At 39.9% G+C, this 60,948-nt stretch overlaps 1 protein-coding gene and 1 pseudogene across 3 annotated transcripts; one reads left to right on the top strand and one right to left on the bottom strand.

Moving 5' to 3' along the window:
• Positions 1 to 597: 597 nt before the first annotated feature.
• Positions 598 to 4,051, top strand: LOC122612477 (annotated as a pseudogene).
• An 8,170-nt stretch (positions 4,052 to 12,221) lies between these two features.
• LOC122613075 (caltractin-like) lies at positions 12,222 to 13,141 on the bottom strand. 3 transcript variants are annotated; one of them, XM_043787061.1, is made up of 2 exons: positions 13,099 to 13,141; positions 12,222 to 12,815 (listed from the first exon to the last, which is right to left on the bottom strand). In XM_043787061.1, the coding sequence occupies exon 2, from the start codon at positions 12,796 to 12,798 to the stop codon at positions 12,250 to 12,252; it is 549 nt and encodes a 182-aa protein (XP_043642996.1). In that variant the 5' UTR covers positions 12,799 to 12,815; positions 13,099 to 13,141; the 3' UTR covers positions 12,222 to 12,249. The 3 variants fall into 3 exon arrangements, with proteins under 3 accessions (XP_043642996.1, XP_043642994.1, XP_043642995.1); XM_043787059.1 differs by lacking the exon at positions 13,099 to 13,141 and adding an exon at positions 12,889 to 13,092; XM_043787060.1 differs by lacking the exon at positions 13,099 to 13,141 and adding an exon at positions 12,921 to 13,092.
• Between the last annotated feature and the right edge of the window lie 47,807 nt (positions 13,142 to 60,948).

Here is a 60,948-nt window from a genome sequence, read left to right as displayed (position 1 = left end):
TGTACTGCAAAAATGAACAATTGTTCTCCCTTTACACTCTATTTTTAGAATGCCTCATTAGAGTTAAGACAAAACGGTCTTGGCATACACATATTTGGACATTTTAGAGACAATCTGGTTACTTTTTGTAAATATTTGGAAATTTTTTTTTTTTGATTTTTGGCCTATGGGCGCAACCACTGTGCATTCTTTTCTTACCGTTTTCTACAGACGCTTCTTGTAACTGCACTTTTTCCTGTGTCTTTTTGAGCATTAAATGTTAAGAGAACTCATTTTTCAAAAGTGATGTGCTCCTGATAGCACGATGAAATTAATTTTAAAATATTGGTCTATGTTTATAGATATCTTTTAAAAAATTTCAGTTGCAGAACTTTGCAGATGGCTGAGTTATCTTACACAAAAGAATGCTGCAGCCCTGTTTTTGTCTTAATATTCTTCATAATATTCTTTCATATTAACAAAATTGAAGCATACTTTTAGGTGTATTTTTTGGTTTTTGCTTTTTGGTGGGCGTAAATACTAACGACCACGCCCATTTTTTAGATTTTTTCCAATTCTTTTTTTTCAAAGAACTTATAGTACAAATTTCACAACGATATGTCTGCTAGAAGTATTTTTGGCCGCTCTCCTCATATAAGCCAGACCACTGTGCAATTTGAACAAGGCGAGCGCCGGCTCTCTTTACAACGCAGCAATGCATACTTTTTTTTCGTCTCGCAAATCGATGATCGATTCACCTCACCTTCACCCTCATCTTCAAATAACTGAAAAAATAAACTTTTGACCTCAGCGAACGACAGACCACGTTCTTGCTCGCCCTCTCTGCCTGCTTCGGCCCACAAGTCGTTAAGCGAAGAGACCGTCTCTCCTATCCCGCTCCCCTCGCAGCGCCAAACGACCATTCCAGGTAATTATAACATTGCAATACCAGGTGCAGTGACCTCCCTAGCAACTGTCACTGCTACCACAACAACAACTTCGTCAGCGGCGCAACTGATTATCGCTGTGCCAGCTGTAAATAATTCAGTAACACCGACCATTGCACTATGGGGCGAACGACCACTTTTAGTGGAATAAACCCATTTTTTAAAAGTCGTTAAAAAAATTTGTTGTAAATTGAAATGTATTCAAAAAACATCAATCTATCATGTTGCGTACTTGAAATTTTAAAAGAGGGCGCCACTGTTCAGTGAACAGCTGTTTAGTCAGCTGTTTCGTTTGCGCTGCCACACCGATAACCGCATTTTTGTTAATCGCTGAAAAATCTTTCAACTTTGAAGTGACAAAAAGTGCATAAACAAATATCAAAATTGTTACTTATAACATGAAATCCAATCCTTGTGGTTTGTAATATGTGTTTGTGATCGTCAAATGTTGAAATTAATTGTGGTGTCCCAATAATCTTCTGTAAGTTCTAACCCTAATAAAACACAACTTTTGTAGTGTATTCTAATTTTTAAATAGAGCTACAAAGTGAGTCCGGCTCTCTCCGGCTCTAAAACCTTTTATATGTTGTAGAGTTATCAATTCTTAGTATATGCTATAAGTATAAATGCACACTTTTGCACACTTTCTCCAAAATTTAACTTTTAAGGGACTAACTTCAAAGTGAAAAACAGCAAATTGTTCGAGATAAGACGACGAGTAATGCAAAAAATAACGCCCTTTTTAGTTGTTTTAAAGCTTTAATTCGTGTATGGCGATGAACGATAGGTGTGAAACATAAATATATTTATTACAATAAAATTCTAGTTCCGTAAATTTTAGGTTTTTTGGAAAACATTAGTTTTACAAACATATTTATGCTATTTTAAAGAAAAAAAACTGTGAAGCAAGAAGAAAAACTTCAATATTTTTTAAAAACAAGATAAGCAACCGCCAATTGTTACTTTATTGGTTTATTTAAAGATTATATTTTAAATTTTTTAGATCAAAAAATTTTTTCTGTACACTGAAAAAAAATTTGTGTTGTTTTTTTTTGTTTGAAGGCAAAACTACGCCCCTCAATTATATTACTATTTTTATCATGAACATAAATAAAAAAACAGAACTTAAATATGTTGCTTCGTTCTCGAGTTATTAATTAATTCCTCAAAAAGTGGTCGTTCGCCCCATAGTGCATTGGCAACAACAATAATGCACGCTAAGAAGAACCAAAACAAAAGCAGAAGACGATTTCGACTGCGCAGACTGTCATGGATCGCTACATCCAAATCAAGAGAAAACACAGCCCGCAAAACAATAGGGCGGTTAATTAACCCAAAATCAATCGAGCCAACAACGGCAATGAAAACTCTGCAGTAAACAATTCAAATGCTATCTTGGCTGATTCTGCAACCGATCAACCCAACGAAATAACGGTAGGGAAACCAAAAAAGACGAGTCCTCCACCTATATTCATACGAGAAAAGACAAACGCACTTGTAAATAAACTGGTTGCATTGGTTGTCGATAGGAAATTCCACATTATCCCGCTTAAAAAAGGAAATATTCATGTAACAAAACTACGGATTCAAACTGAGAAACTGACAACTAAAAATTTGCAAAGGGCTTCAGGTAGTACTTAAGGGCATTGAAGCAACCGTGACACCTGCCGAAATAATTTAGGCTCTGAAGGTCAAAAACTTTTCTGCAAAAACAGCTAATAATATTTTAAACAAAGACAAAGTTCCGCAGCCACTATTTAAAATAGAACTCGAACCAGAGGTCCAGGGACTAAAGAAAAACGAAGTGCATCCACTATACAATCTACAATACTTGCTACATTGGACGACCACCGTTGAGAAGCCGCACAAACATATCAATTTAGTTCAATGTACTAATTGCCAAGAATACGCCATACTGCACCCTTAAGTCCATATGTTTTGTCTGCAGAGAACCTCATAGTACCACTAACTGCCCCAGTAACTGCGGGGAAAAACATACTGCAAACAACAGAGGATGTATGGTGTACTGTAGTTAGCGCATATATTGTCTACGTAATATACTAAATGGCGATCATACACATTGTAGCACTTTGTTGTAATGCACAGCAGAACGCAAGTGCATATGTAACATGAGGCCTCACTCATAATCAAAACGGCTTAAGTGCGGAGTCAGCGATCCCACGGTGACCAATCGCTGATATATACATGCGCGTACTCTCTCAAAGGTGCTTCTCAGCTATATACTCCATATACATAAATACACGCTATATACGAAATGTCGCGGGCAGCTACGCCGACAGCGTAGATATTAAGAACATAGATATTAAGAAGTTAATATAAAATTAAGACTCTTCGAATTAGGACGTGGTTTCCTCTTCGATGTTAATAGAATAAAAGAGACATTTTTTTAACCAACCACATGGCGACCGTGAGGCAGGAGCCCCAATTAATAATAAAAATATTCAATAATACGTGTTGTGAAGTGTTGTAAAAAAAAAATAATAATAAAAACAATGAACGAAGGACCGAAGAAGAGACGCAGCGGTTTGAAAAGCAGATTGAGAACTCGAAAGTCTCAAATTTTGAAAACACTGAAGGCTGTAATTCCCCCTTAAAACTTCATGCTGAACTCGAACATATCGATTCAGTTTTAGATAACAAAATCAGAAATCACAGCGCGGGCACGAACGCCAACAACATAAAAACAGTTGGTGCGACTAAGCAAACAGCGGATGTGAAAAAACTAATACCAAAACTAATAAAGAAATGCCCCGCAGACTGCGAGGGGCTTGCATATTCACCATACTGCGAGAATAGCTGCATAGCGAAAAGAGCGCAAACTTCTAATTAACTGGACTGTCAGAAGAGGTAAACGCGGTGAACTATCCGTCCACTGCGTCAACGACTGGATTGTGAAAAGAAGTAAACGCGGTGAACTATCCGTCCACTGCGTCAACGACTGGATTGTGAAAAGAAGAAAACGCGGTGAACTATCCGTCCACTGTGTCAACGACTGGATTCCCAAAGAAGACAGCAAAGCACCCCAGATGACCTGGATGAGCCGAGTAGCGGAGTACAACATCGGGACACCGCTGGAAAACAATCCCCTCTATGAAAATTTCTAGATGTTTGAAAAACAAACCATGTATACCCACTATGAACTAATGTTTGTAATACCCAGCGACATTCGAGTTGCCTGGTAAGAAGTATAGCCCGTAAAGCTATGCGAAGCAATAGGAAGAAAACTGTAAAACACAAAAAAAAAAATAGAAGAATAAAAATAGAAGACAAAATAGATATGAAAGCACATCAAAACAAATAAGTAAATGCCATTTAACAATTCTATAAGTAAATTATATCCACCCCAATATATTCAGAAAAAACTGTATTAGAAGAAAACTTCTTTTTAAACGGGTCTAGTTGATGTTAAGTCAGTGGACTCCACTGCTTATGTAATCAACAAGGTTGAAGTTGTACCTTTAAACCTAGATATTATAATAATCTGTTTGATCATTATGACAATAATTATGTTGTTCAATATATGCTATAAATTTCATAAAATGCATAATAAATGCCTTAAGAAAAGATATATAAGCAGAGCTAATGATTTAGACAGAGTTTGAGTGCTGAAAGGCAATAAAAAAAGCAAAAACAAATACAAAAATGTCTAACCCTAGTAAACAACCCTAAACCTGTCATGTCAAAAGCTTCAAAAAGTTATTAAATCACAAAAATGTCAGAACTAATAAAAATTGATTGTTGAAATGTAATGAGTACAACAACTAAATTTAATTTGAAAAAAAAACAATGAAATAAATGCCCTTTAAGCTATTTAAGAACACTATATATAACAAGGTCCGTGTCATAATACTTGACCACAATACGAAATTTTCTTCGTTACAACAGACACAAGTAAGAGATATAATATCTATTTAAGAGAGAACATATTATATGTGTCACAAAGGAACAAGTTTCAGGTATTAGTTCCAAATACATTAAATAATTGCTGAGGAAAGAGATAGTAAGCCAACAGACAGTAAAATATAAAACAAGATGGCACAATCAGTAGTAGATTTCCTAAAGACAGCCTCGTCTCTATTATTTGAGTACGACGGCCAGGCCGAAAACCTACAGGGTTTCAAAGACGCTGTGGACCTGTTAGATTCGATAAAAGGAGAACATGAGACTTTAGCAGTAAATGTCATTAAGACCAAACAAAAAGGTCATGCTAGGAATCTCATTACCACAGAAAGAACAATACAGGGAATAAAAGATAAACTATCGAGAACAGTTAAGGAAGAATCTGTTAAGGTACTCTCTGCAAAATTGCTAAACCTGCAGCAAAAAAACAAAACAGCCAACCTCTACACGCAAGAGGTTGAGCAATTAACAAAAGCTCTAGAAGGTGCTTATATTAGTGATGGATTGAATCCAGAACTAGAAAATAAATACAGTACCACCCAAGCCGTCAAGGCAATGACAAAGAATTTCTCGATTGGGAAGGTAAAAATTATCATGCAAGCAGGGACGTTTAACGATGCCATATCTAAATTTATAGACAGTTGCACAGAGGCAACTGGACATTCCAACACTGTTTTTTTCTACCAAAATCAGACTCAGCGCGGTACATACCGCGGTCGTTATAATACAGGTAGCCGCCCTTATTACAGAGACGGCCATCGTTATAACAATTTAAATAATAATAATAGCAGAGGAAACTCCCGAGGTGGCCAATATAATGGCAGAGGAAACTCCCTATATAGAGGCAACTTAAATAGAGGGAATAATCAGCGTACTCAAGTAAGAGTTACCCAGAGTAGCTCGGAAAACCAAGTAGCCCCCTTGAGCAACCAACAGAAGTGAAGGTATTCAATATAAATCTAAGCCTCAGTAGTCTAATTAAAATAAGAATTAATAATAACAATAAATCCTTGACACTATTAGTAGATACAGGAGCAAATATATCGTTGCTAAAATACAATTATAAATACAAAGTAAATAAAAGTAACAAAACAAACATAACAGGCATAGAACAGGAAACTATTCAATCAATTGGACAAGCTTCAATTGATTTACTTTTTGACAATTTTATAATAGAGCACGACTTCCAAAGAGTCCATAATGAATTCCCCATACCTTGTGATGGAATCATTGGACTCGACTTTATTAGAAAATTTTATTGTCAGATAGATTATCAAAACGATACATTTTTAATAAACCCATCTTCGAATAAGTACAAAATTCACGTACCATTAGTACACAGTGATATTGATAACTCAATATTATTACCGGCTAGGTCAGCAGTTATGAGGAAAATCATAATACAAACTGACCAAGATACTGTATTAATACCTAACCGAGAAATACACCCGGGGGTATTAATAGCGAATAGTGTCGTAGCAAGTAAAACTGCAATAGTCCGAATATTAAACACAACTAATAAAATAGTTAAAATAGAAAAACCCCAGGTAAGGTTTGAATCGATAAGAAATAACGAACTATTTAAAGACAATATCAAATACCCCACCAGAAGTAGCGAAGTACTAAGTAAACTTAAATTCCCAGAGCTGTTCAAGACACAGCTTACTGAACTATGCACCCAATATTAATAATTTTTACAGACAAAAATTAAGACTAGCAGATAAAACTACAGTTTACATTAAAAACAAGAGAAAACGCTATAGTCGAGTTCCCCGACTATCTGATACCCGTTACTCAGCTAGTGAAAGTGCGAAGGAGTCTTCAGCACTGACAGTTTTTGGCGGTTTGTGGGCGCTAGAGTGGGCGTGGCAAAAAGTTTTTTGCAAATCGATAGAAATTTATAAAACTAATACAAAAATGAAAAAATATCAAAACATTTTTCAATAGTGTGGGCGTAGCAGCTTTGGGCGGTTTGTGGGCGTTAGAGTGGGCGTGGCAAAAAAGTTTTTTGGCAAATCGATAGAAATTTATAAGATTAATACAAAAATGAAAAAATATCAAAACATTTTTCAATATTGTGGGCGTGACAGTTTTGGGCGGTTTGTGGGCGTGGCAACATGAATCGACAAACTTGCGCTGCGTCTATGTCTCAGGAGTCAGTATGCTTAATCTCAACTTTCTACCTTTTGTAGTTCCTGAGATCTCGACGTTCATACGGACGGACAGACGGACAGACAGACGGACGGACAGACGGACATGGCCAGATCGACTCGGCTATTGATCCTGATCATGAATATATATACTTTATATGGTCGGAAACGCTTCCTTCTGCCTGTTACATACTTTTCAACGAATCTAGTATACCCTTTTACTCTACGAGTAACGGGTATAAATATCTTAATACAACTACATGTATCTTCAAAACCCGATAATGGCTGTGGAACGCAAATGTCGTTACAAAAGAACTTCATTAATGAAAAAAACATCCACGCAATGCTATAATCAGAAACGCACCTCACAAATAAATACAATTTTCATATACCAGGATACTTGTTCTATGGTATAAATCATCCAGATGGTAAACTCATGGAGGCACTGGAAAACTCATCAGAAATCGCATAGAACACCATTACTTAAACAATTTTGACAAAAACCACTTACAATCTACGTCCATATCCTTACAACTCAACAATGGTTCAATGACTGTAGCGGCAGTCTACTGCCCACCACGCTTTCTAATCTCTGAGCATCAATTCATGGAATTCTTTAACACAATAGGTGACAGATTCATCGCAGCGGATAACTATAACGCCAAGCACACCCATTGGCGATCTCGACTTGTGACGCCGAAAAACAACCTAGACTATGTATCCCCGGGAAGGCCTACATACTGGCCAGCAGACCCAAGAAAAATCACAGACCTGATCGATTTTGCAATTCCTAAAAAAAGCCCCCGCAACATGGTCTAAATATGCTAAGTCGCCCCCACATAGTCGACCCACCCTATAGACTCACAAGTTTTAGAACAAACTGGCCGAGATATAAAAAGTATGTCTGATCACACATAGAACTAACGTCGGCATTATCTTCTAAGGAGGATATAGACAAGTCAACGGACACTCTTGAAAATATTCTACTTTCGGCTGCAAAGACTTCAACCCCGCCAGTGACGTATGCAAAACCAAACTACATGAGAACTAACCGAGAAATCGAGCGGCTGGTAGTAAATAAACGACGCCTACGAAGGGCGTGGCAGTCTAATAGTACACAAACTACTTACCAATGCTGCTAAACAAGAGGAAGAAAACAGCCAACGTTTATATATCGAGCAACTCTCTCCCACTAAGCACCCTTTGTAAAGAGCTTACAGAAACCTAAAGAATCCAATAGCGTCAATTATGCCACAACGAAGTCCCTTTGGCGCCTGGTTTCGCCAGTGCCTTCGCTGACCATTTTCAAACTGTATTCCGACCACATCCTGCTACCAACTCATTTTTTCTTCAGGCCCAGCCAACCGGTTTACGCGAAAATCGCAAAACAAGTCGGAGAATGGTCTTTCAGTTTTGACGGAGGAGAAAAACCCTCAAACGCGCACGGCTTGGACCTAAACATTATTTCCTGAGCAATGTCGGAACTGATGCAGGGAAAAAGTTCCGAGTTCGTAGAGGGTTTTCAGGCATATTTCCTGCCCAGGGGATACTTTGCGAAACTTGCAGATAAGGTGAGGCAAAGGAAGCAAGGGCTTAAGGAACCATTCAAGGACTACATGGTCGAGATGCAGACCCTAATAAGGCCTCTGGGATACGAAAAGAAGGAAACGCTAGAGATTGTCAGGCGGAACTGCACGCCAGACCTACCAATAGCGTTGAAATACTACCACATGGTTAACCAGGAAACACTCATGACCGCGGCAGACAGGTACGAAGAGCTGCACAAGGAAGAACACAAATGTAGCCAAATCAAAGCCCCAGCCGCAACACAGGTCATCTGTGGAAGGTGTGAGGACGCAGACGAACTAGGCTTACAGGCCCAGGAAAATTGGGCACACTGATCCAGTCCAGGCGATGGAAAACAGCCCTATGGAGGCTGCCAGACATTGCCCAGACACACAATTGAACGTCACCCGGGGGCAACTCGGGGCAATCTGCGTAAGTGAAGAACTGGCGGACAAGCTGGCTGCCCGAGGAACGATTACGGCAAGGATAAGACGGATAAGGATAAGACGGCAAGTAAGGTTAGCAGATGGAAGGTGCGGCGAGATCAATGCTAGATGAGCCACCCTTTACTACCAGAAGTAGTGAATGCCTGGAAACAGAGCTCGCGGAATTTCGCTCTATAGCCGGAACACCAAGCATAGCCGAAGACGATATCCATGGATGACAAACCGATTAAGCAGAGATAATAACCATTGCATAATGGTCAACGAACTTCTGAAAAGAGACTTAAATAGCATCAGTAAAGCTCGCCCATAGTCATGGTGAAGAAGAAAACGAGAAAATGGAGACTGTGCGTTGACTTCAGGCAGATAAACGGAAAATCCATAAAGGACTCCTATCTAATGCCACGAATAAATTACATCCTCGACCAACTGAGGGAGGCGCGCTACCCGTTACTCAGATAGTGGAGGTGCGAAGAAAAATTTCAACACTGACCGTTTTTTCCGGTTTGTAGGCGTTAGAGTGGGCGTGACAAATCGAGAGATATTTACAAGACTAACAAAAATGTGAAAAAATATCAAAACATTTTTCAAAAGTGTGGGCGTGGCAGTTTTGGGCGTTATAGTGGGCGTGGCAACATCAATCGACAAACTTGCGCTGCTTCTATGTCTCTGCATTGGGATTGCTTAATCTCAACTTTTATAGTTCCTGAGATCTCGACGTTCATACGGACAGACGGACATGGCCAGGTCGACTCGGCTATTGATCCTGATCAAGAATATATATACTTTGTATGGTCGGAAACGCTTCCTTCTGCCTGTTACATACTTTTCAACGAATCTAGTATACCCTTTTACTCTACTAGTAACGGGTATAATGACAAAATATGCCGTTCATTTCAGAAGTTCTTAGACTTCAAATCAATATTATTTTTCATAAATTGCCACCATGTAAAAACTCTAGTTTTGCATTGCCATAACATAAAAATTATTCGAATACAACATAGAAATAATAATTGCCGAAAATATGTACATAATAATACATAATACATTTTTTAAAAAAGACTTTATATTAGAATAATTGTCATTGTCACTATTTAGTTTGCGACGTGTGAAAAATATAAGAAGACTATGTTTCGTGACCGTGGCAACATGAATCGACAAACTTGCGCTGCGTCTATGTCTCTGGACTCTGCATGCTGAATGCCAACTTTCTAGCTTTTATAGTTCATACGGACGGACAGACGGATATGGCTAGATCGACTCGACTATTGATCGAGATCAAGAATATACATACGTAAAAGTATTGGGTGGTTTGTGGGTGTTAGGGTGTGCATGGCAAAATGTTGTTTGGAAAATCGATTAAAACTTACAAGACTAATAAAAAATATATCAAAACATTTTCCCAAAGTGTGGGCGTGGCAGTTTTGCGCGGTTTGTAGGCGCTAGCAACTTACATTGATATAGCCTTTTTTTATTAGTAAGGTAATTTTTTACTTTGTCTAGGATTTTTTTTTTGTTTAACAATATTCTATTTTGGTTTTTATTAAATCAAAATCGGATAACATTATCATGTAGCTTCTATAGGACTAGTCGGAAAACAAATTGAAATTGCAAGTTTCCTTCATTATTTTTAATAATTAAATGTTCTTAATTTGAACACACCAGTTGTTTTTATATATATAATATATGTATATGTTTTCATTTATTAATAAAATTATTTTTACATACTTATGCAAAAAACAATTCCTAATACATCCCATATTTAAAATAAAATATTTAGAACTAGCATACGATTTAATTTATCGAATTTAAAAACATATCGGTTTAAGTAATAATCTTCCCAAAATCGGATTAAAAATGTATAAGATTCTATTACTTGTTGTTTTGTCTTTATTGTTTATAAAAAACTTCGTGTTCTAGTTTTTTAGTGGTGATATTGAGCTATACTAATACCAACATAATTTGTAACACTTTTGATATCGACAATATATTACTTGACGATGTGACAAAAGAGTCAAGATTGAGTGTGCCACTTTAGTTTTGATACCACCTTATTTAAACTTAAAATCGAAAAAACTTATTAATTAACGGTATACAAAAAATTATTGGCGCGTTGTTGAACATTTTTATGTTACCAATTTAAAAAAAAAAATAATTCCATTTGGTATTTAACACGCAATTTTTGCACCACCTCATAGTTCATTCATAAAAAATGTATTAAGTTAATTATAGCAAAAAATTAATATTTTGTGGTATATCCTTTATCTTGATGACTTCATTAAGTCGTCTTGGCATTGAAGAAACTTAAGTTTCCAAATAGAATTGGTCCATTTCCACCCACTCCTTACAAAGGGACGCTTTTGAATCTGATTAGCTTCCTTTTTCCTTCTCCCTTAAGTTATGCTTAAATTTATTCCACAAATGCTCACTGGGAATTAGATTGGAACTCTGCGGGGGTGTTTTCAAAACATGAGGAATGTTGTAATAGGCGCGTTTTAAAAGACGTGTGCTTTTCATGATAAAAGTAAAATGACGAATCAATTCCAAGCAATCTGCGATTTGTTTCAGATTTCTCTTCAGGATCTCAATGCACATTTTGTGGTTCATAAATAAATGGCCAAACTTTGCAACTATACGGTCATTTATTTTTTAATTTTCAACACTACACTCATTTTGTCAAAGTCTGTGATTAAAAAATACTCAGCAATACAAAAAAATGTAACATAAAGCAAACTCGCCATTAATTTTTTTCTTACGTTAATAAATAAAAAAGTTGTTTCGAATAGAAGTTTAAATCGGCTGTTTTATCAAGACTTAAGTGGCACACTTAGTTTCGATTTTAGCAAAAAGCTGTAAAAAACTATCATTGTTTCCAAAGAACTAATGGAAATTAATAATTATTTCTTATACATTTTATTTTAAATGTTACTATTTATCGTCAGGGAATTTGATATCAGAAATGTTTGCACAAGTGATTTGATTTTGCTGCGTTTCTTTATCATACCTAGGGAAGAAGTATTTTTTTTTAATATTCAAAACAAGATGACAAATTTGTTTGCTGTTAGTATTCATATGTATAATTACAAATTATCTATCAAACTAGCTCATTAATAATTAATGACTAGAACTGCAAATTATTTTGTGAATTATTCTTTGTTGTTTAAAGTGTAAATCCACATGTCTTGCATGTTTCATGGGCAGAAAAACACGAAATATATTCAAATACAGCTATGATATAGCTTTTTAATACAAACTGGTCTTCTTCATGATTCGCAGAAATTCGTCTTGATTTACCTCTCCGTCATTGTCCAAATCGGCTTCGTCTATCATCTCTCGTAGTTCCTCGTCGGTCAGTGTTTCACCAAGTTCGCGAGCTACCCTCTTTAGATTTCTAAAGGAGATTTTTCCAGTCTCGTCGTCATCGAAAAGCCGAAAAGCTTTAAGTATCTCTTCCTTAGTATCCTTTTCAGCCATCTTTATAGTCATTAGTTGCAGAAAGACGTTAAATGCAATACGTCCGCTGCAATCCTTGTCTATGTCGGAAATCATCCTTTTAATCTCCTCTTTTTTTGGCTCGAATCCCAGAGCCCTAATCGCCACCTTAAGTTCCTTTACCTCAATGTAGCCCGTGCCTTCGTTGTCAAATAGATCAAAGGCCTCCTTAATGTCGGATTTTTGGGCATCAGATAGTTCGAACTTGGGCCCAGACTTTTTGCGACCTTGTTGCGTCCCCCTTTTGGCAGAAACTGTAGCAGGGTTGGCGTTGCCAGACACAGTAGAAATTTGCTCCATGAATTGATTGGTTTAACCTAAGGAAATATTTAGTATAAATGGATACACGTTTATAGTTTTGTGCAGGTGTCAGTTTTATCCGAAACTGACGTAATTTCAAATAATGGTTAAAGTTGATTTACGTCGAATTTACTATCCTAGCGGGGGTTGATTTGTTGGAGGCTCCTTAGTTCTTGTTATAATAAATAAACATTAAGAGCTCTATGCAGCCCCACCCTGTTACTAACGCAACATTCAAATAGTTAGCAGTTCACGATTGCAAGAAAGTTATACGTCGTTCGCTTGTAAAACAGCTCTTACAATGCTCACTAGAAAGGCAAAAAAAAAACACAATCACTCTGTTAAAGACCTGTTCACACAAGGAAATATATTTCCATAACAGGAAAGCCACAATATTAAGGTTGCTTAGTACTGTTAAATACATTACATTGCGAAACGATATTTTTTTTTTGTGATAGATGTGAAACTTCTTTTGCTACAATGCAGCTCTGTAAATGACCTCAAATGAATATGTATTATTATTTAATGCGGTTCTTTTTTTTTAAATCAGAAAGTCACCAGAAAGTATTCATCTCTAGAACTTGCTGACCACTCAATTTGTATGAATACTACAGATGATTTTAACATTGGCATGTCTTAAGGATTAATCAGTATGACAAACTATTACAATAACAGCACTAAAACAATGCAAAATCATCAATATAAGTCACTTATTTTATGTAGATTTTAATTAGTAAAAAATTAAACTATTCATCAATTTTTTCACTTATATTAAGAAAAACCCCAACAATTTTGAAAAGAGAGAAATTTCTATTGATTTTCAGTATTTTTTACCATTAGATTTTCATTAAATCTTCATTAAATAAACTTATCTAAATTCATGTCTTATTTATTAATAAAAGTTTATTAATTTTATTTTGCCTACTTAATTTATGAAAAACACTTTAATATTATCGCATATTCAAAATTCCGGAGTCTTGGTGACCTGCGGATTAAACTCCTAGCACTCTTGACTAATCTCTGTATAATGGACGGCGCAGTTTGTTGTATTATGCACCATCTGGGGGTTGTCTAATGTCTCTATTTTTTTCTACCACCGGTGGTACATGCCGCTAGATAAAGCATTCATGTTTTAGCCACCAGTGATAAACTAGAGCATAGAAACTTTTGATAGTGACGTCATTCGATACTATCGATAGTGTCGTTTTTTAAACTGCACTTAAAAAATAAAAAATAATGGCCATTCCGAATGTTTTCCTCATTATACCCGTTACTCGTAGAGTAAAAGGGTATACTAGATTCGTTGAAAAGTATGTAACAGGCACAAGGAAGCGTTTCCGACCATATAAAGTATATATATTCTTGATCAGGATCAGTAGCCGAGTCGATATGGACATGTCCGTCTGTCCGTCCGTCTGTCCCTCTGTCCGTCCGTATGAACGTCGAGATCTCAGGAACTACAAAAGCTAGAAAGTTGAGATAATTCATACAGACTCCAGGAACATAGACGCAGCGCAAGTTTTTCGATTCATGTTGCCACGACCACTCTAAGGCCCACAAACCGCCCAAAACTGCCACGCCCACACTTTTGAAAAATGTTTCGATATTTTTTCATTTTTGTATTAGTCTTGTAAATTTCTAACGATTTGCCAACAAAACTCTTTGCCACGCCCTCTCTAACGCCCACAAACCCCCCAAAGCTGCCACGCCCACACTTTTGAAAAATGTTTTGATATTTTTTCATTTTTGTATTAGTCTTGTAAATTTCTATCGATTTGCCATAAAACTTTTTGCCACGCCCTCTGCGCTGCGTCTATGTCCCTGGAGTCTGTATGATTAATCTCAACTTTCTAGCTTTTGTAGTTCCTGAGATCTCGACGTTCATACGGACGGACAGAGGGACAGACGGACGGACAGACGGACATGTCCATATCGACTCGGCTACTGATCCTGATCAAGAATATATATACTTTATATGGTCGGAAACGCTTCCTTCTGCCTGTTACATACTTTTCAACGAATCTAGTATACCCTTTTACTCTACGAGGCACATTGGTAAATTCCGTATTGCCGGCAGATAGTTACTGTAAAAGCAATAGATATGTATGCGAACGTTATATATTACATAACACTATCCAATATTTTATCCGAAATAAAATACAAAAATAATACAAAAATATATTCTTTACTTAGTGATATTAGGAAGTTCATTATACCCGTTACTCGTAGAGTAAAAGGGTATACTAGATTCGTTGAAAAGTATGTAACAGGCACAAGGAAGCGTTTCCGACCATATAAAGTATATATATTCTTGATCAGGATCAGTAGCCGAGTCGATATGGACATGTCCGTCTGTCCGTCCGTCTGTCCCTCTGTCCGTCCGTATGAACGTCGAGATCTCAGGAACTACAAAAGCTAGAAAGTTGAGATAATTCATACAGACTCCAGGAACATAGACGCAGCGCAAGTTTTTCGATTCATGTTGCCACGACCACTCTAAGGCCCACAAACCGCCCAAAACTGCCACGCCCACACTTTTGAAAAATGTTTCGATATTTTTTCATTTTTGTATTAGTCTTGTAAATTTCTAACGATTTGCCAACAAAACTCTTTGCCACGCCCTCTCTAACGCCCACAAACCCCCCAAAGCTGCCACGCCCACACTTTTGAAAAATGTTTTGATATTTTTTCATTTTTGTATTAGTCTTGTAAATTTCTATCGATTTGCCATAAAACTTTTTGCCACGCCCTCTGCGCTGCGTCTATGTCCCTGGAGTCTGTATGATTAATCTCAACTTTCTAGCTTTTGTAGTTCCTGAGATCTCGACGTTCATACGGACGGACAGAGGGACAGACGGACGGACAAACGGACGGACAGACGGACATGGCCAAATCGACTCGGCTACTGATCCTGATCAAGAATATATATACTTATTTGTATTATATATATAGGAAACGCTTCCTTCTGCCTGTTACATACATTTAAACGAATCTAGTATACCCTTTTACTCTACGAGTAACGGTTATAACAAGCTCGAATATGTTTGCACTACTTGATGACTGCGAAGTGCATCCAATCAATGAGCAGGAGCCGAAGAATTTTAAGCCACCACCAATATACATAGGGGAGAAAACCTCAAGTGCGCTGGTTAACAAACTAGCTGCAATTATCGGAAAAAACAAGTTCCATGTTATACCTCGTACTAAGGGCAACATACAAGAAACGAAAATGCAGACTCAGGATAAGGCAAGTCATCGATCAGTGACCAAGTACCTGGACGAAGCTGGGAAGAATTACTACACCTACCAGCTGAAAAGTGCCAAAGGACTGCAGGTTGTCATTAAAGGGATAGAGTCATCAGTGACCACTTCCGAAATTATCGCGGCACTAAAGGAGAAAAGCTTCAACGCCAAAACGGTGATCAACATCCTTAACAGAAACAAAGAACCGCAGGCACTCTTTAAAGTCGAACTGGAGCCATCGAGTCAGAAGAACAACAAAAATGAAGAACATCCTATATATAAACTACAGTATTTACTACACCGAAGAATAACCGTCGAAGAGCCACATAAGCGCAGGCAACCTGTGCAAGAATATGGCCACACAAAAGCATAATGCACCCTAAAATCCATCTGCGTCGTCTGCAGTGATGCTAACAGTACCGCAAACTGTCCTAAGAACAAAGACGACAGTTCAATAAAACTATGCAGCAACTGTGGCGAAGAACACACCGCCAACTGGCGAGGATGCATTGTTTACAAGAAACAAGAGTCGTATAAACAAACGAGTGGCTTCAGCTCGAGATCGAGCCACACCAATAATTCACAAAGTAGTGGAACCGACTAACATCTCTTAGTCTGCCAGCCACCGTACAGTACCAAATTTTTCCTTTGCAAGTGCGCTGAAATCAGGGATCCATGCACCAACAGCAGACACTGCCAGCGTTCAAATAACTAACAACACTCACGAGAACATGCAACAGCAGCCAATTGGCGTTGAAGCCTACATAAAGATTGATGTTATGCTATTCTCAGAGACTCACCTTACTGACCAGTATAATTTCCAAATACCAGAATATAAATTCTACTTTAAAAATCACCCGGATGGCAAAACCCATGGAGGTACTGGCATACTTATACGATCGAAAATTAAGCACCACTTTTTCAGTAACTGGCAAGAAGATTACCTACAATCTACCGCTATAAGCCTCGAATGCGATATCGGTGCTCTCACTCTGGCAACTTTCTATTGCCCACCACGCTTCACAATCTCTGAGGACAAATTTTCGACTCGCTTGATGAAAAGTTTGTTGCAACTGGCGACTGGAATGCCAAGCATATGTACTGGGGATCTCGGATAGCGACCCCTAAAGGAAAACAGCTGTACAACGCAATCATTAAACCGCAAAGCAAACTTAATTATGTTTCCCCGGGATCGCCTACATACTGGCCAGCAGATCCTAAGAAGCTTCCAGATCTGATTGACTTCGCCATCACCAAAAGGATATCCCAATCAATGATTACAGCTGAGGCACTTCCAGAACGTTCCTCTGATCACTGTCTGGTACTCTTTCATCTTTTGCACCAACTGCAACACATCGAGCGGCCGTATAGGCTTACAAGCAACAAGACCAACTGGGAGAGGTACAAAAAATATGTTTCTTCCCATACCGACCTTTGGAAAACGAGCAAGACATTGATCAGTTTACTGGTGACCTGGAATCAACACTAGTCGCTGCAGCAAAAGAGTACTCTCCACAAGTCACGCACGCACGCAATATAAAGTTTAACATGAAAAGTCGAAATACTGAACTGCTAGTGCTTAAAAAACGACGACTTCGAAGGGAGTGGCAGGAGCAGTGACACGGACAGAGCAAGGGCCTTCGCTGATCATCTCAAAAAAGTTTTCCAACCAAATCCAGCCACTAACTCATTCACTCTCCCACCCTCAACTGCATCTGACTTGACACCACAAGATCCCATAGAATTTCAGCCCAGCGAAATAACGAAAGTCATTAAAGAGCAACTGAAGACTGGAAAATTACCTGGCTTCGACTTAATAACCCCGAAAATGATCATCAAGCTCCCAATGTGTGCAGTTCTACAAATTCGATTGCTCTTCAACGCAATCACTAAAATTGGATACTTCCCTCAGAAGTGGAAGAAATCAATCATAATTATGATCCCTAATCCTGGGAAAGACAAATCACAGCCATCATCATACAGGCCAATAAGTTTACTTAGCTGTCTGTCCCAGTTATTTGAAAAAACGCTGCTTGTACGTATCAGTCCCCACCTCAAAACACTCAATACACTCCCATCGCATCAATTTGGTTTTCGGGCAAAACATGGAGCTATTGAGCAGGTTAACCGCATCACAACAGAAATTCGCTCTGCCTTTGAACATCGAGAATATTGCACAGCTTTATTCTTAGACGATGCACAAGCATTCGAAAGGGTATGGTTGGATGGCCTTATGTTTAAAATAATTAAACTGCTACCTCAAAACTTACATAAGCTTCTAAATTCTTACCTATACCAACGAGTGTTCGCGGTCAGATGCAGTTCAAGAACTTCAAGCGATTGTACCATAGAAGCTGGAGTGCCCAATTCTGGGCCCAATTCTATATACCCTGCACACGGCAGACATCCCAACAGACCACCAGTTGACAACATCCACATTCGCTGACGATACCGCCACAGGCGGCCACCTCATTGTCTAATTGTTTGGCATGTCCAGCGTTGAAAGGAGATCGGAAGCCTTGCTTTTTAAGCTGTGGACCTATCAATGTTGCAATTCATATTTGGACAGCCTTGTTAAGATATAACCCATTAATTGTATTCAGGCCACTAGACCCTCACTATATTTAAGGCTCGGCTTCATTGACTCCAAATTGAGTAAAAGACCACAAGTTATGGAGATACATAGTCACTGATGTCCAAGTTCCAATAGGATGTCCCCGCCTTTTGAGACCTTTAGTATTTTATAAGATATAAAACTGATTTTGAAATATGTCACATTGCTTTTACATTTGATAAATACAGTTTAGTTTAAAAGCGCCTGCACTGTTAAATTAATAAATCATTATCATTATGTATCATAATTGCAAAATTTTTTTAGATATCTCCCTCTTATCAAAAACAGCTTGTAAAATTATCAAAAACAGCTTGTAATGTTTCTTAAATGTTTTGCGCAAATTAACTGCAACTTTATATAATTAGTATTTCAAAAAATATTTAAATACATATTCATATTGAAAAACGGTTGCTTTAAAATTGAAATACATGTTAAAGCTACAAACTTTGGTTGTTGATAATATTTTAAAATATTGCTAAAGAAAGCATCTTGCCTAACATGATATTTTATTTATTTTTGTTAAAAAAAGAGAATAACAAGAGAGAACGCTATAGTCGAGTTCCCCGACTATCTGATACCCGTTACTCAGCTAGTGGAAGTGCGAAGGAGAAATTTCAACATTGACAGTTGTTGGCGGTTTGTGGGCGTTAGAGTGGGCGTCGCAAAAAGTTTTTTGGCAAATCGGTAGAAATTTACAAGACTAATACAAAAAAGAAAAAATATCAAAACCTTTTTAAACTACGAGTAACGGGTATAAAAATGTGGGAGGGGCAGTTTTGGGTGGTTTGAATCGGACGGACAGACGGACATGGCCAGATCGTCTCGGCTATTGATCCTGATCAAGAATATATATACTTTATATGGTCGGAAACGCTTCCTTCAGCCTGTTACATACTTTTCAACGAATCTAGTATACCCTTTTACTCTACGAGGCACATTGGTAAATTCCGTATTGCCGGCAGATAGTTACTGTAAAAGCAATAGATATGTATGCGAACGTTATATATTACATAACACTATCCAATATTTTATCCGAAATAAAATACAAAAATAATACAAAAATATATTCTTTACTTAGTGATATTAGGAAGTTCATTATACCCTTTACTCGTAGAGTAAAAGGGTATACTAGATTCGTTGAAAAGTATGTAACAGGCAGAAGGAAGCGTTTCCGACCATATAAAGTATATATATTCTTGATCAGGATCAATAGCCGAGTCGAACTGACCATGTCCGTCTGTCCGTCCGTCTGTCCGTCTGTCTGTCTGTCTGTCCGTCTGTCCGTCTGTCTGTCCGTCCGTATGAACGTCGAGATCTCAGGAACTATAAAAGCTAGAAAGTTGAGAATAAGCAAACAGACTCCAGAGACATAGACGCAGCGCAAGTTTGTCGATTCATGTTGCCACGCCCACTCTAACGCCCACAAACCGCCCAAAACTGCCACGCCCACACTTTTGAAAAATGAATTGATATTTTTTCATTTTCTTATTAGTATTGTAAATTTCTATCGATCTGCAGAAAAACTTTTTGCCACGCCCACCCTAACGCCCACAAACCGCCCAAAACTGCCACGCCCATACTTTTGAAAAATGTTGTGAAATTTTTTCACATTGTTGTTTGTCTTGTAAATATAACTCTATATACCAAAAATCTTTTTGCCACGCCCACTCTAACGCCCACAAACCGCCAAAAACGGTCAGTGTTGTAATTTCCCTTCGCACTTTTACCAGCTGAGTAACGGGTATCAGATAGTCGGGGAACCCGACTATAGCGTTCTATCTTGTTTTTTTTTTAGCATGAAAGAACAGCTAAAGGTCGTGTAAGCGAGGTGGTGATAGTCAGGTTTGAAAGCTATTTCAAACCGTATGATTCCTGTAGTAGCGCGGGCAAGAACTAAAATCTGTCAAGATACGCTAAGTAAGAAACATAATTAGGAAATCCTTTCAAACGCTCTCGCTTCGCTGAATTTTGATAATTATACGCATAAGGCTAGCAGAAACTTCTCACCGATTAGTGATTCCAAGAAGACTTAGTTTCACCGGCAACGAGAACCAAAACAACAAGATGGCTGCAAGTCCTGACGTCAGAACCTGACGACTGCTTCTACTTTGGCCTTTGGATAATGCTGTAAACACAGTCGAGCATGCTGGGACTATAATAGATGTAATTCGATAGGTTTTTTGTCCCAAGAATTAAATAACTTAAAAAAAAAAGGTAAGTGTATCAAGGCATAAACAGCATACGATATTCTGATAAATCGCATAATTCTGGAAATAACGGTTGGGCAGTACCTAATTTTAAGCTTTGTTACTACCACCAAAGGTTTGACTTCATTAATAAGAAGTGCAGGGAAGCGTGCTCATTCAGCACATCCTAAAAATTGTAACGACTGTCTTTAATCACGCTGGTTGACGAAAGCATCTACATCACCAGCGATTATCAAGCTAAACCAAACGAGTTTTTAAACCACATATTGAACATTGAAGCAATGTGTTATTGTATGCAGCCAACCAAACCTTAATCAACAAATTTGGAAACCTAGTTAAATCGCTCGATTTGGACCTTTAAAGAAGCTTGGATTTTCTCATCGCTGACGTTCTGACTGTAATAATTGGGCCATACATTTTATAAAACATATATATAATTAATATGTATATATATATAATTATATAAGAATATATCCATAAAATATTTATTTTTAGCAGTTGCTGAAGGCAGTTTTTGAAATCCATTCAATATTTATTTATGCCTGCGGTATTAAAAAAAACTTTTTGTCATAAGTGAAATTTTTTAAGAAATTTTCAAGTCATATCTGTACGGACAACGTAGATTGTGTATGTCTGAAATCAACAACAAACAAATCAAACATTTTCTTACTCGCTATGATTTTTTGTCTTCTATGAACTAGAATGTTTTTGTAATCCGAAAAGTAACCCTGTCAAACAGGTTCCAAAAAACAAAATTCGGGATTTTCACAACAAATGTGAACTGATTGCTAGATGATGAAAATCGGTTTAGTAGTTCTTTTTGTTATCTCTTACCCAATTGTGAAAAATATGGCTGAAATATAATATGTAATGCGCCACACGTTTCGTTGCTTCTCCTGAGAAAAACTTAACATTGTAACGAACTGATTTTATTGGTCTGCTCGCTACGGAATACGTGCTCACCCGGTTATCAGTAACAACACTTTGCAGTTTTCGTTTCTTGGGTATTTATTCTTGCCTAGCTTTATAATGTGATATGATTATCCGGACCTCTCCGCTCTCCCGTCGTAGTGCTGGTCCCTCGCCTGGTACTGCCGCGGCCACACGTGGTTGGTGGCGAGATGAAAGGCTGTGGGCTTAGGGAAGCGTCACCGTTCTCTAGGGTGAACAAGTGCTGGGCTCTCAAGGCGTACGCCTCGCTAACCGCAACCTCCTGTCCCTTGCTCTGTCCCGGCCGGTCCCGCCAGATGCCTGTTCAGTTCCTACCGACGCTCCGCGCAATCGTCCGATTTACTCCGCAGTCCCTGTAGCACGACGCCCAGTGAAAGACGAACGTTCCACCCTACCTTTTTGTCTCTAGCTGGTGCGGACGGTCCTGGGTGGTCTGCTCAGCAGCTTCGTTCTGCTGTCTCGCCGCTCTCGTCGTTCTGAGTGGTGCGGACCGTGTCGCCCGTCACTTTGGCTGAGGATTGTCGTCGTATGCGGACTCACGGCAGCTAACGGCTGCGATCTTCAAGGCAAACGCCTGGTGGAACAACAACACGCCAACCCCACGTCTGCTCTGACTGGTGGCGCCGGTACCACGACTGTTCGGATCGCATGGAGCTGGGTCGCCTCTTCGGGACCCTCTTCGGTTTGGCCCCGCCTGTTGAATGCTTCCGGACTAACTTCGTCGAATTGGACCTTAGCTACCTGTGTCTCAATTCGGAGACTTTTCTTGTCACGAACGTCTTGTTCCTTGCTGACTATCACGGCTGTAGCTCCTCTGCTGACTTCGTTTCTACACGTTGTTGACTTGTATACTCGTTCTCCTTGACTGTCTAGCTTCCAGCGTTCGGCCTGCATATATAAGCCTCCTTTAACGGCTTATCCCTCTTGTCTCCAGTTTCTGGATCCAAAGTCCACGGTTTTACCGTTGGCCCGGTCCAAAGTCCATCTCGTACCGTTATTCTCCTTATCCTGGCACGTCGACGCCTACTGTTGACTTGCCGTCTCCCTCTCGCTCTCCAGTTCAGTTTCTCCAAACTCTCTTTCTACAGGATCATAGTCTCCAAACTCTCTTTCTACCGGTTCAGTTTCTCCAAACTCTCTTACTTCTCGGTTTCTCACTGCCGTTACTATGCGTTGACTTGTTGCGTAACTGGCCACGGCAGGCCCTCCTCATGCAAACTTCATCTGCATTTGTGCGGAGTTTTAACTCCTTACAACATTCTTCCCAGAGCTATTCCCTAATTATTGTCTTTTCTTTCGGACGGACGACCATCGTGATGAATTTTCTTCAAAAAGCAGCCAAACAGCCTATGGCGGGGTTCGTTGAAAATGTCCGTCCCCGTAAGCTATGGGCACCTACACGATATATATAACGTGTATATTCTTGCCTATTATTTCTGAATAGAGACCTTAAATTGCCATTGCCCCCTATCTGCGCTTCTACGAGGATGTTGTTCGTAGACATTGCGTCTTAACCCACCCTACCTATGAGCCCTTCGGTGCGAATGTATATGTGTTAGCTCCCAAAGGTGTTTAGATTACTATTTTGTACTGTGAAGATCTTTTTCCGTTACCTCTCCATAATATAAAGAACAAATATTTTTATGTTATGTTATAAATTCATTATAAATTATTATGACAAAAGTTAAGCTAACTTAAATTATTACTTTCTTTCTAAATATATTTTATTTTTTTTTATCATAGCGACTTCAGCGTGCCGTACTTTAGTATTTACCTAACAAAATTGATGGTTCAAAAATTTAGCTTAAACGTAAATTGAAATGAAATTATCTTTTTTCCACCACAGGCACCATTATAATCAATGTGGTAAGTACCCAATGTGCGAACACCGACGGTAGCTGGTAGTGGTAGTGGTAAAGATTCCGCCCTTTGCTCGGTGGTTTTGCAATGTTCGCGATCGTAGCCAATAAGCTAGCACACCTGCGGCACCAACTGGTGTTGCTCTCATTGCCAGTTTCCTAGGCTTCCGTTGCTACCAAAGCTTCCAATGGGAATCGCGTTCTTTTCGTAGCTATTTCTTTCAGAACTTTGTTTCGCTGCGTTTTACCACAAAATAGGTCGTATTCCGCGTGTTTCGCAGTTTTATACCCGGGAAACACTTTAAAGAAGAAGAGTGTCATTCGCCGCAAAATGCCATTCTCTTCCCTGCGTTGCAAGTACTGGTTTTACGCCAGAGCTGCTTTTTTAAAGAAATACCAACATTTAATTAAACTATTTTACTTTCGAAGTCAATTTGATTTAAATTCTACCAACGGTCTTTCCTACACATATTTTTTTTTTAACACGATTGCTGAACAGTTAACTACCCAACTGACTCCACTAAAAGCGATTGCTACAAGTAGCAACGACAAAATCCAAGCCAAACAGAAGTTGGTATTCCGATCAAATTCTATTTGCTGACAAACAAAAAGTCGCTCACACGCTTTAACCGACCGAATTGCGCAACGGCCTCAGCCACGGCAAAAATAGCTGATCAGCATGTTTGGCGCTGGTTGAACCTGGTAGAAATATCTAGGGGTTAGCTCGAATTGGACGGGGAACGTATCAACAGAACAGAACGTATATTGTCAAAACCTATTGCTCTGAGTCTTTAAATTGATGGTATTTCCAAGGATTTACAACGCTGGATATGCTCCGCAACCTAAGGTAATATCGGCGCGGGCATGCGGCACGAGTCGCCCAATATGGCACGACTTACCTTAGATGATAAACTCAGCATTCTATTTCATAAATAAAAAACAAGAGTCGAGTTCCCCGAGCTATTGGATGTGCGAAGGAGTGTCTTCAACACTGACAGTTTTTTGGCGGTTTGCGGGCGCTAGAATGGGCGTGGCAAAAAGTTTTTTGACATATCGTTAGAAATTTACAAGGCTAATACAAAAATAATCGATCGCGTTACCAGACTGTTCGCTTTTCTACGAATAACAACACAACACCGTAGACGCCACTCCCCGAGGGCGACAGGTGGCAGCCCCACCACTGGGATAAGCCGCATCTGGCCAATCACCAGATCGGTCTAAAAACTTACAACGATTACTGAAACTAATACGAGAAATTTAAACATAAACGGCTCCCCAAATTCAATGACGACCATAGGCATTTCAAAACGGACACGAATTGGACAATGGAACGTTAGAACTCTAAGATAACCATCTAGGTTAGCACAGTTTGAGGCGGAGATGGAGAAACTCCACATTGCAATAGCTGGAATCAGCGAGATGAGGTGGACTGGCAGTGGGGAAACAACAACATCAGATAGCAATCTAGTCCTACACAGTGGCAACAGTGACGGCAGCAGATATGGAGTGGGAATTTTCGTGTCCAAGCGCATAAAGAAGGCACTGGTTTCCTGGGAACAACAGTCAACACCGGCGTGCGCCCCCCCTGAACCTGCACCTCCTTAGCGACTCTACTCTGAAGACGAGAATGACGTCCACGCTGCGAGAACAGCTGATCCCCCTAGAAGACCACCCATGGGAGTACACCTGCAGGCAACTAAGGACCACGGCGGAGGAAATACTTGGCCTGCAACAACGCGGAAGAACGGACTGGATATCTGAAGGGACATGATTAGAAGGAGGAACCACCTGAAGCCTCTGCCGGACCAGCTCACGCAGTACCGTGAGGAGTATCGCGGATTATGCAGAGCGGTGAAAAGGTCGGCCAGAAAGGACAAAAGAGCACAGCTGGATAGACTTGCGGCAGACGCAGAACGAGCAGCCGGCGAGAACAACATGCGCTCGCTATACCAGCAGATCTCACGGATCACAGGAACCCATCACAGACAGAACAAACCAGTCAGAGATCTAGAAGGTAACTTCTTATCCAATGACGACGCACAAATCCGAAGATGGCGCCAACACTTCATGGGAATTAGCCACACCACATCACCAAACGTGGCCATAGATTACAGGAGTGTTGTGCCGCCAAGTGGGAGTAGCAGGATACCCTCTGCACCCCCGAATGTAAGAGAAATGGTGAATGCAATAAAGAAGCTGAAGCACAACAGGGCAGCTGGCGAGGACAACATACCAGCCGAATTGCTTCAAGTTGACACCCAACTAATGGCTGAAACATTGCATCCACACTTCTAACGCATATGGGAGGGCGAGACGGTGCCAGACTCCTGGAAAAGCGGAATCATTGTGAAGCTTCCCAAAAAAGGCGACCTTAGTGACTGCAACAACTGGAGAGGGATAACACTGCTCAACACCAGCTACAAGATCTTAGCTACACTTCTGAACGAACGCCTCCAGGAAAAAATTGAGCCAACAATACGAGACGAACAGGCAGGCTTCAGACCACACAGGAGTTGCGTAGACCAGGCAAATACACTACGCATAATAACCGAGCAAGCTGTGGAATTCCATTCCCCGCTTTACCTCCTGTTCATCGACTTCAAGAAGGCATTCGACTCAGTTGAAAGAGCAGCAATATGGCGAGCACTTACAAGAAAAGGAGTACCTGCAAACCTCATCGCCATCATCAAATCGATGTATGACGATGCCAACCTGGCGGTACTGCACAATGGAAAAACTAGTGCACCTTTCCAGACGAACACCGGAATTCGGCCAGGATGCCCGCTATCACCACTCCTCTTCAACATCGTAGTCGACGAGTTAATGAGCGAAGTATGCTCTTCCAAGCGCGGAATTTCGTGGAACCTCACCAGACACCTTGAGGACTTGGACTACGCAGACGACATCTGTCTCATATCGCACAGACTCGGCGACATACAGAGGAAAAGTGACGACCTCGTCAGGATAGCCAGCAGCGTAGGGCTCGAGATAAACATAGCGAAAACAAAAGCTATGCGCTTCAACCACTCCAGCCAAGGAAACATCAACATAAATGGGAACCCAATCGAGTTCATTACCAGTTTCCCATACCTTGGCACCATCATATCCAACAGTGGTGGAGTGGATGATGATGTCTCCAGTCGTCTTGGCAAAGCCCGCTCAGCATTTGGGAGACTAAACCGCATATGGAGAGACCGAAAAATCAGCCGACGATCAAAGCTCAGGATCTACAATGCGTGCGTGAAATCCGTACTGCTATACGGAAGTGAGACATGGCTCGCCACGAAAAAAAATAACGCAGAAGCTACAGGCTTTCAGCAACAAATGCCTGAGAGTCATATGTGGGGTATTCTGGCCAAACAGAATAGCCAACACAGAACTGTGGCGCGTTACAGACGAGTCCCCGATTCACATACAAATAAGGAAGAAAAAATGGACGTGGATAGGGCACGCTCTCAGAAGAAACCCGAGTAGCATTGTGAGGATGGCACTAGACTGGAACCCCCAAGGAAGCAGGCGAGTAGGAAGGCCAAGAGCAACCTGGAGAAGAACCGCTCACCAAGAACTAGCCCCAATAAACACCACATGGGAAAGTGCAAAACAGACAGCTCAAAATAGAGTTAGATGGAAAGCTCTCGTAGAAGCCCTAAGTTCCCGAGAGGAATAGAAGGAATTAAAAAAAAAAAAAAAAAAAAAATAATAAAATATAAAAATAAAAGTGTGGGCGTGGCAGTTTTGGGCGGTTTGTGGGCGTTAGAGGGGGCGTGGCACCATGAATCGACTTGCGCTGCGTCTATATCTCTGGAGTCTGTATGCTTATTCTCAACTTTCTAGCTTTAATAGTTCCTGAGATCTCGACGTTCATACGGACGGACAGACAGACGGACAGACAGACAGAAGGACAGACAGACAGACGGACAGACAGACAGATAGACGGACAGACAGACAGACAGACGGACAGACAGACAGACGGACGGACAGACGGACGGACAGACGGACATGGTCAGATCGACTTGGCTATTGATCCTGATCAAGAATATATATACTTTATTTGGTCGGAATCGCTTCCTTATGCCTGTTACATACATTTCAACGAATCTAGTATACCCTTTTACTCTACGAGTAACGGGTATAAAAATAGGTTATTATTTATTATTAATTTATTGTTCGAAATGTATATTAAATATTTTTCTGATGAGAACAACGAAAACAAATTATTTAAATTGAAATTCAAGTCACGCAGTATCAATTAATAGTGGGTGCGAAATGACGCCGAAAAGGGTATACCCGCAGAATACAGGGTAGAGCGTCACTTGACGGTCCGCTAATCTAAGCGCGCCAACGAAAAAGGGCCAAACAACAACAACGCAGGTAGCGTTGCAAAAGCGAAGCGACAACGAAAAGTTCACCGCTGCAGCTGGTAGGTATAAGGCTGTCTGTGTATTAGTGCGCAAGCTTGGATTAACTTCCCAACTATTAATGCGACTTTCAACGAACGAGAGGGGGAAGGGGGGGGCGACAGTGATTGCAATAATACAGTACAAAATAATAAATAAATGTTGCGTTCAAAAGCGGTTCAATATATGTATGTGTATTTATTTTATCAACCAATAAATTGAATAATTTGCATGCAATCTAGCTCTACTATATTAATACGTACATATGTGCTAAGAACTGAAAGCGAGGTGCAATATTCCAGCACAAGACAATAAACATTAAATTTGTCTATAACTCTAGCTTTCAATTTTTTGCACAAATACCTCTGATTTCCGAATGCTAATTTTAGCGGCCACTTTCCTTTAAAGTTCCCACGGTGGTGGCGGCAATTCCGGAAGCCGGGTATTTCGCGACCGACACGGAATATTTTTAAGAAATATTTATTGTTTAAACACAATAGCGCGTCGCGGGCAACAATATATTTATTTATTGCACTCAAAAAAAAAACAAAGAACAATTTTTTTTTATGTTGCACTTTTATATTATTATATATATATATTACATTATATATTATATATGTGTCACTGACACTTTAATTTGTTTAAACTAATTCTTGTCCACCCGGGGGCGCCATGAAGATTTTAATTAGTTTATTAAAATATTGATCGAACTTGGTGGCAAGAATAATTAGGTTTAATTTCGGAACAACGACAACGAAAAAATGCGTGTGCTTGTGTTGAATTCAATTGTCGACCTCTTTCTATTTAACATATGTGTTCTTAGGCCTAGCTTAACAGAGGTTGGCGAAGACGGGGCGAATTCGCAAAGAGCGAGAGAGAACTTTATTATGCTCCCGCCTTCGCCCTAAACTAACTTACACTAGACTTCAAATTTTTCTACTTCACATGCCAACAATAAACAACAAACAATAAACAACGACCGACAATATGAGTTCCGCCAACAATTATATATATATTCATTCTGCCTGTTACATACTTTTTAACGAATCTAGTATACCCTTTTACTCTACGAGTAACGGGTATAATGAGTGATAATTCCTAAATGTTATCAAATATTTAAATACATGAAAATGGAACTAAATATATATATTTAACATTTAAATATTTCAAGTCAACTCGAAGGTCATTTAAGTATACGACCCCTTTACAATTGTTGTAAAAACAAGAGCTTTTTCTTGAGTATAAATGATAAGTTGGATGGTGCTAGTTTAATAGTTAAATTTTAATGACAATTCTTGATTATTTCTCCTCACTTAAACTCCTCGTGGCTATATCTTCAACTTCAATTTTTCATCTGTTTTTTTTTCTATTCTCTCTTTTTTCTAATTCCTATCTGCCACTCGTTCGCTAGTACGAGTTGGCAGCCTAGCGCAACAGCTGTTATGTTAACATCATTCAAAAAGCGCGGAATTCAAATATACAAGATTATTCTAATTGGGTTTTGACCCAACATACCGGCCTCCTTGAAAGTATGCGATTGACTTTCAAGAGACAGGTAATAAGGCGAGTTTCCGTATAGAGCGGCTGATGATACGGCAAAGGCTGATTTTCTCTTCTCCAGTTGGACAGTTTCCATATCAATGTCACTGTTGTCTCGACTGTCCTTTGGCCAATGTTGATGATCTTGGCCTAGGAACTCAGGTCACTCGAACCATATCGATTGTTCCGACTCGGTGATAGTGCAGCCCCTGGACAAGATATCAGCCGGGTTGCAGTGAGTAGGAACATGTCTCCAGTGGCAATCTGACGTGAGTTCTTGAATTTCGGCAATTCGATTGCCGACAAAGGTTGATAAGGTGGCCGAGTGTTGGCGATTCCAATGTAGAACAATTTGAGAATCGCACCATAAGAACGAAGTCGGCTTTCTGTCAGCGAAGATTCTAATGATTTTTTTGTAGAGCTGTGCTAATAAATGTGCTCCACACAGTTCTAATTTCGGCAGAGATAGCTTCTTGGTGGGAGCAACTCTGGACTTCGATGTGATTAGCTGTACCTTGGTCAGCCCATCTGATCCGATTGTGCGAGCGTAGATGCAGCATCCATACGCTCGATTGGAGGCGTCACAAAAGCCGTGTATTTGAAAGGTATGTATCGCTGATTGGAGGCAATATCGTGGTATTGCTACAGACTCCAACGACGAAAGCGATGCAAGCAGGGACATCCAAGCTGTATGAATGCCTTGGGGTACTGACTCGTCCCAATGTAGTTTTAGGAGCCACAGCTCCTGGAGGATAATTTTTGCCACTATGATGATGGGAGTAACTAATCCCAACGGATTAAACAGCGAAGAGGCTATGGACAAAATCGAGCGCTTGGTGACGTGGTCCGAATCGAATCTTGGCGAGAACGAGAACATGAATGTGCCCCGTACTTGGTCCCATTTTAGGCCAAGCGTGCTGGTTAGCATTTCGTCGTCCAACTGCAAATGTTTGACTGTAGCGTCATCGACAAACTTGCAGTGATTTGAATGCCATTTTGCGAGTTCTAATTGGCCATCCTGTAGAATCGCTGTAACTTCCCTTTTGATTTGATGTAGCTCCTCTACCGTATCCGCTCCACCTAGGAAGTCATCCACATAGAAAGACGATTTGATGGCTTTAGCTCCAATCTCCAATTTGTCCATGAATTTGTCGGCTAGATATGACAAACTGCGTATGGCTAGATGCGGTGCAGCCGCTGTGCCATAAGTTACAGTATTCAATTCGAAGGTGCTCAATGGTTGCGATAGCGACGTTCTCCAAAGAATGTATTGGAATCTGCGATCCTCGGCAAACATGTTGACTTGGCGGAACATCTTGACCACATCAGCAGTGATGGCATAGCGATGTATCCGAAAACGCAGGAGTAGTGTATAAAGATCTGGCTGAATGGTCGGTCCGACCATCAGAATGTCGTTAAGCGATTTCTGGGACGTCGTCTTGCAAGATGCGTCGAAAACCACTCTGAGCTTTGTTGATGTGCTATTAGACTTGAGCACGCAGTGGTGCGGAATATAATAATGCGGAGTGTTTAACTGTGGATGGCTCACGGGACTCATGTGTCCCAGATTTTGAAACTCCTGCATAAATTCAACATATTTGGCACCTACCTCAGGCCTTTTGCATAGGCTGCGTTCGAGGGAGAGGAATCTCCTTTTGGCAATGTCGAATGAGGCTCCGAGAACGGTAGGTTCATCTTTAAATGGAAGTCATACTTCCAATCGACCATCTGAATTACGTCGTACCGTTTTGGTGTAGAACTCCTCACAGTTTCGCTGCTCTGGCGTAAGTGTGATCTCAGGAGGCTCCACATGATCGATGCGCCATAGCCGTTCCATTTTTTGGTCAATTTCTGTTAATGCGATAGACGAGTACTGATGAAGTGTTCTGGGATGAGCTCGACATCGACCAGACACTATCCATCCAAGTAGTGTTTTTTGTAGTACGGGCAGATCCTTTCCTAATTTAACTTGGCCGACTGCCAATATATCGAAGAAGGTTTCCGTCCCCAAAAGCAGATCGATCCGACGAGACTTGTTGAAGCTCTCGTCAGCAAGAGATGAGTGCTGCGGAAGGTTCCACGCAGAAATGTCAATTTCCGATTCTGGATGATAGGCGATGTGGGATGTCACGCAAAAATCAAGGAGCAACTCGAATCCATTGTGCCTCGACTTGATATTGGTGGTTGCATGGTGTTTAATTCGCGTTTGTGTCTCACCAATGCTACGAATCTCGAGGTTGAGCTTGCTCCGTGGCAGTCGAAGTCTTTGGGCAAACTCCTCGGATATGAAATTCACCTGAGAACATGAATCCAGAAGCGCTCTTCCTATTTTGTAGCTTCCAGATGCATCCTTGACCAGAATCAGTGCCGTGGCCAGAATGACACAGTCGGAACGAGACTCCGTGTGAGTATGCGCGACTGCGTCCGAAAATTGTACAGGCTCCGCTTGAGGGAGTGGCAAGGGAGCTGCGGCCGATCCTGGCGATGGCCGATGAAGCAGCGAGTGATGCGGTAGTGCACATGAGTGGCACCTCCGCGTCGACGGGCAGTTGGCTACAAGATGACCCCTGCCAAGGCAATTAATGCATAGCTTGTGGCGCTTTACTGCATTGAGGCGATTATCTAGGGCGAGATTGATTAGTTCTGGGCATCTAAAGGTCTTGTGGTCTGTCTGTGAACAGATGTTACAAGTTTGTGTGGTGCAATTGAAGGACAGACTTGCCTGATTCCTCTGCGAGCGCGACCTATGGCCACCTGTTTGACTCATAGGGGCTTCAGCAGGAGGCTTCTTATCCGATTCCAAATATTGACAATGACGTTCAACGACTCCAACGCATTTGTCCCACGAAGGCAACGTAGTGTAGTCCAGCGACTCATTCCACTTCCTCTTAGTCTCCTGGTCCACTTTGCCCATAACTATGGAGATGAGCATGGCCTCGCAAATCTGTGGCTCGGTGCTCAACGAACGCAACGAGTTGTATAATGCGGATGCATTATCGATTAGGCTGCGCAACTGCTGACCATTTGACTTGGCGACAGTTGGCAATGCGAAGAGTGACAATATGTTATCCAAAAATACGAGAGTCGGGTTGTCATAGCGCTGCTTTAAGCGGTCCCGAGCCTTTGTGTAGTTGTCTGCGGTCACCTGGAAAGCTCGAACCGTTTCAAGGGCTGGTCCTCGAAGACAGTTTAACAACTGGTTGAACTTCTCGATCTTAGACATGGATGGCTGGTGGCCAATAACTTGGTTAAACGACAAGATAAAGTTTTGGTACTCGCAGTATTTGCCGTCAAATGTCGGCAATGATAAGCGCGGGAGCTTAACTGCAAATGTGTGCCCAAAATTAACCGTAGATTCATGAATGCCGGTGCTGTTAGCGTCTGGTCCAAGTTGCTCCTGAACGCAAACCTTGGCGTGGATAAAAAGTTTCTCTATTTCGAAGCGAGTATTGCGCTGCGCCTCAGCTGGCTCCATATGCTCTATGGCTTCCTGGGTAGATAAAGCAAGTTTAAAATTCGATTCCAAAATCGACAAACGGCAAGATAATTCCAACGGAGATAAATTCAAACCAGGTTCCACTGATTTGCTCATACGTGTAAGGTTTTTTCGAGCACTCGTTCGTTGAGCTTTAAGTTGCTCCAGCGAAGACATTTTTGCAGATGTTTGTTTACTTTATTTAATTTCGATCTGGCAATTCCTTGCTTGACAAGGTCTGTGAGAGCGAGCGAGACGACGAGATGTAGTGGAAAATTTTCGCTCGCCAAGCCTAGAGTACAACCTAGAGTGTTGCGACAGAATGAGGTTATGTATGGGGGTGCTCCTGGGGGCAATATGTATAGATGGAGGACCGAGATGTCGACTCCAACTATGGCGATGACACTTGGAGGATGTCCAACGATGTCCAATGATGCGGCGGGAGACCCTTGAGTATAGCCGGCAGCTGCGCTGCATGTAGTTGTGCGCAAATGCACTAGCGAAAATCCTATGCGGACGCTGGGTAGACCGGCAGCGAACGCGATGCGCGAATGTACGAGAGTTTGGCAGGGCAAAGGTCGTAAATGCGCGTGCGAGACTTAGAGCAAAGTAAAAATGGGGGCGAACGTAACCACAATCATCACCAAAATTAACTAAAACGTAGCACAAGTCCTGTTACGGTCGCCAAAATGTAAAAACAAGAGCTTTTTCTTGAGTATAAATGATAAGTCGGATGGTGCTAGTTTAATAGTTAAATTTTAATGACAATTCTTAATTATTTCTCCTCACTTAAACTCCTCGTGGCTATATCTTCAACTTCAATTTTTCATCTGTTTTTTGTTATATTCTCTCTTTTTTCTAATTCCTATCTGCCACTCATTCGCTAGTACGAGTTGGCAGCCTAGCGCAACAGCTGTTATGTTAACATCATTCAAAAAGCGCGGAATTCAAATATACAAGATTATTCTAATTGTGTTTTGACCCAACAATTGTAATGGCCTCGCCGGGGTGTTACCTTGGTACAAATTATTTCATATATTACATATTGTTAACTATAAACATATAAATAAATTTATGTAAACGATAGCTAATTCGAAGTTTTAGATTTGGTAAAAATCTCAATTTTACGTAAGTGGCGAGAGGAGATCAATTTTTTTTTGGTGGAGGCCAAAAAAGTTGCTGTAAAGTGAAAACCAATGTATGGCCTTTACGCATCTTGTTATTTAAATGTCTTTGGTTCAACCGAACCCCGATTATAACAATCCAATTAATAGACGCTTCCGCTTCGTGGCAGCTTAAAGAAGCTGACGGATCTTTAAAATTTTGTGAACTAGAATCGTTAATTTCGTTTCTCATAAAACTAAATTTTGTATTTTCCATGTTTAGGTTTGGCGGACGTAGGCATGCCTATACGTATAAATACATAGATATGTACATATTTACACATAGACCGCGATCTGTTATATTTTTTTATCAATATGTATATACATAAGGTTAGTCATTCGCTTACAACTAATCAACTTTACTTAATCATTAATAAATGTCATGTAAAAAATATTCTTCAACTTGCGAGGGTTGTTGTGTTTCTATAGTCAGATGTTAAGACATGTGAATTGGCGCACAACGTACTGAAAATACATACATACATATGTATATACAATTCCAGTTTTTAAATTTTAAAACTCAATTTTTCCGAACGAAGCTCTTAAGAGCTGTCGCAGTAAAATCGCCCAATAACTTGTTTCTGCAAATCAATCCGGGATTACCTTTGGTCACTTAAGAATCTTAAAATAAAACATTTATATTTAGTATCATCTTTTGACGTACACCGTAATCGAAAAAAAAGTGAATGCCCTAATGAAACGATGAAGGTCTTTTATTTATAACCATAGCACAACTCGTATTCTACAAACCAAGCATTACATTCAGGCATGCTCCGGTAATCGTATTCGTAAGATTTTTACGATTTCGATTTGAAATCGAAAAATTGGTGCTCCGGTTTTCAAAATCGTACGAATTTTTCAATTTGTAAAACGGGCACTTTTGTCTGGCCGAAATGAAAAGTAAATGCCTTTTTTTTATATCATAGTTTTTTTTATAGTTTACAAAGTGGTCTATTGATGTTTATTCCACATCACCACAAAATCCTTCTGCCACTTAGTTATATTATGAACAAATTATTTCTGACCGCACCTCATTTATGACAAACAAAAAGTGGTGAAACGAAACAGGAAGGTAAATATACTTATAAAATATAAAAGAATTTAATAATTAATTTAAAGGAGGGCCAAAAGTGTTGTTTGTAAATAATGCTATTTAATTTAATTACTTAAATAGTCAAAGTGCAGTAAAAAAGTAATTGCGAACATCGGAATTAAAACTGTGAAAAAGGTGGCAGCTCTAGATTTTCTCAAGCCTTCCAATTTCTGCCTTCTCCTGGCTTCAAAACAAGGAATTGCAAATATAAAAGGCATTTTTCACGTTGTTTGATTTTGACAAATAAAATAAAACAGGTGGTGTGAGCAGCAAGAAGCGATGAGAAACAAAACATTCCGATAGCAAAAATTTTTAAAAAACCAGAGCACCTAAAAACGAAATCGTAAGATTTGGCCAAAATCGAATTCGAAAAGAAATTACGATTACCGGAGCATGCCTGATTGTCACCAATGGACTCTAACAAACGAACTGCAGAACTTTTATATTGAATATTCTCTAACGTATCGTAACAACCATAGTAAAAACAAGAGAGAACGCTATAGTCGAGTTCCCCGACTATCTAAGCCTTTACTCAGCTAGTGGAAGTGAAAAGAAGAAATTTCAGCACTGACAGTTTTTCGCGGTTAGTGGCCGTTAGAGTGGGCGTGAAATTTGTGAGAAAAATTTACAAGATTAACAAAAATAAGATAAAATATCAAAACATTAGGAATTTATGTTATACTTAAGCTAAGGCTTTTGTTAACCATATTAAAATTTAAAACTCAACACTTCAAAATTTTAAATAAAAAAACAAGAGAGAACGCTATAGTCGAGTTCCCCGACTATCTGATACCCGTTACTCAGCTAGTGGAAGTGTGAAGAAGAGTCTTCATCACTGACAGTTTTTGACGGTTTGTGGGCCTTAGAGTGGGCGTGGCAAAAAGTTTTTTGGCAAATCGATAGAAATTTACAAGACTAATACAAAAATGAAAAAATATTAAAACAATTTTTTAAAAAATATTAAAACATTTTTCAAAAGTGTGGGCGTGGCAGTTTTGGTCGGTTTGTGGGCGTTAGAGGGGGCGTGGCAACATGAATCGACAAACTTGCGCTGCGTCTATATCTCTGGAGTCTGTATGCTTATTCTCAACTTTCTAGCTTTAATAGTTCCTGAGATCTCGACGTTCATACGGACGGACAGACAGACGGACAGACAGACGGACAGACAGACGGACGGACAGACGGACATGGTCAGATCGACTCGGCTATTGATCCTGATCAAGAATATATATACTTTATATGGTCGGAATCGCTTCCTTATGCCTGTTACATACTTATCAACGAATCTAGTATACCCTTTTACTCTACGAGTAACGGGTATAAATATAAACAAGAGAGAACGCTATAGTCGAGTTCCCCGACTATCTGATACCCGTTACTCAGCTAGTGGAAGTGCGAGGTCTTTAACACTGACAGTTTTTGGAGGCTTGTAGGCGTTAAAGTGGGCGTGGCCAAAAGTTTGGCGCGCTTAGATTAGCGGAACAAGTGACGCACTACCCTGTATTCGTCGGGTATATTCTTATATACCTCATTTTGCACTCACTATTAATATTGAAAAATAAATTTAAAAAATTTTAAATTAAAAATAATTAAATATTAAATAATTAAATAATTAGTTTAAAATGAGCCAAGAAACGAAAAAATAAATCTGTTCTGGAAGAGAAGCGACTACACCAGGGAAATTTAGTTTGGGCCGTTATAATTTAATTTTGAGTAAGAACTTAAAATAATTAGTTTAAAATTAGCCAAGAAACGAAAAATAAATCTGTTCTGGAAGAGAAACGACTACAATAGGGAGCTATTCCGATCTTAGAGGAAGAATTAAAATATCGGCTCGAAAACTTAAATGCTTCAATTCATAAGGCAAATCAATTACAAGAACAGATAGAAGACATAGATTGTGGCAATAAATTTGGCGACGAGTTGGAAGAACTTTATATAGTGACCAGGGCATCTGCCTCTCTGGTATCTGCCTTGAAGATTGCAAACGTCAGCGAAACTTCGGGATCGAAAATATTGTCAACCATATTATTAATGAAGAAGTTTAAATAAGCGAATTCTTCGGAAACACTCAAAACCAAATATATAAAAAACTAAATGAACAAAAAGAAACAAAAGGAAAATTACAATACATAAATAGAATAAGCTATAATATAGAATTATTACTTAACCACATAAATGATACGAGGGTCGTTTGATAAGTCCGTGACTTTTTGAATAAAATATATTTTTTTCGTCAAAGAAGCGTTTTATTTCTCAACATAATCTCCTTTTAGCTCTATACATTTAGTCCAGCGTTTTTCCAATTTTTTTATTCCTTCCAAATAATAGGTTTTCTCAAGGCCCTCAAAATAGTCGTTTGTTTCTGTGATGACCTCTTCATTTGACCCGAATCTCTTACCGCCGAGCCATTTCTTCATGTTTGGAAACAAAAAATAGTCACAGGGGGCTAAATCTGGAGAATATGCTGGATGGGGTAGCAGTTCGTAGCCCAATTTATGAAATTTTGCCATGCTGACTACACACGTGTGCACCCGTGCATTGTCCTGATGGAACAGCACTTTTTTTTTCGCCAAATGCGGTCGTTTCTGCTTCAAATCAATATCGAATCTGTCCAAAAGCTCTGAATAATATTCGCCGGTGATCGTTTTACCCTTTTCAAGGTAATCGATGTGAATGATACCTTGTGCATCCCAAAAAACTGTGGCCATGACCTTGTTGGCCGACAGACCCACCTTGGCCTTCTTTGGTGCACGTTCACCCGGAGAAACCCACTGTCTTGATTGTTCTTTGGTCTCTGGTGTGGTGTGGTGGATCCATGTTTCGTCTACGGTAACGAAACGGCGCAAAAATTCGTTTGGATTGCGGTTGAACATCGCCAAACACTCCTTTGAAATGGTCACACGGTTGCGCTTATGGTCGTGTGTGAGCAATCGCGGCACCCATCGCGCGGAAAGCTTTTTCATGTCCAAATATTCATGTAAAATGTGATGTACCCGTTCAGTTGAGATGCCTACAGCCTCAGCTACCTCACGCACTTTCATTCTCCGATCATCCAATATCATTCCATGGATTTTGTCGACGATTTCTGGCATGACGACCTCTTTTGGGCGACCTGAACGTTCGGCATCACTTGTACTGGTACGACCACAACGGAACTCAGTAAACCATTTCTTAACCATTGAAATTGATGGTGCAGAGTCCCCATAATATTTATCAAGTCTTTCCTTGGTTTCGGTGATGGATTTTTTACGCAAAAAATAATGCTTAATTAGCACACGAAATTCACTTTTTTCCATTTTCGTTAAAATTCACGAGATCGTCTGCTTTCAATGCCTATAAAACGCAAACCAAAAAACGCAGCTTTCTCAAAATTTTACAGTCAGCTGTTAATCGATAACTGCTGACAGGAGCAGTGTTGTATTTAGAGCAGGTGCGCGGCAAATACAAAAAGTCACGGACTTATCAAACGACCCTCGTATCACATAAAGCATATTGTTGGCAAGAGTAAATATAGGCCGAAAAATTCATTTTAAATGAACAAGAAATAAATAAATAAATTAATATTAAGTAATCAGGATATAGTAATAAGATCAGAACAACAAATGTATAATTTTTTAACCATAAATACACAAAATTATAAACAAAACATCATTTTTAATATTGAGATCCCGATTTTTAAGCAACCCAGTTATAAATTTGCCAAAATAGTTCCCCTTCCAATAAAACAAAACACGCTTTGTAATAACCCCTAATTAAATCTCAGCAGTGACACAGAAATTTCAACACTGACAGTTTTTGGTAGTTTGTGGGCGTTAGAGTAGGCGTGGGAAAAAGATTTTTGGCAAATCGAGAAAAATTTATAAGACTAATAAAAAAAGGAAAAAAATCTAAACATTTCTCAAAAGTGCCAGTTTTGGTTGGTTTGAGCGCGTTAGAGTGGGCGTGGCAAAATGAATCTTGCGCTGCGTCTATGTCTCTGAAGTCTGCATGCTGAATCTCAATTTTCTAGCTTTTATAGTTCCGGAGATCTCGACGTTCATACGAACGGACAGATAAACGTACAGACGGACTGACGGACAGACAGACGGACATTGGAAGATCGACTGGGCTATTGATCCTGATCGAGAATATATATACTTTATATGGTCGGAAGCGCTTATAAAATATACTATACCAATCGCCACGCTTGGACACTATACTCCTTATTTGCCTTCCCCACAATATTGACACTCCTTGGATGTTTGTGTCGACGAACACAACACATAATACATATATATTTTTTTTCTTAACGCGCGAGTCCCACGGCCACACCTCCCGCCCAACCGACCGAGGGGCGCTGCCGTGTATCGTACGGCTCGAATCGCGGGAAGATAGACGCGATATAGAAGACAGTAAAGGACGAGGAAATATATGTATACTAGAGTAATATCTAAGAATTCGTTAAGTACGTTAGTATTGATCGCTTTAAAAACGGCAGAGAGTCAGAATTAGAGTTAATAGGATAGAATCTATTATAGTCAGAACATAATACTCTGTAGGGATCATGCAACTCATAGTTAGATCTACAATGATTTAAAATTAGAGGTACGTAATTTCTAGTAAATCTGCTTGGAACAGTGAAGTTTAGCCGACTAACCAAGTCGGGATTATCCACTTCACCACGAATAAGGTTAAAAATATAGACTGTTCCAAGCATCGTTCTACGGTTAGCTAAGGAGGGTAAGTTAATTAACATTAATCTACTTGAATAAGGAGGTTGTTCAGACGAACATGAATATATATAAAAGGATTTACATAAGAAATGTATGTACAGCTAGTGAAACGCTACAGCAATGCCTTATCTAAAAATAAACAACAACGCCTGAGCGTTAGGGTATAGATATCTGGGATAAACAACGAACTCCTGCGTGGGTTTCATCCCTTAAATAAAGATGCAAGCGGTCACGTAGCATTTCCTTGAAGATAAGAAATATCGCGCAGTGAAAATTCCTGCACTTAAGACAGTTTTCCACATCTGGGGAACAGATGGCCACTGCGTTGGTCTAGTTAGAGATAAGATTAGAATATGTAAATTTCATGTTAGCTACCTAAGATAGGACTTAGAAAATAAAGATTCAGTTTGAAATTATCAACTCACAAGTAAAGTCTTCTTATTTGGATCCTGTACAGAGGTAATCTAAGGTTTGCGTCCCAATTAAGGCGCCGTAAGGCAAAAAGTAAGAAGTTCTTTTGAACCGATTCAATGCGGTCCGAGTAAACTTCATAATGTGGACTCCAAACAGGTGATCCATACTCAAGGATCGGACGGACTAGAGAAATAAATAAGGTTTTGGTCATGTAAGGATCATCAAATTGCTATGACCACCGTTTTATAAAACCAAGCACACCCCTGGCCTTATTGAAAATATACAAAAAATGGTCTGAACATTTAAGGTTAGGGTCCAGAAGAACACCAAGATCATCAACATGTGTTATTCTGTCCAAAGAGCACCCACTTAAAGTGTAAGTCGCTTGCATCGAGTTGGCACGACAAAAGGTCATAACTTTACACTTAGAGCCATTTAAGTTTAATACGTAATACGCGAATGATTTATTATTAAGGGAAGGTAGTTAATAAATAAGGTAAAAAGGAGCGGACCTAGGTGGCTCCCTCGTGGGACGCTGGATGTGACTCGGAGAATACAAGAAAGAGAATTTTTAAAAAGGACCCGTTGCGTCCTGCCATTCAGATAACTTTGAATCCAATTTAGGAGATCAACAGGGAAACCTAATAAATCAAGTTTTTTTAATACAAGTGAATGATTAACAGAGTCGAATGCTTTACTAAAATCCGTATAGATGACATATGTTTGAAGATTATTTTTGAAGCCCTGTACTACGAAGGAGGTTAGCTCCAGAAGGTTAGTAATTGTTGATCTGCGTTTCATGAACCCATGCTGACATGGTGATATAATTTACCTACAAAGGTGCTTTCAAAAAACTTAGGGAAAGCAGACAATTTGGAGCTTCCTCTGTAATTGCTTTCATCCAATTTGCTACCTTTTTTATGGAGAGGGATCACAAAGGACTACTTCCATATATGGGGAAACTGTGTAGATTCCAGAGATAAGTTAAACAGTTTTAGTAGAGGTTTGCACAAGGCTTCCGCACAGAATCTAAGCACACAGCCAGTAATTCCGTCGGGACCTGGCGAATAGACAGGCTTAACTCGCTGAAGATCATAAAGCAGCGAGCTTTCGTTTAAAGTGGGACAGAATATTAAATTCGACTTTGACACCGCGTAAGAGTAAGTCCGTTCGGAATGAGGTAACGTAGAATATGTGGTTTGAAAAAACTTGGCAAATAGATCGGCTATTGCCTGATCCGATGTTACCGTAGTATTTTCAAAAAATAGCGAGGAAGGGTAACTGGTTGTTTTGCGCTTAGTGTTAACGAAATTATAAAACTGTTTGGGATCCTGTGCGAACTGGAACTTACAACGGTTTAAATAATTCTTATAACACTGAGCATTAAGCACGGTAAAATTTAACCGAGCACTTACATATTTAGAAAATATATATTGAGAACCGGTATTTTTAAATTTTATTTAAAGTCTTTCTTTCTTTCTTAGATGTGTCAACTCTTTAATAAACAAAGGAGGTTTGTTAGAGATAGACGGATAGTACATCGGAACACAAGAGTTGAAAAATGATTTAATTGCAGTATAAAAAATATTTATGGCATCGGCCATTATGTTGCAAGAATAAAGATCGGACCAATTAAAGCCAGATATAAAAAGATTTAGCCTCCGAAAGTTTGCCTTACGAAAACAATGAATTCGTTTGGTTGACTTATCTGGCCTCTCTTTTATTACGGTACCTGTGTCGATTGTCACCTCGAAAGTTGGATGGTATGGATCTTCTGGTTGACTAAGAGATGCTACTCTAGTCAGAAACACACTTTCAGGAATTGTAACAAAACATAGATCCAATAAATGACCAAGAGAATTTGGAATATAATTAACTTGCGACAACGATATGTCGAGCAAGCCGTCAATGAAGTCATGCTGTGCTATAGGCAGGAGAATATTCGACTGCTCTCCTGTGGACCACTTAGTGCCTGGCATATTGAAGTCACCTAGAACAACTAGTTGGTCCCTATTGGACAGTCTATTTGAAACGGATTGGATAGCGGACAAATTGTTTAATATATTCAGGAAATTCAGAAGCACGCAATATAAACATAGCTATCAGAAAATGACAGCTTTACGCATACGAATTCTAAGTTACGTAACTCGTCAAAAAGTGCCTCCTTTGACGTGAGGGTAGACGTAACAGCAATTAGGACTCCACCTCCGCGCCTGGAGGGACGATCATGCCTGCATACTGTGTACATACCTGGGAAAACTTCGGAGTTAAGTATCTCCGGTTTTAAGCAAGTCTCTGTAAGCACAATAATATGGGATGCAAAGGAAAGGCTATTAGAATACAAATTAGTTAGCTTACTACACAAGCCTACTATCCAGTTTACTATCCAGCCTAACTGAATTTGCCGAACTACGCATCGACAACTCCTTTGCTATGGCCGTCGCTTCGAGATAGCTGGGGAGGAGTTACCTTTTTTTTTGTATAGTGGTCCACATGGAAGACAAATGGAAACTAATGTTGTCTGCTTTCAAAACAAATGCCGCCAGGTTAAAAGGCTAAGTAGCCAAATATGACTTGTTGGCTGTGTTATACAATGGTGCACACTGAGTGCGCTGGTTTAAACGGCAAAACAAGTGATGACCTAGCTAAGGCCCCAAATCTAAAATACTATTATGATGCTTGCCTAGGGGTTGCAAACGAGATGAAATTGTTTATGCGCCAAACTAAAGGTGGCTTAAAAGGACTGATCAGCAGTTTTGGCGTAGCTATATATAGTTTTCGTCGAGCTGATGATCTCCTTTCCGCGCTTGATTAACAGTTTAACAGCCTTTAGCTATTAGAAGAATCTCCAAAGCGCAAAGTAGCCGCTGGTGGTATGCCTTAGGGGAACACCCCGCAGCCACTGCCCAACGATTAACACGACTCCACAGCTGATCAGCTGTCAATCGCAGTCAATCGTCAAATGTTGCTAAGATCAGCAGCTATAAAAGATTCGGAGCAATTCGATCAATTCGTTGTGGAGGGAGGCCAGCCTGGGATTGCTACAGATTCCGTTTTATCTGCACTGGTTTCTCAACCGGTGATTCCACCTGTCCCGAATATATTAGCACCACAAAGGAATATTGATTTCGGACTATCGGCACAAGTTGGCCCTTCTATACAATCTGCAGTACCAAACCCCCTCACGGTGATTCAACTAAAGAAACAAACTTTCGTTTCTCGGCTTTCCCCTGATCAAACATCATCTGATGTATTTTCTTATATACAAGAGGTTACGTCTGCGTATTAGTGCCAGAGTCCTTGGTAAGGACTGCGGCCGAGGGAGGGGCATCCGATGTTCAGCCACCGGTTGCCAGCGTAAGCTCGTCGATTTTGGGTCGTGGGATATTGGTAAGCCCCTCACCTCTCCAACATAACGAGAATAAATATTAGAAGTGCCTGTAAAAGTTCGTACCGCTCTTCAGTCTGCAGTCCTTACCGCCCCACAAGCTAAGCTGTAGCTTGATCGGGCAATATTTCCGCCACATCCCATCCCCTTCATGCGTCCGCAAGCCTGATGGATCGTCGCGGGCCGCGAAATAATATCAAAAAAAAATATCAAAACATTTTTCAAAAGTGTGGGCGTGGCAGTTTTTGGCGGTTTGTGGGCGTTATAGTGGGCGTGGCAAAAAGTTTTTTGGTAAATCGATAGAAATTTACAAGACTAATACAAAAATGAAAAAATATCAAAACCTTTTTCAAAAGTGTGGGCGTGGCAGTTTTAGGCGGTTTGTGGGCGTTAGAGTGGGCGTGGCAACATGAAACAAACTTGCGCTGCGTCTATGTCCCTGGAGTCTGTATGCTTAATCTCAACATTCTAGCTTTTGTAGTTCCTGAGATCTCGACGTTCATACGGACGGACAGACAGACGGACAGACAGACAGACGGACGGACAGACGGACATGGCCAGATCGACTCGGCTACTGATCCTGATCAAGAATATATATACTTTATATGGTCTGAAACGCTTCCTTCTGCCTGTTACATACTATTTAACGAATCTAGTATACCCTTTTACTCTACGAGTAACGGGTATAATGACAAATTTTTCGATTCCATTTTTGTTTTACGATTTCTTTGCTCCACAGTTTGCTGACCTCAGTTTCGGAGAATACCTCTTCATTTGACGAAAATTTCTTCCCATCGATGCGGAAGCAACTTGAGGGCCAATGCATAATTCGTTTTCACTGACTTGTGAGACGGTGCATTGTTTTGGTGAAACAGTACTTTTTTTTCAAATGTGGCCATTTCTTTCTCATCCTTCAAGCTAACTAATAACTCTATTTTATAGGCACTGTTAATGGCGATTCTCTTTTCAAGGTTATCAATTATTCCACAGGTATCTTAAAATACAGGCGCTATAACCTTTCCAGCCGACTGTTCTTGTTGCTCGCTTTGGAGAGGGTTTATAGTGTGTAGGCCACTCGGATTATGGTCAATTGGACTTCGAAGTGAAATGATGGAGCCATGTTTCATCTATTGTCACAGATCGACGAAAAAACTCGGGTTTATTACGCTTGAACACTCTATTAAACGAACTTGGAGCATTCTCCCATAATTAAAACTTCAAACAATTATTTTTTGGTATATCTTACATCAGCAGCCAACTCTTTTTAGTATTAAAGAATAACGAACAAGGTAATCAGATAATAGAAGCAAAAAAAAAGTTTTTTGTAACGAAGCGTGCTTAAATGCTTTCCTCTCAGGACTAAGGAAACCACTAAAGACCCTGATTAGACTTAAAGGCCCGACCTTCATGGAAAAATCTTACGGACTATGTTAAATTGAACAATACTTGTATCGTCATAATAAATTCCAACCTAACCGTTATAACGAAACAAGACGAATAGACTAGCGAAGGGATTACAATAATCGAAGTGACCGCAACAACAGTTATAACAACAACTACAGTTATAACCGCAACAACAGTTATAACAACAACCACAGTTATAACCGCATTAACAGTTATGACCGCAACAACAGATAACCGGATTAATACTTTTGACCGCAACAACAGTAATAACCGGAATAACAGTTACCTCAACTATCGAAATGATTACGGTAACCGTAATAACTGAAACTCACGTTATTTAAACCAACCCAGACCTTCTAACCAATATCAGAAAAATCTAGACTACAGAGATAACAATAGAGGAGCTGGTAATAATAACAACTCATTTAAACCCCAACACTACACTCTACACAATATAGAGGAGGACAAAAAATCATCGTCCAAAAATTTTCAAGAAAAGCCCTCGAGACCCTAACAGGATACATAAGTCCAGCAACTCATAACTCCTCAATGCCTTATGTCCAAATTAAATTTTCCCATACACTTACTTATTGAAGAGACTAAATGCCCATAACAGTGACGACGAGTACGCGAGTGCAGAAAACCAATCAATGCAGAAAAAAATTGCCGAATTAGAGAAATCATTGCGTGAACTTTAAGAGAGATCTTTTCATCCGAGCGGTATCTCCTCTCCAATCGAAAACGCTCAAAACGCAAACGAAATTAAGTAACATTCGTATGCCTAACACGTCGTAACAAGTCTTTTCGCGATCGAGTGCGTCACACGCTAGTGTTGAGACGTCTCAGCAACAGGATAATATCGTTACGTCACAGCAACACGATAATGTTGCTACGTCTCAGCAACAGTATAATATCGTTACGTCACAGCCACACGATAATATTGCTACGCAGCACGTTAATGTTATCACGTCACAGCAACACGATAATGTCGCTGTCTTTCCGCAACATTAGATCTTTTCGCAACACGTTCATTTCTCAACGACACCGCAAAACCACGTTAATTCGCAAACGTATACTTATTCGTCACAGCCAAAAATTAATTCTTCGATTCCTCACGCTCATTTGGGGCACTGTAACGCAACAACGGCACCTTTCGGCACATATTCACAGCCACACTGTGACTTAAATGATACAATACACATTCGAAACATCGTCAAATTTGCGGATAAAACAAGCGAACTCGGTAAATGTTCTCTAACAAAAATGGAAATCAATTTAACGTCAAAGATTCCATGTTATACAACGTCATATCGTACCCCGTTCGGCCTTAAGCCTATCGTCGCTAATATAATCTCCGAACTACTCGAATGCGATACTATTCGTCCCTCAAACTCGCCATATGCCTCGGGAATCGTCATCGCCAACAAAAGTAATGGAGAGCATCGGCTTTGCGTCGACTACCGTCGTCTTAATAGTATTACTCTAAAAATTCCATTTCCTATGCCCAACTTGGAAGAACAGTTCGCCCAATTAGCAGGCCATGCATATTTCACGCAATTGGATTTACGCATGGGGTATCATCAAATCGGGGTAAACGAATCATCGAAACCGTACACAGCATTCGTCACTTCTGATGGCAACTACGAGTATAACCGAATGCCATTTGGTCTTGTCAATCCTCCAGCCGTCCTTCAAGCTAAAATAAAAAAAATAGTCAAACGCATGGAGCTAGGCGAAGTACTCGCATATTTGGACGATGTGATAATCCCGAGTAAAACATTTAATGAAGGTATTTAACGGCTCGAAAAGTTTCTCAAAATTCTTAAGGAGAGTGGCTTAACACTTCGCTCCGATTCTTCAATCGGAGATAACGTTCCTTGGACACATCGTAAATAAAAACGGAATTACCCCGGGCGATATTCGAAATTTTAAAGTTCCGACAAATGTCAAAGAGGTCAGACGATTTTAAGGTCTTACTGGATTCTTTCGAAAGTTTGTGGAAAACTACTCCTTAATCTCTAGGCCCCTAACCCTTCTTTTACGGAAAACTGAAACAGAAACATTTAATTGGACGAATGTTCAACAATAAGCTTTCCATTGTGCTCTGTACCAGTACTGGTTTTATATGATTTTTCAGCCAATCACGAGGTCCACACCGACGCTTGTGCTGTAGGTCTGGCAGGAGTGTTGCTACAGTCACATGATCAAAAGGATTGGCGACCTGTTTGTTATTTTAGTCGACATTGTACAGCAGCTGAAAGTAAGTAACACAGCTACGAACTCGAGACATTGGCCGTAGTAGAGACGCTTCAAAGCCTCATAGATGGGAAATACTTGTAAAAAACATAGACACGACCTTGAAAAGATTAACCGACACTCGCTGGAGCGCACATCATCAAAGTGTGAAAGCAGCAAGGAATAACATCGTGAATTTGGTTGAAACTATAGAAACAATTCGTGATTCTCCAGATAAAAATTTAAATAGTAAATCTGCTGCAGGCACGTTACTGCCCCCAATCTGCAACTTCACATTTTTGTGTTTCTTGGAATTTTGGTTCATAATTCTAACTGAAGTTGATTCTACTCAGATATATTCACAAAAGAAAGGGATAACACTTGACAGGACTCTGAAGAAAATGAAATCTTTAATACTTTTTTTGGTTGAAGAAAGAGATGACATTGTCAGTAAAGCTATCACCTTTGGCACTGAAAAGAGTCGAGAACTTGACGTTGCGATTGAAAATCGACAAAAACGCAGAAAGAGAAAACTTTTACCAGGTGAGCTAGCCACAGAATTCCACTTGACCGTCCTAGAGGAAAATCGAAGATCAATGTACGAGTGTTTGGATCGTTTCGTTCAGGAACTTCAAGAGAGGTTAAGCGGTAAGAGGTTCATGGATGACAAAGGAAACGCATCAGTTTATCGTCACGTGGGACTTCAATGAATCTTTGCCAAATCTTTGCCTCATTTTGAAGTACTTTTTAACTATATGTGTGTCAGTAGCTTCATGTGAAAAAAGTTTTTCGAAATTGAAACTCATTAAAAATTAGTTGAGGTCTACGATGTGTGAACAAAGATTAAACAGTCTTGCCATCTTGTCGATCGAGAGAAACATCGCGTCGACAATAGATTTCGACGAAGTAATTAACAAATTCGCTTCACTTAAAGCAGAAAAGCATAAATTTCAATTTGTTTGATTGTAAAACGCTCGTGTCGAATTGTAATTTAATATTCTGAATAAATTTATTTCTTGTCAAAGAATTTCATTAATTGATAATCCAATAATCATTTTATGACGAATTTATGAAAAGCTGAGGGGGCCCCCAACTTAAGCGCGCCCCGGGCCTCAAGTGTCCTTAGTCCGCCACTGTCTGGGACCCTTCATTCGCAGCAAACGAGGAAATACCCCTATTCTGGCTATATCTGTTCCGTTCAGCAAGTACCTAATCGTAAAAGCAGTAAAAAGTTCGAAAACCGCACCCGTATTAAACATCCTTAGTGAAGTATCAAGTTATTTCGGTTTGCCTAGCGTTATTATATTCGACCGTGGAACAGCGTTTACTTTAAAGCCGTTTGAAGATTATTGTAAGAAGAACCAGATTCAGCACATCATCAATTCCGTGCGAACACCTAAAGCAAATTGACAAATAGAGCGCGCGAATCAAACAATCCTTAATTATGTACGGACTATGAGTGAGAACCCGAAGGATTGGGACCTAACTTCACATAATCTTCAATTGAGTGTCAATTCACAAAAGAATGATACGTCGGGATTTAGTCCGATTGATCTCGTAACTTCTTGTAACTTCAATGCTTTTGACGTTGTGCAAAACCATGTAACGGCAGCCATACAAGCAGATCTGGAACATGATAAGAAGAAGATCTCTGTTATCGACAACCGAACGCAAGCTGTCGCTAACATAGCATGCGAACGAATGAAACAAATGGAAGCAGAGATTCGACTGCAAACATTCTAACCCTTCTATTTATTCCATAGGTAACCTCGTAGTCATTGAAAGTGAGCCGGCTGCAACGGGAGAATCACGCAAGTTAGAACCACGATACCGAGGACCTATTATCAAGTTGTCAAGGTGCTGTAAGATCGCTACGTCGTCGGAGATATCCCCGGAATACAGATTACAGGACGTAAATACAGTTCTGTGTTCTCCTCCGACAAGATGAAACCATTGTGCGCTACTATTCCCAAGCTGGATGTATATGATGACGAAGATGACCGAATCGAGGACGATCAGAATGCAGGATTGGCCGATCTGTCTCACTCCAATTAAAACTCAACCTGGTGGCATCCTTATAAGTTCCATATGTACACATTCGGTGTTGCAAAATATAAAAATAAAATGCCATGTGAGAGTCGAGAGAGAACCAACGATAAAAGCGGACGTGATTGCAACGAGCGGCAAAAACGTTAACATCGATTAAAACTTATTCTTACCTTACTCCGTGTATCATTCTTTCACATAATTAATCGCGCTACCCACTCGCTTAATTCCTGAAAAAACTGAAAGCTTACACACATATACATCGCGAACCAAATTTCTTGGTGTGTATGTGACACATATATTTAAATAAGATAACAGAAACTCAGATAACTCATACTAAGGTCCTATTACCATTACCGGTTCCAAAACAAAAGGCGAATTTTACTTGACACCGTTGTTATCAAGATTGACCTAATAATATCTGGCAAAATCTACAGCTATTTACTCGGGCCGGCCTGCTGTTGCTGATACAACATTTCCCAGAGCGTCTTTGCATTGACTTCTTTTAAGCTTGGCCAATGGAGCTTTAGTCAGTCCAGTCTGGAATGGCGAGCGGAGTTGACCAGAATATCTTGAACCCTTTAGATTAAGAACCAAAGATATTATAATAAACTGAAAAATCTGATTCTCGCGAAAATCGCAATTTTCCGAATGGATCGGCTAAGGCGTGACCAACTGGGTGACGCTAACTTATATAGTATAGTATAAATTAGATTTTAAGTTTAGTTTTGTAGCTGGACTCCATCCGATTTGTTTTATATACATATATGTCGTATAGTATAAATTAGATTTTAAGTTTAATTTTTTAGCTTGGACTCCATAAGATTTGCTTTACATTTTGCTATTAATTGTGTTTCTTGTTGTTTTTTTTTTTTTTGATAGTTAAGTTTTCATTGTATTTATTTGATCATCGTGTTAAGTGCCTTCTTGTATAATAAACATCTGCATGATTCCACTCATAACATACGTCACATAGAATACATTCGAATGGAAATGAATTGAATGAGTGAAACGCACGAAATGAAACGACATTGTATGAGTGAGAGGTTCTCATTCCACTCATAGCTTACTACCTGCAACGAAATGAACGTAAATGAATGAAGCGTAAAATGAAATGAAACATTTGGAAATGCCTAGAACATTCGAATGATTCGAGTTGTTGCGTGCGAATTCGGTCCATTCCTTTGCTTATTCTTGACAGCTGTACTTCAAAGACGCAATAATGGACGCATTATTTTTAAAAGAAGCCGACAAATCTGTATGTATTTGTGTAACGTTTTGTTTTAATTTACTATTTACAACTATAAAAAAAAATTTTATTTCTTTTTCATTGTTTTCAGTTGTCACTCGAATCATTCGAATGAAGCGTCTCAATTTACTGTGTTCTCATTCCATTCAATTCATTTCCATCTGTTTCGTTGTTGTGCGACTGAGTCGTACGTAAATTCACTCACTCACTCATACCAGTTTGACTTTGCTTTCATTCTCATTCCATTCATTTTCGGCATTGTGCATTTGAATGTGCCTTTTTCGCCACTCATGCAGATGTCTATTGTATAATAAATCGTTTAAGTGCTCTCTTTGTAATTTTTGTTGTCTTTTTCTTGTTATTTTTGTGTGTGTTTTTATGGCATATTGCGTATTGCATATTGAAAAAATAACAAAATAAATAAATAAATATGATCAATAAATAACTAGTTAAATAGGGCTAATAAATAAATAAATATGTAAGTGTATGTAAGTGAGCTAATAAATATATGTATTTGTTAAATAATAAATGAATATTACCGCATCAATTTTCTTGGCTTGGTTTTGCTGCGGGATTGGGTTTGGCCTTCGAGGTTGGGAACGGCGTGGGTGTCCGGATCAAATAAATTTTGTCCCGATCTCAAAGTGGAACCAACCCGGCTACAAAAGAAGTTTTTCAGGGTCCGCTCGAAGGCGGTTCTGTCTCTCTGAACCCCAGAAAAATCTATTTATTGTTGTCTTTTTCTTGTTATTTTTGTGTGTGTTTTTATGGCATATTGCGTATTGCATATTGAAAAAATAACAAAATAAATAAATAAATATGATCAATAAATAACTAGTTAAATAGGGCTAATAAATAAATAAATATGTAAGTGTATGTAAGTGAGCTAATAAATATATGTATTTGTTAAATAATAAATGAATATTACCGCATCAATTTTCTTGGCTTGGTTTTGCTGCGGGATTGGGTTTGGCCTTCGAGGTTGGGAACGGCGTGGGTGTTCGGATCAAATAAATTTTGTCCCGATCTCAAAGTGGAACCAACCCGGCTACAAAAGAAGTTTTTCAGGGTCCGCTCGAAGGCGGTTCTGTCTCTCTGAACCCCAGATAAATCTATTTATTCCTATTTTAGGTTTAAGTTTTATGTTTTTTTTTATTCGGAACAGACTCACTTTTGCCTTTTTCTTCCGTCTGCCTAGTCTCTTCCTGTCCTGGTATTTTTCACGCCCGTTTATATTTGCTGTCGGTTCGTCCGGTTTAAAACTTTGAGCTTGCCCGCATGGCGGTCACCTTGCCCAGATATGTATGGGCTCGGTTCTGCCAGTTCCCTTTCCTGCTTTTCATTCCTCTCGCTCTCAGATAGGTCGGGAACCGACTTCAAGGCCTGCGCTCCGCTCCTATCTTAGTGTGCGTGGATGCACTCCATCCATGCTTTACCTCTCCCGATCGCACATACCATCCAAACTTCGGCTTTTCTTAGGGGTTTGGACACAACATAAACTTGATTGTTTTGAAGCCAGAAGACGGCAGAAATTTTAGGACATGAGGAAATCTAGAGCTGCCACCTTTTTCACAGTTTTAATACCGATATTCGCAATTACTTTTTTACTGTACTTTGACCATTTTGACAAACAACACTTTTGGCCCTTCTTAAAATTTTTAACTTCCTGTTTCGTTTCAAGACCAATTACTTTGTGGTTTATTTTATTCCAGCATCCCAGGTCTTTCCGCGGCGAGCAATTACGTTCGGCTTTTGATTACCGACATAAGTCATTACACGCATTGCAACATTGTCTGCCGGTTCCACTGGGATTTCAGCTTTCAACTGGATTTATTATTTATATTTTTATAAATTTCCTTGAAAATACCACTGCGACTAGGAGCTTGGGGCAACATTTTAATTTGTCATATGGGTGGGGTAAGAAATAAATTTTTTTTATAAAATAACTAAGTGGCAGAATAGTTTTGTGGTGATGTTGAATAAACATCAGTAGACATTTAGTAAACTATTTTTTTCCCTTAGTAAATGAGATCGGATTTGATTTGAAAGAAGGCATTTACTTTCATTTCGGCCAGACAAAAGTGCGCGTTTTACAAATCGAATAATTCTTACGAATTCGAAAACCAGATTCTTCCACCAATTCTTCCCATTTTAAATCTAAATCGTAAAATTCTTACAAATTCGTTTACCGGAGCATGCCTAAATATTCACTTAAATGAATAAATTAAATGGTATGTTGGGGTTGCTCTGCAGTTCTACGGACTAGTTAGTAGCTAACGAAATGAGCAAAAGTCTCCTCCTATGAGTACTAACCATAAAAACGACCCTTATTTACGAGGGTCGTTTGATAAGTCCGTGACTTTTTGTATTTGCCGCGCACCTGCTCTAAATACAACACTGCTCCTGTCAGCAGTTATCGATTAACAGCTGACTGTAAAATTTTGAGAAAGCTGCGTTTTTTGGTTTGCGTTTTATAGGCATTGAAAGCAGACGATCTCGTGAATTTTTTGTTCCATCAGGACAATGCACGGGTGCACACGTGTGTAGTCAGCATGGCAAAATTTCATAAATTGGGCTACGAACTGCTACCCCATCCAGCATATTCTCCAGATTTAGCCCCCTGTGACTATTTATACCCGTTACTCGTAGAGTAAAAGGGTATACTAGATTCGTTGAAAAGTATGTAACAGGCAGAAGGAAGCGTTTCCGACCATATAAAGTATATATATTCTTGATCAGGATCAATAGCCGCGTCGATCTGGCCATGTCCGTCTGTCCGTCCGTCTGTCCGTCCGTCTGTCCGTCCGTCTGTCCGTCCGTCTGTCCGTCTGTCTGTCCGTATGAACGTCGAGATCTCAGGAACTACAAAAGGTAGAAAGTTGAGATTAAGCATACTGCCTCCTGAGACATAGACGCAGCGCAAGTTTGTCGATTCATGTTGCCACGCCCACTCTAACGCCCACAAACCGCGCAAAACTGCCACGCCCACACTTTTGAAAAGTGTTTTGATATTTTTTCATTTTTGTATTAGTCTTATAAATTTCTAACGATTTGCCAAACAACTTTTTGCCACGCCCACTTTAACGCCCAGAAACCGCCCAAAGCTGCTACGCCCACACTTTTGAAAAATGTTTTGATATTTTTTCATTTTTGTATTAGTCTTATAAATTTCTAACGATTTGCCAAACAACGTTTTGCCACGCCCACTTTAACGCCCACAAACCGCCCAACGCTGCTACGCCCACACTTTTGAAAAATGTTTTGATATTTTTTCATTTTTGTATTAGTTTCTATCGATTTTCTATCGATTTTCCAAAAAACTTTTTGCCACGCCCACTCTAGCGCCCACAAACCGCCAAAAACTGTCAGTGCTGAAGACTCCTTCGCACTTTCACTAGCTGAGTAACGGTTATCAGATAGTCGGGGAACTCGACTATAGCGTTCTCTCTTGTTAAATATAGGGTTGTTTTGGTCTAAACACTTTCATGACGGATCATAAAACACTAACATAGTAATTGGTAAGGGTAAAGTCATTTTAAGCGTTATTTCCATTTTTTCAAAATCTCAAGAGTGTTTGAACTGCTGGATGAAGTCAAAATTTAAAATGCCGCCGGCAAATTGCCCTTACTGAGATACATATGGCTAAGTGCAGCGTCTGATAAAACTCAGACGTAGAATAGCCTCCAAGAACGTCAAACCCTCAGGGACCCTTTCTAAATAATAGCTTCATAATCGTGACCTAAGCTACTTTTGTTCGCCCATCTCTTGCTGTACATATGAATTCATTGAGCGGATTCTCGGCTTGGTCTTGACTCCTTAGCAACTTGGCCAAATTGGCACTTGTGATGAACGTTTTCAGCTTCTGTGCCGCGCGATGGTAAGACGGTCATTTTGCAAATAGCCAGCGAGATCTCAATTATTGTTCAACATTTTGGAGCGTGCGCCAGCAATTTATCCATATAATTTGAGTCGGCCCGGATTTCCAATCCCAGATCCCGCACTGCAATGCCGCTGGTGTCGCCATTATGGCAATTTCGTGTTCATCGTTTGATTTAGCGCCACCGCATTGGGCTCGTATGTCCCCTGTCGCATTTTTTGTATTTCAATTTCCTATCCGCTCGATCTTCCATTCCCTGGTCTTCGATCTTTGTGGCTGCCATTAAAAATACTTATTCCTTTTGTGATCTTGATGTTTCTGCTCCTGGCTGCGCTGGATTGAGCCTGAAAATTTTAATTATAGTTTGATTGTATTATAACGCGATCGGGGGGTGGGGGAGCTTTCTGATTCAGATTAAGACGCTATAGTTACTTCAAAAAACAAAGTGATACGAAAGAACAAAGAACTGCCACTGATTGAATCGGGAATGTGCAAATGCGGATTCACTTAACGTGCCAAAAAAGATCTTTAAGTCGTCCCCAAACAAATTTTAACAAACTTTGCTTAGTGAAATCCGAAGTACGGTTCAATTATGGGTTGTCTTTTTTAAGCAAAGACGAACTTTCCTAAAGCATTTATAAAGCTAAGTGTTCAAATTTCAACCTTCATACTAAATTTATTGATTGGTTGGCGAAATGAAACTAACCTGATCTAATATAAAGCTTTTATCAATATTTCTTTTAAGATCTATAAATAATACCAATCTAATCTATATGAAAAAAGACAAACACAATATGATCAATAACGATCAAAAACAATGTGTAAATCAATCATTGGAATTGATAGCTAATGACTGATTTACGATGTAAGACTCATATCTGTGCCGTAAATCCGCCTGCGCAATTATTATCAATATCATTATTGTCGCTATTAGAAGGAAGAATTCTGAATACTTAATCCTTATCCATATCGGCAAATGGGCCTGTTCATTGACTTGGAGAGCTTTAAACATTAAAACCATTTTAGCGATTGCAAGATAATCGTTTAACGACTTCGTCGCCGATAGGACAAAGAGATTTACTGGACCCTTATCGAGGGAGCGGGATTTCTATCTGCAGTAAATCACAGCGAACGTGCGGAACTTTCAAGCAAATGTCGCTTCCCTGAAGACCCTTCATAACTGATTTGCTAGGAATTGTTACGTGGCCTGCTGACCACAAAATTCATTCCACAAAATCGGGGCCCACTGACTCCCATAAATTTAAAAGAACCTTTGTCTTTTATGCGGAAAAAAGATACTTTTAAATATTCATGCGTGATATTTGTCGCAGCGACAGGATCGCTTTCAGACCCAACGATCGATTGTTTCTTCCCAAATCGAAACAGAACAACGAAAGCATCCTAACCCGATGTCAGTCAGACAGAACAATTGTTCAGGGGCCAGCGAGGCAGCTACACAATGGGTCATTTAGGCCGAACTCACTCTTGCTCCTGTCTCTTTGCTTGGCTTAGCGATCACGTTGCCCATCATGGCAGCCAACAAGTATTGCATGATCCCCAAATTCGAATGCGAATACGATACCGATCACGGGGTGGATCCCCTCGGGCACCTGGTGGTGTTGTCCTTGTGAGTGATTTATTTAGTTTGTATCTATTCCTGAAATTATTGGCCGCAACTGCAAAATTGTTTTTGCTTTGGTCGTGATGAAGTATCCCTAAATGTCCTAATACACTCGTTCTTCCGTAAAAGATAATTTCACAGAAGGTTAAATAGCAAAAGCAAAGGCTTTCATGCTAATTTTAGCTGGGACTAATACAAGATAGGATAGGGTTTGAGAATTAAGTATATTCAAATGATTATAATCAATAATTCCCAAAAATTGGATAACCTGAAACGATCACTGTTTAGTATTCCAACGGAGGTTCTTTTCAGACATATCCAGTGCCCGAAATACATAATGTATTAGGCATAGCAACTTTTTATTAATGATACTCATGTAAAGGCCATGCTGTAAATATTTCGGCCACTGGCAGCTTCAGATATGGTAGATGCGTTACGATGATGAGGCAGCCAGCAAACAAGATGGAGCGGAGGGAATACACTCCCGTGGATCCGCGGACTGGGTGCATTTTAAACAAGTTCAGGATGCAAACAATGGATCATTATCCGGGCACGAATACTGAAATAAAACCAAAAGCGAAGCAGATACAATCGAGCGCAATCGCCACGGCATTCCCATAGGTTACACGGCCAGATGGGAGATGCCATAGGTCCAGGCCAACATCCCATCCCATCCTGTCCAAAGATCCCGAAGAAGCCAGACGCCCAGATAGTGCGACTGAGAGAGAAGCTCCGATGGCGATGAGTCTCGTTGTTTATTGATTACACGCTTTTGGGGAATGTGCATTGCATTGGGCCACGGTGGGCTACTTCCAGCTCGCGACTCTTGGCCATAATGGTGCGGATGCCAGCGGCTGCAACATGCGCCTGTCATGCGATCGCCGCCAAGAACATAACATTCATTACACAGCGATCGACTGCAGAAGCGGAGCAGCGACGAGGACGCATTCGATTGTGAATGCCATTTTGAGATCGCTCCTGCTAGGGTCCAAACATTGGGCAGGCACTGCAATATGAAATTCAATGCCACATATGCCCCATGAACTAGGAAACACTGAAAGTGTTTAATAGATGAACAGTGGATACTCTTCTGCGGGGTGGTAAAAATAGTTTAGTTTTCAAATGTATTAAAATTTTAAAGGACTAAAAAGGTAAATAGATAATAAAACCAATCACCTAACAATCACGAAATAACAGGATATATGTTGACATTATAGCTAAGTACATAAATGTTAATGGAAATATTATTACAGAAAAATAAACCTTTAGCGGACCTGTTGTTAATGGCATATACTAATCACAGCTCTTGAAACTCTTTCGTACAGACTATAATATTAAAAGAAGCAGAAGCAGCTGCTGATGTTGAAGTTGCAGTTTTAAGAATTGCTGAGTTGGTCTCAGCGCCTGCCTCCCGTACATTTAAATACAAAAAATTTCAAAATTAGCATTTGTAACAATGGCGAATTGGCCCGAAAGTAATGGAACTGACCTGGCCAACGATCATGACCAAGGCATCGTTATTGGCATCTCTACAGTAGTTGGTAGTTCGGCTCGTAAATCATTCGTTGGGTGGGAGAGTTGCTTGGCCAGGAAAAGGCGGGAGTCGGGGATCAGGGCCTTCTGGGGCACGCAGACGACGATGACAACGAGGACTACGAAAATAAGCAAAATTCTTTCTGCACCAGAGTCCTGTGATCAAAAACAAAACCCAGCCAACAAAAGTGTGTGACGATAGGGACATTTGCAGCAGCTACAGGTCGACCGGGCAGCGAAAGATCTTGGCCATTTGTAACCGGCACTTTGGCCAATCCGGGTCGCGATTATAACCACTGACATTCAGCCTTAGACGCAATCAGTAATCGCATATGAATGCTCAACGAATTTGTACAAGGGCAACATGGAACTGGAATATCCATTCCCATATGGATGTACAAACAACTTGATGTGGCCTGCTTAAATAACTCTGAATCGAATTTTTCTGAGTTGGAATTACCAACATATGTATACATATACAAAGATACAACCGTCTTAGAAAGTGAAGGTACTTGATTTCCGACTACTTTAAGAAAATAAAGAATTGTTCATTTCTACTTCATGCCTTGGAAAACAATTTCATAGGCAACCAGCGAGTTAAGACAATAATCCATAAGTATTGGCATCATAAGCTGGTAATTTACGATCGCGCGATCGATGCATTGAATTGGCTTAACTTGCATTGAGCGAGAGGTACCCTCGGGCGGGGTAAACGAGTGCATTCAATTCGGGGAGGTTTGGGGGCGTAATGCATACGTAAGAGCGGGCCATGGAGGACCGTTATGATTATGGTGTTCATTAAAGCATTTTGCACTTAATATAATTTCTAAGGCAATCGAACTGGGGCCTAAACAGCAAGTGATAAAAGGGGTTTGTGAGTTGGCAGTGGCGTGGAGTTTTGTGGGGTGCGGAAACGGGATGTAGGGGCGCCACATCAAGCGCACTGGCCGCTGGGGGCGTGGCAGCCACGGCCGCTGCCTCCAAGGCTGCTGCTCGATATTAGTTTCATGGAACTACAGTCACGATTTGCCAATAACGTTGCTTAAATGCGCTCACCATTCGTACTGCAACTGCAACTCCGTCTGCGAACTCTGAATCGGGGGCGCACCGTGGAAGAGATGAGGTAGTACAGTGGGACTCGGCTGGCTGGGAGCACCAATTGTAAAATATTCGCTGGCAAGATTTGTTTGCGGGATAAAAATAAAATTGTTAATTTAAAGTAGCTGCTTCTGTGCTGGCTTTTCACCCTTTCTGTGTGGATTGCAGTTTTTGTTCGATCTCTTGCCGCCTTCAAATTGGCTTTGTTTATGGCCGGCCAGTACAAAATGCAGCCAAAACCTTATCAATCCCGTTTTTATTGGGAGTCTTTGATTAGATGTTTATATTACAGTTGTAACGAAATTGTTTTATTGTTTTGTGTGTTTATGAGGCCAAACAAGCATTGCAAGTTGTTTTTTGAGAGTGTCACGAACCGAAGCAGTTGTCGATACGTTCGATCGCCGATACTTAGCGCAGCCTGGAGAGATACTGCAATGGCCAGAGAAAGGAAACTGGTGAAAGTTATTGCTCCAGAGACTTGTTTGCTTTTGTGCCTGGAATGTGCCTGGAAAGCAAAATCTGAAGGAATTGTGTACAGGTGTAATCACAAGGCAATCACACATTTTTTTCCCTAAGTACATAAGTTGTATTAGAATCTTTGTTGAGTTTCAAAACTCACAGTCCTACATAAACAATGATCTATCTCTGGAGGTTAAAATTTCATCCGCCGCAATATCGGGAGTTCCAACCCAATATAGTGCAGAAATCATAAAAACCAGCTGCATCCGACCTAACTATCGTCTGAAACGTACAGAGCCTTTAAGTGTCTCAGATATGTTACCGAACAAAAAATAATCCAAAAATATAACCGAAAAGAAAGCCAAAACATCCTTTCTTCCTCCTCTTCACTCTTCTACTCTCGAGGACAGTCAACGGTAGAGAGCTGCCAAAACCCAATCCGAATGTGTGTGCGTTGAATTGTTTCAGAACGGCAGGAGACTGTTTTCCAAAATGGAAAGCCATGCCAAACCGAGGCACACCGCAGGAAAGTGAAGCAAAAGAAACACGAATTTTTCGTCTATTTCGATAGCAATAATTCAAAATATGAAGACGGCTCGATAGTCATAAATCTGTCAAAAATCCATTTCTTTCATTTTATCCCAAAAGCAGCACCGACTGGCGTTTCCTTGCCTTGATTGTGTGAGCGTCTGCTTGCTAAGCGTATCTTTCAGATACACAAACTGGCACTTCAAAAACGGGCAGAGGGAAAAGAAAATGAAATAGTGTCCGCCTGTCGCCGTCTCTTTTGGGCTCTGTTTTCAAAAGATCCACTTGAAATAGCAGCCTTCCTCCACCCAGTATGATTTTTCCGAAATACGAAGACGAGAACAAAACCCATCCAATCAACTCGAGCTGAAACACAACTGAACGGAAAGTGCACCAAAGTATCTGGTAAGATGCTCGTTTGCTCACTTCAATCCAAAAGATTCCTCCCCTCCCACCTCTCGCTCAACCACAAGTAGTTCAAGATGACGGAAAACAGCCATCGCACCATATTTCAGTCAATTAGAACTGTCATAATTCATTCCTCGAATCTATTTTGTTTTACTGTGCTGCCGATCTTGCTTTTGGGTTGTTTCCCATGAACGGCGCATTAATAATGCTTGCCCTCATTAGGAGTGCCAGCAAATTCAAACATTTTCGATCTTACTGAACCCCAAAAATATAAGAAAACTGTTTTAAATGGCTACAGATAATCACAAATGTTCGTAGGTTTTGGGGGTGGCGTTCAACCAAAAGGACAATTATTCTGAAAATATAATATACAAATAATTAAATCGATGATGAAACTTGAAGGTCTCGGTTGTATGATACCTATTACACAGCATGTTAATTATACATCAATACATCCTCAGATACATCATTATATTCTTTGCCTTTCAATCCGAAACTTTATGAACTGAATTACTTTCTTTTTAATAACCGTTACTCGTAGAGTAGGAGGCTATACTAGATTCGTCGAAAAGTATGTAATAGGCAGAATGAAGCGTTTCCGACCATATAAAGTATATATATTTTTTATCAGGAT

This window comes from Drosophila teissieri, chromosome 2R (assembly GCF_016746235.2).
Source record: "Drosophila teissieri strain GT53w chromosome 2R, Prin_Dtei_1.1, whole genome shotgun sequence".
Classification (NCBI taxonomy): domain Eukaryota; kingdom Metazoa; phylum Arthropoda; class Insecta; order Diptera; family Drosophilidae; genus Drosophila; species Drosophila teissieri.
Note: the sequence above shows the minus strand (reverse complement) of the source record. Positions and strands in the feature narration are given on the sequence as shown.

Excerpts from the sequence above, each read along its gene's own strand:
- LOC122613075 (XM_043787061.1), bottom strand. The coding sequence starts at position 12,798 with ATGGAGCAAATTTCTACTGTGTCTGGCAACGCCAACCCTGCTACAGTT.